The sequence below is a fragment of the Platalea leucorodia genome (assembly GCF_965183815.1).
Source record: "Platalea leucorodia genome assembly, chromosome: 10".
Lineage (NCBI taxonomy): Eukaryota > Metazoa > Chordata > Aves > Pelecaniformes > Threskiornithidae > Platalea > Platalea leucorodia.
The window spans coordinates 20,453,917-20,521,713 of NC_138832.1; the positions used below are offsets into that span (position 1 = coordinate 20,453,917).

At 44.5% G+C, this 67,797-nt stretch overlaps 3 protein-coding genes across 29 annotated transcripts; 2 read left to right on the top strand and 1 right to left on the bottom strand.

Annotated features, from left to right (window-relative positions):
• Positions 1-4,086: 4,086 nt before the first annotated feature.
• On the top strand, positions 4,087-38,383 carry LOC309595868 (phosphatidylinositol-binding clathrin assembly protein-like). 6 transcript variants are annotated; one of them, XM_082323360.1, is made up of 22 exons: positions 4,089-4,558; positions 12,605-12,747; positions 15,574-15,649; positions 16,572-16,674; positions 16,857-16,950; positions 17,053-17,164; positions 18,220-18,326; positions 18,960-19,001; positions 23,325-23,410; positions 24,516-24,639; positions 26,539-26,675; positions 26,995-27,098; positions 27,996-28,142; positions 28,603-28,662; positions 28,756-28,866; positions 29,740-29,856; positions 30,046-30,076; positions 30,566-30,686; positions 32,827-32,883; positions 33,222-33,329; positions 33,904-33,958; positions 34,159-38,383. In XM_082323360.1, the coding sequence occupies exons 1-21, from the start codon at positions 4,429-4,431 to the stop codon at positions 33,916-33,918; spliced, it is 2,025 nt and encodes a 674-aa protein (XP_082179486.1). In that variant the 5' UTR covers positions 4,089-4,428; the 3' UTR covers positions 33,919-33,958; positions 34,159-38,383. The 6 variants fall into 6 exon arrangements, with proteins under 6 accessions (XP_082179490.1, XP_082179486.1, XP_082179487.1 ...); XM_082323361.1 differs by having other exon boundaries at positions 34,162-38,383; XM_082323359.1 differs by having other exon boundaries at positions 33,904-38,383.
• VBP1 (VHL binding protein 1) lies at positions 33,913-49,309 on the top strand. 3 transcript variants are annotated; one of them, XM_082323365.1, is made up of 7 exons: positions 39,590-39,861; positions 44,050-44,141; positions 44,394-44,518; positions 45,590-45,656; positions 46,120-46,218; positions 47,983-48,121; positions 49,129-49,309. In XM_082323365.1, the coding sequence occupies exons 1-7, from the start codon at positions 39,609-39,611 to the stop codon at positions 49,197-49,199; spliced, it is 846 nt and encodes a 281-aa protein (XP_082179491.1). In that variant the 5' UTR covers positions 39,590-39,608; the 3' UTR covers positions 49,200-49,309. The 3 variants fall into 3 exon arrangements, with proteins under 3 accessions (XP_082179493.1, XP_082179491.1, XP_082179492.1); XM_082323367.1 differs by lacking the exons at positions 39,590-39,861; positions 44,050-44,141 and adding an exon at positions 33,913-33,958; XM_082323366.1 differs by lacking the exon at positions 44,050-44,141.
• On the bottom strand, positions 48,165-59,745 carry RAB39B (RAB39B, member RAS oncogene family). Of its 20 annotated transcripts, none has more exons than XR_014229375.1 (5): positions 59,478-59,745; positions 51,911-55,323; positions 50,410-51,578; positions 49,551-50,215; positions 48,165-48,849 (listed from the first exon to the last, which is right to left on the bottom strand). XR_014229375.1 is itself a non-coding variant. In XM_082323368.1 (2 exons), exons 1-2 carry the CDS (start codon positions 59,690-59,692, stop codon positions 54,897-54,899), a joined length of 642 nt encoding a protein of 213 aa, XP_082179494.1. In that variant the 5' UTR covers positions 59,693-59,745; the 3' UTR covers positions 51,585-54,896. The 20 variants fall into 20 exon arrangements, 1 of the variants encoding a protein (XP_082179494.1); XR_014229376.1 differs by having other exon boundaries at positions 49,468-50,215; XR_014229377.1 differs by having other exon boundaries at positions 48,165-48,861; positions 49,468-50,215.
• Between the last annotated feature and the right edge of the window lie 8,052 nt (positions 59,746-67,797).

The following is a 67,797-nucleotide window of genomic DNA, read 5'->3' on the forward strand; positions in this document are numbered from 1 at the left end:
TACCAGAAGATGAAAAGCATTACGCTTTGTTTACTGACGGATCCTGTTGTGTTGTAGGAAACCATCAGAAGTGGAAAGCTGCTATGTGGAGTCCCACACAACAAGTCATTGAAGCCACTGAAGGAGAAGTTGAGTCAAGTCAGTTTGCAGAAGTGAAAGCCATCCAACTAGCCCTAGAGATTGCTGAATGAGAAAAGTGGCCAGTGCTCTATCTCTATACTGACTGCTGGATGGTGGCTAATGTCCTATAGGGGTGGCTACAGCAGGGGAAGAAGACCAACTGGTAGCACAGGGGTAAACCCATCTGGGCTGCTGCATTGTGGCAGGACAGCGCTGCCCGGGTAGAAAACATCACTCTAAAGGTATGTCATGCTCACATGCCCAAAAGCCGTGCCATTGAAGAACATGGAAACAATGAACAGGTAGACAAGGCTGTCAAAATTGAAGTAGCTCACGTAGACCTGGACTGGGAGTGTAAGGGTGAGCTGTTTGTAGCTCGATGGGCCCACAAAACATCGGGACATACAGAGAGAGATGCAACATACAGATGGGCTCATGTTCAAGGGGTGGCCCTGACGATGGAGGCCATCACACAGGTCACTCATGAATGTGAAACGTGCTGCAATCAATCAAGCGAGCTACACGAGTAAAGTCTCCCTGGAACAGAAGGCAGTGGCTGGGTTTCAATATGGTGAGGCCTGGCGAATTGACTATATTGGACCACTGCCACAAACACGCCAAGGAAAGCGCTACATACTCACCATGGTGGAAGCAACTACCGGTTGGCTAGAAACATACCCTGTAAACCATGCCACTGCCCGATGCGGCATCTTAAGCCTTGAAAGGCAAGTTTTGTGGCGACATGATACCCCAGAAAGAATTGAATCAGACAACGGGACTCATTTCCGAAATAAATAACCTCATAAACTCCTGGGCTAAGAAACACGGCATTGAGTGGGTGTATCACATCCTCTATCACCCACACGTCTCTGGAAAGATTGAGAGATATAACGGACTATTAAAGACTATATTGAGAGCGTTGGACAACGGGGCATGGAAGCACTAGGATATAAATTTAGCAGAAGCCACTTGGCTGGTCAACACCAGAGGGTCTGCTAACCATCCTGGTCCTGCCCAAACAAAACCCCTACGTACTGCGGGAGGAGATAAGGTCCCCATAGTGCACATAGGGAAGTGGCTGGGGAAGGCAGTGTGGATTGCTCCTTCCTTGGGAAAAGGCAAACCCATTCATGGGATTGTTTTTGCTCAAGGGCCTGGGTGTATTTGGTAAGGATGGGGAGACCCGGTGTGTGCCTCGAGGAGATTTAACCTTGGGGGAAAAATAATCTGTGATGCGAGTTGTATGTTGTAGGAGGTCATGTAGCAGGAACGACCTGAACCAACGAAGACTGAGTTTTGCAAGGAACTGGGTGAGTGCAGCGATGACCCAAGCCAGGCCGGTGTTGGTGCCCAACAATCAAACATGCTGCTTCTCATGTCCTGAGCACTCATTTTGACAGATGGGGCCCAAGTCATAGCCTGTTCTCAGGATCATTTGGAGGAGTGGAGGAAACTCCTGGAACGGGAGAATAATATCTACCTGTTAAAGGACAGGGGACAGTGGTTAATGAGAATGTATAAATTTGTATGTTGGGTATAAAGATGGCTTGAGCATGTAGTATAAGTTGTAATTGTTGGTAAGAAGACATATCAGTAGTCTTCATTCCCTGTGGTCACCCAGTTGCCTGTAAGGAATGTGCTGAAGCACTTAATGAATGCCCTCTGTGTCGTACAAATATCATGAAAAGACAGGAAATTTGTATGTATTAGTGAAATAGACAGTACTGTGGATGCAAAAGTTTCCTGCTTTATTGCTTTAAATATGTGTAATGCAATAACAGACGGTTGGGTATTTGGCAGTCTAGCACACATATTTATGGAGCATCTCACTTTAGGGATAATGTAAGCAATAAAGCTTTAATCAGCACCCTGAAATATGAGTTGACTGCCAGAAGCCGCTAGATTTTTGTTTATAACATTCATATTCAACTGCCTTCTTATTACTCTCCTTACTTCTTGTGCTCCTACTTCAAAGTTGTAACCTAAAATAACTATTGCTGTATTCACAGATCTTCTGTTTGTACGCGTGTTCACACTTACATTAATGTACTACAAATGCAGAGGTTAAAAAAATACTCTTCCATGAAATGGCAAAGGAAAACTGCATGTGCTGATTGAGTAGTAGTGATGCTGTGTTTTTTTCTTCACTTTATTGGGCCTGGCTGGGACGGAGTTAATTCTCCCCACAGCAGCCCTCACAGTGCTGTGCTGTGTATTGGTAGCCAGAAGGGTGTTGATAACACACCAGTGGGCTGCCTCCTGCTGAGCAGCGCTCCACAGCCTCACGGCTCTCTCCAACACCCCCCCTCGCCCCCAAAGGCCGGTGGGCTGGGGGGGGGGCAGGACCTCGGGAGGGGACACAGCCAGGACAGCTGGCCCAAACTGACCAAAGGGATATGCCGTGCCATATGACGTCTGCTCAGCAATAAAAGCCAAGAGAGAGGAGGAGGAGGTGGGGGGCATTCGCTATTACGACATTTGTCTTCTGGAGCAACTGCTACGTGTACTGAAGCCCTGCTTCCCGGGAAGTGCCTGGATGTCCAGCAGTCATGCACCTGCTGATGGGAAGTGGAGAATGAATCTTTTGTTTTCCTTTGCTTCCTTGCGCAGCCTTTGCTTTTGCTTTATTAAACTGCCTTTATCTTGACTCACAAGGTTTTTTCCATCTTATTTTCTCCCCCCGCTCCTGCTGAGGAGGGGAGTGATGGAGTGGCTTGGTGGGCACCTGGTGTCCACCCAAGGTCAACCTACTACAAAACCTCTTTTGTATTTTTAGCCAATAAGCTGGTACAGAGACAGCCAGGGTAGGAGGACCGGGGGAGCGGCAGAGCCCATCATTCCTAGGCTGTTTGTTGAACCCTGCTCACGCGGTACCATTAACGTGATTGATGGCAGTTTGAAACATCTTCCTGGTAACGGTCCAGCCACGACGGCCCACTGTCCGTATCAGAGAAACCTCTGTCGCACCTGGCAAAAGCTGCGCCCGCGCTCCTGTTTGCTCTCCGGAAAATGGCAAACAAGCGAACGCACAGGTACAGTGAAGCACTATTCCTCCTCCCCATTTTTGGCAAGACCCATCACCCGGTTCCTGTCCCGCCCGGTTCTTTGGTGTCATTTTAAACATACAAGACTCATCTCCTCAAAACCAGGTCAATGCCAGGCAGCTGCCGCCGCTGCCGTTTAACGCGTTTTCAGCCGCGCCGGGGGGACGCAGCCCGTTCCCTCCAGAGGAGCTCGCGGTGAAGCTCTGCCGCGGCCTCGCAGAGGAGCGGGCGCGCAGCCCGGCCTCCGGGCACGGCCCGAGAAGGGCTCCGTGCGGTGAGCAGGACACGCAATGGGCTCAGCAAGGGCTCAGCAAGGGCGGTCGGGCGGTTTCTTTTTACGGATGTTGCTTCCGCAAACACAGTCTGCAAGAGAAAGGTTTTCCGAGGAGGTTTTATTCTGTCTCCGCAGCCTGCAAGAGAGAGAGCTCCGCCGCTGCGCGCCGCCATACTGCGACGTCCTTCCACGCCTCTGCCACCCTGCAGACGCCGATGTCGCCGCGCAGGGCTCCGTGGGATAACCTGTCCCACCAAAAAATGAGCGCAAGTCCTGTTAGGTCATTTCTTCCGCCACTGACAGCGCATGGCTGTGCTGCTCCGCCGGCCATACGTCTTTTACCACAGGAAACGCAATGACGAGGACAGGCTGTCATTTTTTTCTCCTAAATCCACGCCAAGAACAAAGAGGTGGCGGAGCAGGAGGCTCGCGCCGCGTGACGCAGAGCCCCCTGCACCCGCTCCCAAACGCGCACTGACGTCGCCTGTGACGGAGCCGCCCCACCGGGCACGCGGCCGCCGCCAGCGCGGCTTCCCGCCACCCCCCCGCCCCCGCGCGCGCGGGGCGGGGCGGGGCCGAGGCGGGCGGTCACCTGACGCCGCCGCCGCCGCCGCCGCGGCCGCCGCCATTTTGTCTGGGAGCGTAAATGTGAAAGGGAAAGCCGGAGCGCGGCCCGCGGAGGCAGGCAGGGCGCGGCGGGGCCGGGCGCGGCCAGCCCAGCCGGCGGGGCCGGGAGCCGAGGGGTCGCCGCCGCACCGCAGGGCGGCGGGAAAAGCCCCCGTCGCGGCGGCCGAGAGGAGCCGGTGAGGCGGAGCCCGGCGAGGACTCCCCGGTCGCCCTCGCCGGCGTCGCATCGGAGCGGGCTGCCGGCGCCCTTCCCCCGGGGAGGCTGCGCTCGCCCCTCGGCCGCGGGGGAGCCGCCGGCCCGGCCTTGCTGCCCGCCGCGGCGGGTCCGCGGGGGGAGCCGCCGCCGCCAGGGCCGCGCCGACGATGTCGGGGCAGTCGATCACCGACCGCATCACGGCGGCGCAGCACAGTGTCACCGGCTCGGCCGTCGCCAAAGCCGTCTGCAAGGCGACGACCCACGAGGTGATGGGCCCCAAGAAGAAGCACCTGGACTGTGAGTAGGACCCCGCGGTGGCCGCCTGCGGCCTGCGCCCCGCGGCGGGGCGGGGGGTGGCCGGGGCGGGCCCGCCCTTCGCCCGCCGGGCAGCGGCTTCCAGCCCCGGGGCAGCCGCCGCGGCCTCTCTTCCCCCGGGCAGCGGGAGGGGAGGCCGCCTGCACCCCGGGCGGGGGGGGGGTCGTGTAAATCTGGGTGAACCTGACTGGTTTGCTCTTCAAAACTTATTTTACACGTGGAGGGAGTGAGCTTTGTAACGCCCTGTCGCGCCCGGGAAACAAAAATATTCCAACGTTGTGAGCTCTTCCCCATGCGAGCCTCTCCCTTTACGTGCTCTGGATACGGTAGTGCTTATTAATCCGGCACCTGGGGAAAAGGTGGGTTAAGCGGTGTGGTTTTACCGTTGTGAGCGAGAAAGGAAATTTTTCAGCGCTCTTCCGTCCTTCTGTGCATCTGGTGGGGTGCAGCCGTTTAAGTATTTCTAACATTTCCTGAAATATCATAGCTTTCTGTCTTACGGTTCTGGAAACAAGGTAAAAAGACTTGAAGTGAGCGAGGTAAGGGGAAGGGCGAAGGTGGACCAGTACATCTCTCCAGAATGAGAGTGTGTTGCTGCTGATAAATTTAATATGTTAAAACACCTTTCTGTATACCAAAAGATGCAGAAAGCCACCCTTGATACCTAGAAAAGTATCAGTGGTGTTGCTTTGCTTCAGATTTTAGTAACTGGGTAGCAACTGAAGTTACTGTTTGACTGCTCAAAAGTGCACTGAATGCTTCAGACCTTGTACATTGTGCAGTACAGCCGTTCACCGTCTATTAAAAGTGAAGTAAGCATGTGTGTTCCCATCAGGGAGAGGAAAGAAGACGTGAAGCTTTATGCTGGTTTCTTCAAAGTCAGCGGAGCAGGCTGGTGGTTTTGCAGGACTCATTCAAGTTGGTGGTACTAAGGAGACTCTGCTGTTCAAGCTCTTGCAAGAAGCATACTCAGTTATATTGTTTGAGGGTAGTTTGGCTCACTGACACTATGGCACTCATCTGTTAATACAGACTCCTTCTGTGAGAGCTTTTGATGTGGATCAAATAGTTAAAACCAACTAAATATATATATGATTTATTATTGATCTGAATGGGTGTAATCCGGCTACAGGAGTGAATGTTGCAGCTACTGTGTTGAAATTAAAAGCCTCAAAACTGGGTAAATTGACAATTTCTTTTTTAAAGATACCATTTTAAAGTTACCTTATTTTATCTTGTCGTGTGTTCTGCCTGTGGTAGAAAAACTTACTGAGGTAACCCCTGAGTCCAGAAATGGCAACATAACAGGAAGCCAGAAAGTGGTGACAGATTGCTCAATAGTTTGAAGGCTTCCGAAGCTTAAAAGATGTCGTGTGTTGTTTGAAAATATCCTTAAAATAATGTCATCTCCTATAAGTTACCCTCACAACATAGGAAAATGGAAACCTGGAAAAACTCTTGAGAACAGCATAAACTGAGGTTGCCTTTTGACTGTCAAATTCCTTTTGATATCTTTTGATACAACCTTGTTTAGAGCTGTCAGTCTCCTGAAGATCCCCTTCTGTGCCAGATGTGTTTTGGTGTAATTCACTTTCTCAGACTTTGGTCTAAGACAAAAGAAAAAGCTTGTTGTTTTGACTTGGTATCTGAAATAGTGAAACGCTTTGGTGGGATGGGGAGAAAAAGTTATGAAATATGGTACCAAAAATATCTCTGTAAGGGGTTAAAAAAAAATCCCAATGAATGTTCTCCAGTCTTCATCGAGCATACCCAGGCGCTGCTTTTCAAACATTCGCAAGCCTTTGCATGGCATTTCTTTTTTTTTTTCCACTTGTGCACAAAACTTAATTTTTTTACCTGCTTGCATTTAAGATAGATACTAGTTTAAGTACTGTAATCTCTGGAAAAATCACACTGTATTTTCAAAGATACAGTGCGAGTACTTTCCAATTGAAGTAAATTATGAAGGAAAACATAGCTTGGGTTAATGCAAAACACTGCTAGTTGCACCTTGGTCGCTACATGTGTGTGTCACTCAAAACGCTACACCGTCTGGTATTACTTGTAATTGCTGCTCAAGAAAAAGCTTCACCAAGACCATGTTTTTCAGAGTTGCTGTAGTTGTGTCAGGGATCATGGAGGAGTATCAGTTTGTGCACTCTATTCAGAGTAATTCTTAAAATCCCCTTGTTGCCAAGTTTCCTCAGCAAGAAAAACTATAATATTACAATATGGGTATTTAAAGGAAGATGTTACACATGCACTGTGTGAACTAGTATTTAAGAGTCTTGGGTTTTGTCTGGCTATTAATTGCTGAGTAGTATAGTCATGTTTTTCTTGAAGAGCAAAAAAAAAAAAAAAAAGAGGCACAAAAAACCCTAAGCAATGTCAATGGGAATACTTGGGGTTTTTTCCTTTTAAAGTAGGTCACAGTGTCCTAAATAAGTCAGCAGATCTATTTCTGTAGTATTTTGTAATATTTTAGGATAACATAACATGTTATACAGAGGCTGATCTTTTCTCTTAGTGGAGCACCTGAAGGTCTTGTCTCTTCTTCCCCGGTGTGGGTTCTCTCACTTACCTTCAGCCTCCTGAGTTTGGATTGCAGTGGAGTGGGGCTGGACTATGCTTTTGGTGACATCTCTCTTCTTGGCTAACTATTGAAAAGCCATAATAAAAAAAATAAAAAAAAATAAATCTGTAGCTACGTTGGTAACTGGCAGAGTAGACTTGTGTGTAAACCGAAATTTATAAAAATACAAACCCCTAAATTAATGGCATCTTAAACTTTTAAATGAACACAGTAATAAAGGAAAAAACAACTCCTCTTTAACTTGTGTACAGCCCACTTAAGCACAGGGGAGGGAAAAATAGTTAATGTTACTCATCAAAACTTAAAACTCCTATAGATATACAAGCTTTGGAAATCCCATAAGAAGTGATAATTTGTGTACTGTAAAAATGTATTGTGTAACAGAATTAGGCTCTTAAGCCTTTTACTTTAGGAGAAAGTTCAGGTCTCCGCCAAATCATTGCAAACTTTTAAGTTTTGCCAATAACATCACATTATGACTATCACAGTTTTGGGTTGGTTTTGTATCTGCCCATTCTTACTTTCGGCAGCTAGAGCTCAGGACTGTCGGGTGAATGCTGATGCAGCGTGGTTCTTGCAGAGATATATAAGTTGTGATACAGTACGAAGAAATACTCTTGAACTCTTCCACAAGCAGTAGGGTGGCTGCCTTTGATTTGAAGCTCTTTAGTAACCTGTGAAGCTTTTCAATACAGTAATTGAGGAAACTTGACTTGAACAAAAAAAAAAAAGTAGTTAATGTTTTTGTAATCTATAAGCGTGGGTTTTATTTAGAGATTGCTTAAGGCTTTTTAAGAAACTTTATGGGCCATCATGTATCCTTGTTTAGTGGGGAAGTGGGACAGAATAGCTGAATTGCTTTGCTTCTGATAAAGTAATCTAAGTTCAGATTTAGCTATTATGTAAATGAAAGACCGCTATCAAATCTGCACTACAAGAGCATATGGGCATAAAAATATTTGTATCAGTCAGGTGCTATCTTTTAATTAAGTCTTCCAGCAAGAATTGTTGCATTCCTTAGGCCACATTGAGAAAGTTTGCTGAAGTGGCTCTTCCGTTACATGTTTTGGTAATCTATAGTTTACAGTGCAACTTCCAAAAAGAAAAAGTAAATTTTTTTTTTTTCAAGACTGCTGGGTTAAGGAAAGTGGTCTTAATTCTTATGTCTGTCTTAGAGCTGTTTCAGTCCTGTGACAAAGTGGGAGAAATATGGGAATATTAAACCATTATGTTTGTCTTTTAACTTTTGTATTTACAGTTCTCTTGAGAGAGATATTCCTGAATCAAGAAAATTATTACTTTCTTGTTACTTGAAAGTTGAAAAGTATGTCAGTTTTTTGTTGGTGCTTGGCTGAGAATTTTCCAAAACCCTGATATATACATATGTAATTTTTTTTTTTTTTTTTAATATTTGGATTTATGCATGCTGCTCTTCGAAGAGCTGTGTGGTTTCATAGATGATGTGCCACCAGTATTTCAGATGAGCTGTGGAAGAGAAATCCTCAGTACTCTTCTAGGCAGTAAGATTTCCACAGCTCTTCCAGGCTGCTCGAAAACAGCTATGGTACTCCCCTGGTTTAAAGCTGTTTGTTCCCCCCCCCTTTTTTTTTTCCTGTGTGATGTTAACATGTTTCTAAATTCCATTCTAGAAATAGCACCACAGTTTCACTTGCAGTTGAAATGATTCCCCTGGGTAATTGGCAAAATGCTTTGAGTTGTAAAGTGTTTATATAAGTAGTGCGATAAGAAAATGAGCATCACTTGCCCTACACATTTCATTCCTGTTTTTGCTGCCAACACCCATATCACAGTTGCCCAGCTGTCAGTCTCTCAGGTGCATGTGTTCCTTTATGCTTCCAGATATATGGTGTTAATAGCCTTTTCCTCCTTTGTTGCCAGCTGTAACAGATCCATACAGTTGTTTCTATGTAGATATTCCTATTGCAGACTTGGAAGAATCGTATTAGAGAAATAACCCTTGCTTTTTTTTGTTATGTATCTCAATTGCTAGAATTCAAATGTGATGCTAGCTTTATTATTCCTAGTTGTAAAATAATAAAAAAAAATGGCCTGAGTAGCCTTATTAAAGAGGCTTTTTAAACTTAAGTTTTTGCAATACACTCTTAGGAAAGTCCAGTTTTGGCCTATAAAATGCACTGAGATTTTTTCCGCCATTCATTCTTAGTTTAGTGTTTCGGAGACGTTTCGTTTGCCTAAGCATGTGTTCTTCGGTATTGGAAACTGTGGCTTCTGTGTTTGTGCATTCAAGGAGATTTTGAAACCAAACAATTGTGCTAAATGCCCTCAATAAAAATTGTCTTCAGGGGAGCCGGTATGTGTCATCTTAAGCACGTGTCTGAAGTGCATGGGACTTGCCGCTCACTCGGGTCCTCTAACCTCAAGCACAGCTTGACTTAAACTCTGAGTAGCCCTACGTATGTGAAATATTTCCCTTTTGGTTGCCTTTTAAAATGGTCAGGCTCACATCTTGCAGAAGCAAGTAGCACATGCTGGAAAACCTTACTAGCACTTTTACAGAATTACTGGGACTGCCCTTTTCAATCACGTGGAACCGCGCTTGTGGAATAAAACGATAACACGTGAGCTTCTCAAATGCACCAGAGGTCTATCAACTTCCACTCTGTTACTGTCACTTGACAGAAGACTTCTTTTAGTCTTGTGTACCAAAGCAAAAGGCAGTTGCTTCCTTCTGAAGGTAGACATCTGGACGGCTTTTTGTGGTGGTAAACCTTTATGATGGCATGATAAACTAAAGGGTTTTTTTATGAATGCGTGGCTTAAGGAGAGGTAACCAGTTATAACATTTGATATAGTTGCTAACAGTAGGATTTCTGTCACGTTGTGCCTGAGCAGCACTATAAGAATACATTTGATATCAGTCTTAAACATAAGGGATACGCAAGGGATCTCCTGGGTGTTCAGCATCATCTTAGAGTCTACTGGAACATCTGCTGGTAGACCTTAGCTTGAGGGAAGGTGACAAGATTGAAATCTCCGTGGCGAGCGCTGGGAAAATATGAATGAAATTAGCTCAGCTAATTCGACTTGAGAGCAGAAAGTTGTTTGTTTTTAACCTGGATCTTCCCTCCCAGTTTTGTCTGTTATTTAATAAACACTCTTAATATTGAAAGTCTTCAGTGAAAAATTTGACTTGCTTAGCGGTCCTGTGAAGGAAAAGGACTTTGTGCAGAAATAATGCTTTCAATAGGCTATCTCTGTGGTCTTTGACCTCAGCAGATCGACGGAATTTCTTTAACTGTTACCTAGTAGTAATGTTACAGGTGTTGCTCTGTATAGCGTTTGTGGGGGTTTTGTTGATTGTTTTTTTGTTTGGTTGGTTTTTGTAAACTGAGAATAGGAATTATAAATTGTAACAGTTTCTGTGCTGGTTACAGACGTTTCAGTTACATGAAACATACCCAGCAAGATCTAAGAGATCTTCATAGTGCTTGCATGTAAACTGATTGGATTTAGGAAGACTTATTTACCTTAATGTGTTTTGAGAGAATTACTTAGAAATGTCATAAAGCTCTCATTCAGTAGATGAGGCTGTTGAATTAAAATTCAAGCTTTCTCTATGTATAAATTCTGGAGTTGGGACTTGCTTCATTATATGGGGCAATAATTGTCTATGGACTGCTTGGACTTCTAGAAATTTTGAAGTACTTAATTTGACACAGCGTCTGACAATGATATGGCTGTGAGTGGTGAGCAGCATCTATCAAATGACTTGTTTTTTGAGAATCTGCACACTTGTAAATATTGAAATATTTTAATACTAGTAGACAATAAGGTTTTGATGTATAGCTTGCTTAAAACTCCTTTTCAGGGCTCTTCTTTTTGTGCAGTTATTTCAGCGTTTTTGTGTGTTACTAATAAGGACGAAATTTTTCATCCCAACTTGCGTGTTTTGTACATATTTGGAAACCTTTGATACCAGAATGAAATTAGTAACTTATTAGAATTTGCATTTGATAGCTTTCTACCTCAACAAGGTACCATCTAAAACTCTTTACTCTGTTGAAGTTACTCTGGTTATTACATTATTCTAAACAGTGATCCTTAATCAAAGGACTTTATGTCCTTAATAAACAGATCTTTAATTAAAGATACATCTGTAATATATTCTGTGCACTAGAACATATATAATTTCTAAGTGCAATATTTCTATGAAGTATTTTGTCCTAAACTATCAATGTGTGATCCCTAAGTTCATGTTTAAATTGCTTATGATAATGTAGCCTGTCCTCTACATGCTGCTAGTAAGACAAATAAGTTGGCCGTTCCAGTGGTGCCGACACCTCGGTGTTCAGTTGTTGCCCGGCTCCCCAAGCCCCTACCCTTCTTCAGGTACTTGCACAGGCAAACCACGTAAGCAGCAATGCTGCTCTGCAGCCAACAGGCTGCTCGCAGGCTTGGCTTCAATACGAGGCCACAAAGGAAGCTTTTCAAACTAGTTGTTTGTTTTACTGGCCTTGCCCAGTCCTTAAGGTGTACTTTGATCACACCTGAGCCAAATGTAGCTCAGAGAGAGAATAAATGTCTAATGTGCATGTCTTGAGGGGTTTAGAATAGTCCTGGATTCAGTTCTTTGCTCTCTTGTCAGCAAGTGCCTTCGCTAGCATTCTCAGGCAGGCTTTTTTCCCATGTGGCTGCTGGAGCCTGTTCTGGTTTTGTACCAATACTCAGGCAGAGACTTGAAGCTCTCTGTCTCTGACCTCCCAAGTTAATGTTCTACTATTGGGTTTATAATCAGTCTTGGACACAAAGAGCTTTTTTTTATACAAAAGCCTGAGACCTGCCATGATCCACCACAAAATATTCAGTAGGTTGGTGACTAGGTTATTTTAGCTAAGTGGAAGGGTGTGTAGATGCGAGTTCTTGTTCTTAATTCTTACAGAAAAGAGGCTTATTACAGGTTTATAGCATCTCATTTGCTGTCATGTGTGTCAGTACTCAGGCTTAGGTCAGAGTTGCAGGGTACTTGCTGCCTGTTGATCTCATGAGGTATAGATGTCTCAGCTTTTCCTTGCTTCTCCGATTTTTTTTTTTTTTTAATTTTTTTGTTTTGTTAAATTGAGTGGCTTTCAGGCATTGAGCATCCAGAAGTCCTGCACTGGCTTTTGGACAATAATTTGGGCATATAGTTTCTACTGGAGTAGGTTATTTATTGATGAGATATTTGGGCTCCGTAAAATTATTGAAATGCTGTTGAAGTTCATACTTGGAGTTTTTCAGTAAAATGCAGTGAATTTGAGCAAGGAATGTAAAATAGCTCAATTATTTCTTAAACAAAGAACTGAAGTTAATGCTTCCAGTATGAATTCTCAATGTAAAAACACAAAATAACATGATGATCCTCTTTGAGCATATAACTCATTGTAATGCTTTGATTTTTTTTTTCTTTAATTTAGATCTAATACAGTGCACAAATGAAATGAATGTGAATATTCCGCAGTTGGCAGACACACTCTTTGAGAGAACTGCAAACAGTAGCTGGGTTGTAGTGTTCAAAGCTCTAATTACAACACACCACCTCATGATGTATGGAAATGAGGTAAGACATGATTAGTTTTATTAAAGCCTCCTTGACAGTGTTTTAAAAAATTGTGTCAATCTATGAAGCATTAGATATGTACTTCAGTTTTTCAAAGGTCTTTGTTTGTCCTCTGCTGATGGCTGTAAAGTACTTCACCAGAGAAGAAAATATTCCTTCACTATTTCAATACCAAAATATATCAGTGTTTACAATTTACCTGCAGGTATCTGGGTTGGGCTGTGAGGGAATGAGTGACCTTTCTAGAATAAAGACTTCTGATGAGCTTTACTTCATTGGGCTAGTGCTTATCAGTAAGAGCACAGCAAAAGTCTTGTTAGGACTCCATAAACGTGCAGCCAGGCTATGAACAGATAAGAATACTTACTAAAGGGAGGAGAAATATGGTGACTAGAATATTTGATCTTGCAAATCATCATCTAATGGGCTAAATCTTCATATGTTGTTGCCATTAACATTCCTCTGAAACAGGTTTCTGTTGCATTTAGCTCACTTAAATTATTTCATCACTGTTTATGAAAAGCTTCCCAGACAATAACATGGCATTGGAAATGGAGCCTCTCTTACACAGTCCTTCCATTAAAAACTAAACTCTGTGTTGGTCCGGTGACTGTTTAGTCCTGAACCTGTGAGTAGTCATTCTCCTAATAAATGACTGTTGACTACTGGTAATATTGAAATGATGATTCTTCAAGGTACTGCTTCCAGCCGTTAAACTGCTCTGAAAGCTTTGTGTTGCCTCCTCTCTCCAAAGCTCTGTGAGCTTAATTGAAATGACCTGTAAAACATAGTGTGCTCTTTCTTAACATTTCCCCAAGTTATTTATGGGCTTAAATTGTAGTTTCAATAGATAATAGACTGAAATGAGAAGATAATATGAAGTAAAATTCACTGCTTGGAATTCACTACTTATTGCAAGTATAAAGCTAAACTGAGTGCTGTAAATCAGTTTGTGTATTTTATTCTCTCTTCTTCTAATACAGTTCATATCTACACACTGAAACTTGAAAGAAAAAAGGGCAGAGAGCTGAACCATAGAAAAACAATCAAAACTTAAGAGTTGTAGGCTACCAGTCAGCATCTGTTTGCCCATTCAGCGTTTTGTAGTGTCAGAACATTGAACTTTTATGTCTGTACCAAAACTGCTCCTCGGCTTTGAATGGGTTCATTTGAAACTTGAAACAGAGTTCCTTTATCCCTGCTGAGATAATGTAGCTGGAACACTAGTTCTGTAATTTCAGGTGGAACATGAGTGTACTCCTCACTGCTCTAATACGTTAAAAGAGGCCTTTTAAACAGACGAAAAATTATCAGATGTTGGACTTCTATTTTAAGTATAAGTAGATATAGCAGAAGGTTAAAATGTTGTCTGAGCAATCACTGTCTTGCAGTTTCTTGTTCAACATGACTGCTTGTTTCTTGTGATGAAGTTTTGGGTGAAGCAGGTTAAAACTCCTTTCACCTGTGCATTGTGCAATGCAAGACCTCTGACATCTGGAGAATAAGAGTTAGCCTTGGCCCTTTTAAAATAAGATTCAGAACAGTAGCTAATTTTGAAATGTGTATAGACACCTTTTGAATATCACTGTTCTGTTCCTGATCATGTTCCAACTGTTTTTCTTCTTCTGTATCTCTTTGAATGCAGTACTAAGATGTACAAAGACCAGATAAGCCGACTGGAAAACAGAATAAGAAGTTAAAACAGTGCCAAAAGTGTTGGTAGGCAAGCTGCGTGTTGTAGACTTGTGTGAACTCCGTAGCTATAGGCTGTGAACACATACAGAGTTACTGATGAGGTGGTACGTGACAAGTCGGGGAATCATTTGGGCCCCTTGGAAGGTGAAAGTACTGCTTTCAGTTTAAATAGTACTTGTGAGAAGAATTTTCTTGTTGCTGTGCTAAGCCCTCATTACGGTTCCCAAAGAGCGGGTGCCATACTGAGCCTGACTTAAAAAAACGCTAGTTTTGCAGAGTGCAATAGTCCAAACCTGGCAGACAGGTGGATTTCCACCATGAAGTGTGAAGGAACAGGCCCTGTGTGCTGTGGCAGGAGAGGGATTCAGATCAAAGAAGTAAAAAGTTCCTTAAGCAATGCTGATCATAATCCTCTTTTATGGACTAAAACATATACAAAGAAGCAAGGAAGTCGAGAAATCACAATCATAGGAGATCTGTGTGGAACAGTGGCAGAGAAACTTTTAAAACTACCTTGCTGTCTGCATGTGTTTGTCTCTTACTCTTGTGTTATTTATGGAGCCAGCTATTATTTGTCATAACTTAAATATTGTTTAGTCGGATCACTGCATTATAAAATACATATATGTATAAAATATAATTGTATATACACGTAATATATAACCCCAGCGCTGCTGCTTATCACAGTTCCAGAAGCATTATTGTTACTAATTACTTTTAAACTTCGTAACTAAGCCTGTCTCCCACTTCTACAGCAGCAGTAGAGCTATGCAAAGGTTGGGAGCTTGGATAATGCGAGTGGTATTTTTGGTTTGTGTTTTCCAGCTTGTCTGTTCTAAACTACAAAGTTAACCTAAGCAGCTTCTTCTAGGATTATTAGTCTTTTATTCACAGACAGTGATGTCTTTTTACTTAGTTTAAATTTATATTTTTGCCAAATAGAGCTCTGGATTTCAGAGGCTGTGCTAATCCGTAGTTTCAAGTTTTCCTTTAAATTTTTCCCTTTTAATTAATTTCTATTGTCGATAGAGGTTACTAGAAACAGTTACAAGGTAAGTGTAGTTTTCTTGTAATATGGTTAACTGTTCTGACTCACAACAATGATACTCTCAACTTTTTCTTCACCAACAGCGCTTTATCCAGTATCTTGCATCCCGAAACACTTTGTTCAATTTAAATAACTACCTGGACAAAAGTGCCATGCAGGGTAAGGATCTTTTCACTGAAGGAAATAACTCTACTGCTTTTTTGCTCTGTGATAGTGCCTGTGTCGGTGCGCTCTAGGAGACAAATGACATTTAAATGAAAGGCTATTATGATTTATATTGCATGAGGCACCAAAGAATGTCCAACCAAGAATGTAGACACAAGGAAAGTGAGATTCTCAGTTACCTAGCTGAGTGCTGGAAATTTGTCTGTAATGTACGTATCATGTGCGTACACAGCTGTAAATTCTAAAAAGCGAAATCCAAACGCTGACTAAAATAAACCTGATGAATATTAGCACAATGATCTATTTTTGCCATTGCATTTTAGTGTCTCAGGAGTAAATGTTTACTCTTAAGGTACATGGAATGGTAACTAGGATGTGCTGTATAAATAGCAAGAACTCCTTCAAATCTCTGAGAAGTCTTTTAATTACTTGCCAATGGTAGGAAATATTTTTAGGTCTTTATGTGGTTTTTGAAGCATTGCAGATAAGTTACCGAAGTCTTCAGCATTTTGCTAGGAATACATTCCTGGTCTAATTTCAAGAACATCTTAATAAGAGCTGCTTGGTTCTTGCCTAATATTTTATGCTTGGTTCTTGCCTAATATTTTATGCTTGGTTCTTGCCTAATATTTTATGCTTGGTTCTTGCCTAATATTTTATGCTTGGTTCTTGCCTAATATTTTAATGTGTTTAGGTGTTTATTCTCATAATTGCAATGAATGCTTTCCTAATCTTAGCAAGTTGGGAAGAAACTGTAACGTTACATCTCAAGGTGGAAAAATAGTGAATCTCAAGACTCTGGAAAGTGTTTTTTATGCTAATTGATATAAAATGGGCTAGTAGGAGAATAGTTCTTGAAAAGAACTTAAACTGTACCGCTTCAAAAATGTCTAACTTATAAATGCTTAACTTTTAGGCTATGATATGTCTACCTTCATTAGGCGATACAGCAGATACTTGAATGAAAAAGCACTTTCATATAGACTTGTAGCAGTTGACTTCACCAAAATGAAGAGAGGGTAAGACCGTTATTGCCTCTTTTGTTTGGTCTTTCATATTGGGGGGAGGGAAATACCAGTTGTTCTTGAGGTTATCACAGACTGGTGTTCCTTCTGGCCCTTTGAAGCAGTATAGTGGTGTTGAAGCAGCATAACATGCTGAGGTGTCTTGGTAACTTGTAAAAATGTCTTCTACTCTGTAGGCTGGACGGAGTGATGAGAACCATGAATGCTGAAAAGCTTCTGAAAACCCTTCCAATCATACAGAACCAGCTTGATGCACTCCTTGATTTTGATGTAAGTACTTTAAGCTCAGTGTTGGGTAACACTCTCATTTTGAAGTGAGAGTTGCGTTATTTTATTAAATACTAATTTACTTTCTTATTGCTTTCTACACAGGCAAATCCAAATGAACTAACAAATGGTGTTATAAATGCTGCCTTCATGCTCCTCTTTAAAGATTCCATTAGACTTTTTGCAGCATACAATGAGGGAATTATTAACCTTTTAGGTATGTGAGAATTTTTTTTTGCTTTTGAACTTTTGTGAAGATATTGAGAGAACTAAAGAATATAGACAATTTCTGACTGCAATTTCCTAATAAATTCTCTCTGCTCCATTACTATTAAATTAAGCCTGTCTTAGTTTAGGGGCAACTAGCATAGGCTTAAACATATGCTTCTACCTTGAAGAATATATCTTGCAACAGAAATTGAGATGAGAGGGTGACTGGTGAGACTAAAACAAAGATACCATAGATGTGCAGTTGGATTGTAAAAGTATTAGTGATGTCCCTGGTATTTTTGAGTATTTAGTATAGTTGCAGTGTGACTGACTTCTGGTTTCCCGTACTTTCTTTATGGCTTGACTATTCACTTTTACCTAGTAACTGAATCTGCATAAGCCTAGTAGATGACACGTAGGGTTTTTTGCTCAAGAGTGGTAAGCTCTTAGCAAAGCCTTATAATGACTATTCAAGCAAATTTCTGAATGAAAACATCTGATCAGGTTGCTCTGTTAATCCATTAGTTTTTACTCAATGAAATATCTATAAGTATATAGGGCAAAACCACAAAAAGTGAAGGATGTGGTTGGCACTCCTTTTGGTAGGTCAGTTCAGTGTACATACCACTTCAGTAGCCATTCTGATGTCTTTTGGATATTGAGGCCATTTGCAAACATGAAAACGTATTGATACTAAAAATGTAAATACATAGCAGGAATATTTTCAAATGATAAAATAATTTGCCTCGTTGCCAGCTAATAAGTTGACTTCTTGAAAATATTCCCCTAAATACTTAATTTAACGATTGCAGACATTCACATCCATGCTTAATAAAGATTTGCGTCATATTCTAAAGTACTGAAATAAAAAAATCAATGTTTTTCTATTGACTGACTTGTTACAGAAGGTGTCAGGTGTTCATGTAAACTTTAAAATCTGAATAGCTTTGAGTTACTGTCTGTTCTCTCCGTGAAGCTTGTCTTGAATTAACTGTTATAATACCATGTCAGCTTTTTGCTGGGGAGGCTGTTATCTTACAAGGGTTTTGTTTGCATCCTCAGAAAGATATTTTGATATGAAGAAGAACCAGTGCAAAGAAGGCTTGGATATTTACAAAAAATTTCTAGCCAGAATGACCAAATTGTCTGAATTCCTCAAAGTAGCAGAGGTAAATAAATCTACATCTATGGAAAGGATATCATTTAGCTGTCTGTACTGGTACAGTAATCTATATTCATAATAACAACTTCACAAACAGATTAACGTTCGCTTAACTTCACTATACAAGGAAGTATTCTACAGATTAGGTATTTTAAAGATTTGTATATGCTCTTTAACATGAAGTGAGGTTCTTGGGTATCCTTTTTATTAGCCAGACAACATAGTCAGCTTTCTGAAGTGTTGTTATAGATTTCATTAATGGTTCAAAATGTATGAACTGAATATTACAGTCTACTTACAGTGCTCTCCTTTACTGTAATTGCTCAAAATGGAGAAGTAGTTTCAGTAAGCAATGTGGGTGTTTTCTAATGCTCCCAGTAAGCTTTTCTGCATGAAGAAGTTAGGCTGGATGAAAAGTTGTGTTTGCTTTGAGATGCAATTTAATACACTTGTGATTTCTGAGGTGTGTTCTTAGTGAAACTCGTACCAGTTCAGAAAGTTATGAATATCCCTTTTTAATATGATAGTTTCTATGTAGCATTCAGACATCACTGGTTTTTATTTTCATTGCCACTGCATGTAGTAATGTACGTTTTTTTCTTTTTTTTTCTTTTTCTTTTTTTTTTTTTTGTAAACCCAGCAAGTTGGAATTGATCAGGGTGACATTCCAGATCTCACTCAGGTCAGTGTGCGTATCATACTGATTAACCCAATTATTTTGTTCTTTGCATTTTTAAAGGTTGGTGTGTATCATAGTAATCATTCATCTTGAGAACATATTCTCTTCTATGCATTTATATATGAGAAATATGTATGGTGACTTTTCCCATGGATTAAACGTGTTCAGTACTCACACTTTGCAGCTCTTAATAAGATTTTTTTGCAATAAAACAGGAAATATTTTTCGAGAACTCGTTTTTATCACCGAAGATTCACTGGCATGTAAGCTACAAGCATCTTGCCATGTCTTGAGGAAAACCTTCTATTTCACTGTAACTTAAAGATTACAGTTACCTAGTTCAGTCAAGAGTTTTTTCTTTCCCCTGAGGTCTGAATAGATTTGATGTTTCTATATCAGCACTTAACGCTGCCTTCGATATTACTCAGCAGTATGAGGCACACGAGCAATACAGGTTGTGCGCTGGAACGTTTAGTCTAAAAAGTAGAATGCAGGGGAACACCTTCTAGTGAGGATAAATAGAGGGGTGGAAAGGAGGTGAGAAAGATGGTTTGTCCTAGTGAACAGGAAACACTGATAGTCAACAGAAGTGCACAAAGTTATTCTTTGCAAGTTCCTTCAGTTCATAGGGACGTTGTATTTCTAACCTAGGATCAACCCAACAGGACATAGGTATTTGGTACGCTTTCTGTAGCGCGGAATAACCTGATGAGTAGAATAAATGGCAATCTGTCAGGAGGCTTGGGCAATGAACTGGAGTGCCTTAGAGGTCTAGAGTACTCAAGCTGTTTAAGTGGCGTCAGCGTGAAACAGTTAAAATCTAATGTGTAAACTTTGAACAGTCACATCTAATCCTACACTGCCTTCGTGAAATTAAATTTCATGGGTTAGTCATGTAAAAATATATCTACTGTGAAGATTTGCCTAAATTTCATCAGCCTCTCTTTAATATGGAAATCAAATCTAAACCACGAACTCCCATTGTTAGTGGTGTTCGTTACTGCCTACAGTATGATTTCCATCCGAAATCATACATGTTTCAAAGTACAAATCTCTAATACTTGCTCCTAGCAATTAATAACACCTCTAAGAACTTCTAGGCCTTTGTGGTAGGAAAGAAATACGACTGTAACCAGCAGGGTAAGAGCAGGTAATGAGAGAAAACAGTAGTTTGATGTTCTTTTGGTGTTTGATCTTAGCATCTTACTCTGTCTTTTGAATAGTACTGCAGTATTCAGCTGGTCTGTATTGTGCTAATCAAATTATACTCAAGTCTGAAGTTATACTTGACTGGGTTTGTGTGCACTTGTCCAGTTAATTGGGTAATTATAAGACTCTTCAATCTTTTTTTGATTTACTGAGAATGGGGGATTTAACTTCATTTTGCTGCTCTTTATATCTGAAACTTTCAGTGAGCAAAACCCTTTATATCTACTGTTCTCACAACATTTTTTCTAATAGCTCAGCTATTTTGTTCTAAGTGCACTAGACATGAAAGGCAACTCTGAACTGTGGTGGTAGATGTCAGCATCCTGTGTATTTTGGCAGTTTCAGTGCCACTGTTAAGCATTCCACTTCCGTAGTAAATTTTGTGGCATTTAATAGGAGTTGAATAACTGCACGTCAGTTTAGTGCCACATAAAAGAATTTGCTAAAATTTCTTAATACTGGGCTTTCACAAAAATTTAATTTTCCGTGTGCTCGTGTTTCTGAAATAAGCTCTGACAGGATCATGTCTTTTGTTTCTATTCTAATCTACCATATTTAATTTCTTTCCAAATATTTTGTTTATGTTTCTGATGTATATTCTGTTCTGGGATATGCACATTTCAGAGTTTCCTTAAGCTGTGCCTGACAACAATAATTTTATCTCTTTAGGGATTTATTATTCCTGCTGCTGTATAAGTGTTTTTCTTCCTGGATTCTAATGTTCGCACTACTGCCACTTTTGCCAGTTCCTATAAAGAAAATATTTTCCTTTTTAGGTGCCCTGTTTCAGAATGATGTTGCATACTTTCTGTTATAGCTGTTACTGTATTTCCTGAATGCAACTGGGTCATTTTCCTCCATATGGATGTTAGTCTGTCAGATGTCTGTCGGGGGGAGGGAGGCTGAATCAGAAAATACGGCCTTTTTCAAGTCATAATGTCTGTATTAGGCCAGGCATCTTTTCTGACATAAAACTATGAAGATCTGTTCACTCAAAGTTTCATCTCTGATGTTTTGTGGATGTCTGCAGCAATGAGAAAGCTCAGAGGAGTTACTGGTTTGTTGGTTTTATGGTTGAGGGGGTTGTTTGGAGGGTTTTGGAAACAACAGGTATAGAATATGCTTTTCCATACAGATAAGTTTTAGAGTGGCCTTGAAAAAAAAAAAGGGAAGACTAAGAAAAACTTTCCGGAATTGGGGTATAGTCTCCTGCTATTATCTATCTAGCTGTGTCATGCAGTGCCTTTTGCAAAATATTGTTCCTCCTGAAAGGTAAAAATATGGGGTTTTTTGTTTTGGTGTGTTTTTGTTTTGGTCCCTGATACCTTTCCGGGAGGGTATTTCAGAATGTTCCCCCTTGGGGTTTAGCTGTGTAGTTTGAAGGCTGAATTTATTCAGGACCGGTCGTTGAGGTAACTACACTGTCTTAGCTTACGTAGCTCTAATTATAGAAAGAAATACCAACTCAGGCCTTAAGACAAGCAGTTTTATAGGATTATTCTAATTGCTTTTCTTTGCATATCTTGTAGCTTGAATTGGCCTTCACTGAATGTGAGAAGCTAGACTTGGGCTCAGTGTTTCAGAGGGGAGCTTGCCAAAGCCTTGTGTGATTAATATTTTTCGTCTTTCCAGGAAATACTGTGGTCTAGCTTTTGGTACAGAAGGGCTAGCAAGGGCAAGCTTGTTTTTCTTGCAGACAATGCCTATCATATCTGTTTTACCTGCTGAAAGCTGGCAAGTGGTAAGAGAGGCTGAATATCTCTGAAACCCTGCCAGATGAGGAGGACTGAGCTGGCAAGTAGATTAAAACTTTAGAGGTCTATTCCCTTCATCTGAATCTGCAGTAGGATTTATTTCACTTGTTTTATGGAGTATGGACTGTGTAGTTAAAAGCCGCAAGAGCAATGTGGGTAGAATAGCAAGGCAGTGAACTCTTCCAAAAGTGCCAGCCTAATTATTTGTGCTTGATGGAGGTCGTTCTTATAGGGTGATTTGGAGAAACCTTACTTGCTACTAAGACTGCGTAATAAAGATGAGTTCAAATTTATTCTGAGCTTTGAAGCTGTTTCCTTTGGTATGGAAGAAATATTTCTGTAGTGGGTACAAGTACATGGCAGAAAGAAGGCAGGTTATGATTGGCACTTCTTGTTTTCTGGAGGAACCAAAGCAGCTCTGGTGTGCCTTAGTCTATATAGTTTAAACTTGCTCTTTTCTGTTACTTATCAGTTAAAATCTTTGGTACTGAATGATGTCACGGCTGTGCTCTCAAAAATCTTCGTAAGCTTATGAGTGTTGGTCACCTAAAACTTATTTAAGTCCTTCATGTCTTAGCTGAGGTGTCTAGTGCCTGACTTCCTGCTGGATTTCGGTGGCGAGAAGCCTGTTTTTTGGAATCTGTTTCACTGCCTTAAAAACAGCTTAATGTTTAAAAACTTCTCATGGGTAACACTTTTCTTGGGCGGGGGAAGGGGGAATCTGCCAAAAAACAACTTTGTTGGAAGTGATGTTGCTAGTTTCTAATGTTTTAGGCTACCAAAGGCCTTGGAGTAATTGAATTGGTTCATTGTATAGTCATGTGCTGAATAGCTACTCAGTCTGCAATAGTATTGCTGGGATCAGGTTGAATTTGATTGCTTTTTTTTTTTTTTAATCAAACCTAAAGTTCTGCTGTAGTCAAGTGTTTCTCATGCAAGCCTTTGTAAATATTTGGATGGAAAATGATTGGCTTTTTTTTGCTAGGGGGGAAAGGGGATCAAAAATGCCAAGGCTTCATTTTGGTACTTCTGCGAGTTTAAGGGAGTACTGCTTAATCAGCTGTGATTATTGGATTAATCTTAACATAGCAAATACTGTTGCCAAAACCAAGAATGCAGCTTGAGTACACAGAAGCAGACCTACTCTGGGGGAATCCTTACTTTGTCTCTGTGGTGCCGCTCCTTTTAAAGAGCCACAGCTGGGTAGATAGAATCCAGGTGTGCAGGATGGCAGCAAAGCCCAAAGGCACAATTACTGATGTGTGGGGTTTTGTTTGTTTTTTAGTGGATGAGGAAACTAATCTGTGTACTAAACAATGTCGTGTTATCTAGAAGCAGTGTTTTATAAATACTTTAACTTCAGGCACCCAGCAGCTTGCTTGAAGCACTGGAACAGCATTTGGCTTCTGTGGAGGGAAAGAAAACAAAAGAAGTCTCCGCTGCCAGCAGGTGAGCACCCAATGGATTACAACGATGCCTATACTTAGGATTTGTCATCTTCATACTAAGAATTTTCAGGATTCAATCATTTGGTGTTCTCCTTGAGTTTTACACACTTCCAAGTATATCTTCCTAGAAGCATAAATGAAGCATCTCGTAAGTAGTAGTCTGATAGCTTAGTCACACTTGAAATCTAAGTGTGTCTGCCTGTGTCTCTGACAGACTTCTTAGTATGCTGTAATAAACCACTGAGCTGAGACTTTGTATATTATTTTTTTAGCTTTTACTTGTTTGAAGTCCTTTGGCTTGTAAGACTTCTAAGGTATTTGGTTTTTGAGGCTCTTTTTACCCAGGGTAGGATGGTATTTATCTTTATTGTGAATTATCTACCTCTCAGACTATGAATTTATCTTAACCTGCTTATAAAAGTTCTTCAGTCCTGTCTCAGAATGGCCAAATTAGCTTAGATGCTTTGTGCTGACAGGAATTGTGTTATTCTTTCTGTCAAGTACGGTATCGATATGTATAAACAGTACTTCTGACTGAAGAGTGAGATCTCTCTTTTGGCATAGGCATTCTCCCCAGAAACTTTTGTAAATATTGGTAAATGTATCGGTGTATGCTACGTTCCTGAGCTGCTGTCTTGCTCCTTAGTTTGTTGTTTTTTTTTTTTTTTTTGGCAAGTATCTTGAGGATTCACTACCATAGTATTCTGCTAAAAAGTATACTATAAAGGGAATAACTTCTGTGCTTTTTTTACTGTTATATGTGTGATACGTACCAACAAGCTTTCTGTGCCTCTGCCACTTGAATGGAATAGAATTCCAGTCTAGTCTATATGACCTTAAAGGAAAAGACAACTGGTATGTTCTGCACTTTCCAGTTCCTACTTGCTGAAACTTGAGGGAGTAGTCCTGTGTACTCATGCTGCTTTTTCACCAAATTCCCTTGTTATTGCGTTGTCTGCTTTTCTGTACCAGAGAGAAAGGGAAGAAAAGACTGGAGTGGAGCGGGAATGACACACAACTAGGCGAGGCACTTGATGATTAAACTAAGTGATGTATACCTGACTGTTTTTCTTAATAAAACTTTTTTAAATTATTACTGTTTTTAGAGCCAGTGCCCTATCCAGTGCTGTTTCCACACTTGCCAATACAGGAATGTCATTTAGCAGGATGGATGAGAAAGAAAAGCAGCAGGCATTGGAGGAGGAACAAGCTAGACTGCAGGCACTTAAGGTACTGTAGTTTTTACAAGTTTGTATTCTGAGATTTTTTTTTTTTCAACTGGGTACAGGTGAAAACCAGGATTGGCTTAAAATAGTGTATGGTGGGGCAACTCTTATCTTAAGAGAGGCCAAGGCGTGATTCTGTAGGATGCAGGTGTGATGGCTGCCAATATGTGGTGACCCTTCTACCAGGAGTATGATTTGAATAGCAGACAGCTGATATAAATCATCTATGTTCTTCCTTACAGGAGATTGTTATTTATCTCAAAGATTCACAAAATGAGTATGCAACATTTCTAGGTTACATCTCACAGCTGAACATACAGCATTGCTATTGTAGGACCGATTATTGGTAAGAGGGAATCATTATTCCCCATGATGTATGGAATATGGCTTTAGTGTGATTTTTTTTTTTTCAGTCATGTTGCTCATAATGAGAATATACACTACAGTTCTGTCCACATTTAACTGCTCTTATTTATAATTTCATAATTTAGTTGGGAAAACTGTTTGAAATCATATGTATTTAGGTATAATTTATGGACTTTGAATAATAACACATTTGAAAGAAAATCAGTGTGTTCCTTCTTGGTTCCTTAATGCGCTTTCCTTTGCTCATTGGTACTTGTTGAGTAGTCCTCTTAGTAATGTCCCTCTCTTAAGGCCTGAATCCTGGTCCTTCAGGTCCTTTAACCTGTTTATAACACTGTTTCCTGAGAACATACACAGTATAAAATCTTGAACAAAGCAAGATGCTTCTCTTGGTGAAAGCTAAGTCTGTAGTTCTGTCACGTCCCAGGCACACGCGAGTGGGGAGGCTGGGAATTTTTCTTGTGTTGCTTTAACATCTCTAGGCACACCTAAATGATGAAGCAACTCTGCTCGTGTCATCTGGAGGCCACAATATGAGAGCCTTAAAACTATTTGGAGTGTGAAAGTAAACTTTGACGGTAATGCAGAGTTGAGTTTCATCTCTGGAGTTATAGAGGTTTAGTGAAATTCTCCACTTTCCTGACTTGGTGTAAGGCATATTTTTCAAATGAATGTGAAGCAGGCTTTTTTGCTGTTAGACTACAATCTTAGTGTGCTTTGCTGCCTGCTGCTGAACTACTTCACTTGAATCTCAGCAAGTGTTGTGATGATGTTTGGGTTTTTTGGTTGGGGTTGTTTTTGTTTTTGTTTCAGGAGTTGCATCAGATGTCTCCCCTCTTCACTGTCCCACTTCTACTATGATAGGACTTGTAGCTGCTGTAACAGAATAATTGAATCGGTTGATACAAATTTTCATTTTGGGGGAGGGGAAGCTTGAAAGCTCACTCGGCATTTTCCTTGAGGAATGTAAGCAGTGTAAAACATGCACCCATGCTTTGACCTGTGCTGTATCCATGCAGTGGGCGTATCTAGAAGTAATGAGAGATGTAAACCTAAAATTAACAATGTAAACTAGATTTCTATTTTGCTAGTTTAAAAGCAACACCACGTGGATATTACTAAGATGCGCATTGTCAGTCTGAGTTCTGAACATCTGAATTGAACTATGAAGAGATCCTAACAGTAGAGGGAGATAGGTCTTCCTGAGCAAAGGTCCATTGACCTGTTTCTCTGAGTGACTATGAGGGGAGCCTAGAATGTGTAGCTTGACTACAAGTGGTTTACTTCTAGGCAGTTACAGATAGTTTAAAAAAAATACTTAAAACCTCAAGTCCCACCTTGATTTTTAAAGGCTTTGTTAAAACAAATACTCTTATCTATAATTTCAATCATCTTTCTGTGTTCAGGACTTTACAGAAGAATAACTGTTTTATTTATTAAGACCATAATTAAAATTTCTCCTTGGAAAAAGTCTGCAGGACTGAAGGGTTAATAAATTAATAAAACTAAAATGCAAATTGCATATCTCATCTTTCAGGAGCAGCGATTAAGAGAGATTTCTGTAGTATCAAATTCCACTTCCACATCAGCATCCCCAAGCACCTTATCAGGAAAAAGTGTGAATACCACTGTAGCTGTTGACCTCTTTGCAGTACCAGCACCCACAACGAATAGGTGAGACATACTTTGCTTTCTGAACCAAGCAGAAATTACTGCATTGGCCTGTAGCTCCACAATGAACTGCAAAGCACTGATCCTAATTACTTCTCAAGTACTTTTCAGGAATAAACTTTTGCTGATGCTTTCCTGTTGTATTCACAGGAATTTTGATATCAGTCAATAAGAAGTGCTTAATTACTAGTTTTGTATTGTGCCACTATTATTATTGGGCTACTAGTGAACAAGAGAAAGTGAGACTGGCGCAAGTATAACACAAGAATACAATGCCTATTACATTATCTTCATGTTTCTCTCTCTCTCTTTCCTTATTCAGCATGCCCAACCTTTCTAGTGATCTTTTTGATCTTCAGCCTGCATTTGTTCCAACTGTGCAGAGCACTCCAGCTATATCGACATCAGCAAGCAGTGCTTGGGGAGGTGAGCTGATACGATGATTTGACTGTCTAAATGATGGGTGAATTCTTAGAATACTAGAATAAATTACAGATTCATATTTAATGGAATCTACATCTTAAACCTTAATTACTTTGCATCCAAACATTTCTATCCTTGACAGAATATAAAATAAGTCATCTGAAAGCTCTAGCAAACTGTTACAGAACAGTTACTTTTTTTTTAACACATAGCAGTAGTGTCAATGTGCAGTAGATGGAACGAAGGAGCTATTCAATAAAGGGGACAGGTAGAAGAAATGTAACTAAAAATCAAAGTTTAAAAATGCTGGGAAATATAAACTAAGCAGATGTAACTGAAAAGATGCTGGACTAGTATTTCCATTCCATTAAGTGATATTTAATATACTTTTCATTTAAAAGGTGTGGGTAACTTCAGAGTTCTTGTAACGAAGCTGTTATTCCCAGTTTCTTGGGCACAGCATTCTCTGTACCCTCACCCATCCCTCCAAAGAATAATCAGGATAGATGTCAAAGAAATGTCTTAAATGCTGAAATATGGCAATGTTAGCACCATTGTAAGTGTTGGTATTTTAACAGGGAGAATTGATACCTTTATGTGCTATTTAAAAGGTAGATTCTTGAAGCCAAAAATGTAGTATCTAACTTTTTTGATTGATAAATGTTCTGTCATTCTTCCCCTCCCACCCAATGGCAATACTAGAATTATTTTCCCTAAATAAAGAGAGCTGTTAGGATTTTTATCTGAAACTAAGAATTTGTATCTTTAATGGGCTGATCGCTAGGTGGAATATTTACAGTTTGACTTTGTCTAGAGATTCTCATATTCAGTCATTTCAGTCTGTTTTTCTTTCCCATTATTTGTACTCTGTATTCTTTCCTTCACTTCTGCATCTGAAAGGTCCTTTCTCGTCCTCAAATGGTTGTGTTGGTTCTCCACCTCATCTGGACATCTTTGACATGAAGCCAGTTGAAGAAGCTGTAAAATCTACCACCCCTTTCATCAATTCTACTTTTTCCTCCAAACAAACGGTGGAACTGTTTAGTGGTAAAAAACCCAAACAATACCCATGTAATTCCTTTGCACCTGGAGATAATAATGCTAATAAACTGGGCTGTGTAATCTTTTTGTGGTTTGAACCAATCTTCACTTTTTATTAACAAGTGAAAATGTTGCATTAATTTCAGATGTAGTAAATGATATGTCTCCTAAAGTTTCATTTCTACAGTTGAAATAGCTCATTATTTTGTTCAGCTTGCCCAAGCTAGACATCCTAAGACTAGCAATGTTGCTGGAATTTTTGCTGATTTCTTTCAAACGGCAACCTCCTTTCTCTTTTGTAATGGGGAATGCAGGAGTTACTTGAGCTTTTCAAATTTGTTAAATAAAAAAATCCTTTTTTTATTACTAAAAATTCTTGATTTTTTAACCGCAGACTTAATTTTTGGGTCCCTTCTTCCTTTTTCTCTTTTAAACTGACCTTATTTTCTTCTCTCTTATTACAAAGATGACTTTAGTGGTCATAAACCTACATATGCTTCTGTGTATCATCCTCTGACTGTTGATGGTAATTTGATTTTTTTTTTTTTTAAACTTTCTGGTTTCACTGTAATGAGTGGTATTACTCCATAGGTGCATTTGATTAAACTTTTTTTTTCAGGTTTTCCTCTTCATTCAGCTCCTCCAAGTACCACCTCTTCAACGATTAATGTGGACTTTGATGCTGTTTTTGGAGGAAAATCTACAGCACCAGAGTACAAGACTACAAGTGGTAAAAACTAGCTTATGACTAACTTACACCCTACAGGCAACAGTCGCTTAATAATTCAGCATAATTGCTATTGCAGTTCAAAATTTAATAGCTTAATACCTTTGCAAGCTGATTATAGGGCTAATAAGATAACAGGCAATCAGTTCAATTGTAGTTATTTACTTTAAAATTAGCTTTGACTAATCTCATACACTGTTTAATAACGGTTTCCTCTCTTTTTGGGGGAATGAACTTTGAACGTGGCCCACTGGATATCTCTTAACGGGTAAGCTTATGTTAAATCTGTTCTCAGTGTTTTCTCTTGGTACGTGATAGTGAATTCCCTCTGACTTCAGTGGGAGGCATTGTACCTATAAAAATGCAAAACTAGTTGTGTGTATGTTACTTGAAGAATAGCTGAGTTACGATCTTACTCTTGGTGCTATTTTGCTATATATTCAAAGTCCTTATGAACATACAGCAGCAGAACTCTTGTGTACATTGAGGATACTAGCAGTATCATGAAATTACTGCTATATTGTGTCACAAGAACACTTTGAAGCTATCTTTAACAACCTTCTTTCTTCTTCAGTTTTGGGGGAGATTCATCTTAACTTAAAAATAGCATGAGCTACTGCTAAAGTAAAATTAAAGATTCTACTAGATGAGTAGCTACAATATAGTATTCCATAAAAAAATAAGAGGTTAAACTGTGCTTCTGTCTAAGCCTTAAACAATTCCAGCATGCTGAACCTCCATATATAAGTACTCAAACTACTTAGTGTTCTATAAAGAAAATACCTCCCTGGCTTATGGATGTATTCTATTAAATGCAGTGTAACTGTTTTATTAACAGCTGCTTTTATGTTCTTTGTTTAGCTTTTAACTTTCTAGATGATGTATTGCAACCCACAGTACCACCACAAAGTCAAAGAACCACTTCAGCCAACCAGCAAAGCGGAAAAATTTTGGCAAATGACCTTGATTCTTCACTTGCTAATCTAGTGGGAAGTAAGTGTGAAGCTTTTAAATTTAACTTTCCTATTTGTTACTAAAAACAAACCAAGCTGGTGTCTGTCCCGTCCCATCCCTGTTGTCCGTCCCGTCGTCCGTCGTCCCCCCCCCGTCCCCCCCCCCCCCCCCCCAAAAAAAAAAAAATAAAAAGACTTAGGGATTTTGTCTGTTTCTCTTTCCCACCAGATCTCGGCTTTGGAGGAACTCCATCCAAAAAGTAAGTGCATATATGTACTTATAATATTCTCACGTGACTATTTGGTAGTCTCTGGCACAGTTTACCAGCAATAAGATGGGAAGAGTCTCAACTCTTGAAACTAATCTGCTACCAAGTGAGTTTGTGGTCAGTCACCATGATATGATTGACCTTAACTTTGGAAGTAATTCATTTTAGTTAGTTTTGCAATTGCTGTATTTAAGTATTTTTATGGAGCACCATAAAAGATCTTGCAGTTACATAACACTCCATTTAATCATTATGCTGTACAGTGCAGTAATGATAATTTACTTTTAACACAAAACAGAACTCCCAGACTTCATACTTACTGGAACAGAGATATATAAGTAGTTACTGAAATCGTGAGTGTTTCTTCCACTCACAGATTTCAGCTGTGTACATGTATTAAGGCATGTTTTGGTTTTCCATTATGTTGTTGTTACTCTAGCTGTTGTCTCTGTGAAAACTAATACCACAGTTTCATTTTAGATCAGATATGCAGTGGACCCAGCCTACAGAGAAAAAACTTACTGGTGGAACAAACTGGCAAGCAAAAACAAGCACATCGACCACATGGAACCCTACTCCTTTACCCACTATTCCACATATGGTAATTTATGTACTATTGAAATCACGGTTCTTTCTAGCAAATGCTACTTCCCTGCTTGAATTAACTTACAAAGAACAGCAAAGGCTGTTTGGGGCAAGACTGAGGGGCAGGGGGGAATGCTTGTAGGATCACTTCTCAAACTGAATGAGGTAGAGATTTTAGTATGCTTTATTTCCCCTCACTGTAAAACTTGTCCATTAAAGACTTAAATAATCAGCTTTTCACTTGAGCCATTGTCTCAGTTCATAAGTTCTTTTTGAATTGAAACAAATGACCCCAAACCAGAAAATTTCTGATGCGCATGTTTGAGGTGCTCCCTGCCACCCACAGCCCCTGCCCTGCATGCCCACGTGCACCTTTAAGAATCCTAAGAATGTGTTTCAAGGGCAAAACTGCTGTTCCTTCCATTTTTTTCAGTTTTATCGCATGAAATGCTGCTGCAACCCCTGCAAGGCACCTTAATTATCAGGTCAAGCAGCACTTTGGACTTTTGATAATGCTCAACAGCAACCTCATATTTTTAACACAGTACAAAATACTAAGTGGAAGTTCTATAGTTATTTAGATGAAGAATTTTCATTTTTTGGAGGGGTATTTGTAGGTGACTGTCTTTTCCAGTGCTTTTAAAAGAGATGTTGCAAGTATCTTCTATACAAATACAAACTGCTTCTGAAATACAGCCGCCTTGGAGGGAAGTAAAATGTTCATCTCTGTTATATGTACAACTAGGGTAATTACCATATTTGCTATGAATTTTGGACTGCTGTCTGACTTTATTTGCCAATAAGAATAGTTTTGCCTGTAATGTGTGTTTTCCTCATCTTGCGTGAGTATCCTCATTCAGGATTGTCGAAGTTGACTAGAATATTAAATTCAGTATTGGACTCAAAAATGAAACTCAAAAATTCAGCTGAGAGGATGTCTCAGTTGTATAGCACTTTTATGTGAGACTTCTGAGACCATTAAATCTTTTTATCCCCTCTTGGTGCTCTAGAACATGTTATGTTAGAGTGCTGATGCATTCTCATTTTTGAAAGACAGAGGGCACCTCAGCACACATTGATCACTGTGGATTTGGGTTGTCTATTTTTTATTTTGTGTGTTCACGTTTAATACTTTCTTAATATTTTACTTAATACAAAGCATTTGAGTGTTTTATGCCAGGTATCTGCTCACTCATTTGCTTGGGATTCCAGCAATTAATGATGCAAAGAACTAGCTTGGTTGTGAGCATCTTTAAAATCAGTGCCCCAGTATTGGAAAGGTCTAACTGTCCTGGCTTGGTCTGTGGCATTCAGTGTTAACCCTCCAGTTCATGTATAGTCTGCATACTCTTTCATAGTGAAGTATTTTAACTAGCACTCCATTTTTAATATAATTAGCCCTGCTTAACAATGCATGGCAATATGAAGTGCATGCATCGCTGTGCCTATGAACATAACCTGATATAAGTTATTACCAGCTTAAGATGCTCTTCATTTTTCTTTTTTCGTATTGCGATATGTTGCAGACATCAGAAATTAGTATGTGAGCAACATTTACCTGACTAAACATCTATTGCTATTTGTTTCTTAAGCTGAATGGTCACTTGTTTTAAGCTGAATGCTTCCTTGTTTTTTTTTCTATGCCATTCTCACACATAGTGTGAGGAAGAAGGAATATTGCATGCCATGCCCTCTAAAAGCTTCTCACACAAGTGTTTGTGCAAGCAATATACTCAAATCTGGCTAGATTTAGTAAAATTTCTATTTTTGCTGTAAGTTACTAGTGATAGCTTTCTAGGCAGGGAGTCTATCCAAGTTAACAGGCATAGTTACTGATGTTGCTGTCCTTGCACTTTTTTCCTCCTGCTTCAATTGTTTTAATAAATGAGTTGAGCATAGTTACAGACAGGTATGGTACTGGACTTGAATCCATCCCTGGGTTAGAATTTCTGGTTCGAATACCTCTTAAATAATTTTCTGTCCTTACTCCTTTTGCTGTGCCAGAATGGAGTACACTATCCTGGATATGTAAGTCAATTTCTTGTAAATACGTTGGTTATTTTAAGTATTGAAAAATACGTATTTTTCACGGTTTTATATAAATTACTAGTATGCGTGTGCTTATCTAAAATACATTAAAATTTTCTTGATTGAAGGTACCTGCTCCTATCGCATACCCATTGACCACACCTCAAGTGCCTATATATGGAATGGTAAGAAATGTGATTGTCTTGTATTCCTGAAAACCCCAGTTGTCTCCTCCAGCGGGTTTCCTGGCAGGCATTATTATGCTCAGATCGTCCTGCAGCTTATATGTATTGTTTCATAAGGTCAATAGTGTGTGAAACCTTATAGCTTTTTCACACCCTGCCTTGGAAGAGGTTGCTCTAGATTTTATACAGCAAGTTTTTTAACAGCTTTGACTCTACTACACGTGTTTGTGTGTCTTTATGCTTATTTTCTACTATACTTAAAATGCAAAAATATGTATCTTCTAGAATTAGTTTGAGTTTTATATACCTGTTCTGTGGGATTTCTGTTTTACTAACAGGTACCTCCTCAGATTGGAGCTGCTCCTTTGATGGCACCCCAGTCAATGATGTATACACAGCCTGGTCTAAGGCCAACAAATCCTTTTGCACCTGTTTCTGAAACTCAGGTGAACTGTTTTCTTTAATCTTGAGGTCACATTGAAACTTTAGCCTTCGTAAAAGCAACTAAATGTTTCATGAAAGGCTACTAAGGTATTTCTGCATTTGAAAGTGAGGAGTTCCTCAGTTAAGGGCAACAGCTTTTGCTGGCGAGGAAGCAGATTCAGATGGTGAGACCATGCAAGGAAGAAAGTAAAAATCATAGATTTTTGTGGCTAACTTCATACTGTGTCAATATTAAGAAAATGGGAGTGGTGAAGATATGTAGAATTTAGACTTCCTATGACATTAGCTGGATACTTGGTTTAGTCATACTGAGTAGAGCAGTGGTGAAAGGTTTCTGAAGGATCAGGTGGTGGGGAAGTGAAAAAGGCATGGACAAGAGATCATTCAAGTTGGAAAAAACTGCGTACTCATCATCCAAATATGTTGGTCGTAACATTCTTTGGGGATTTTTTGAAGTGCCAAAACCTGTAGTCTTAACTTGCAAGTAACAAGGCAGTTGAACAGATTCATAATTCCAAAACACTGAGAAACCATGTGTTATGTAAGTGGCATTAATATGTAATCTCTACTTCACAGATACAGTTTATGTAGAGCCGCCAAAGCAGCAGGATGTGAGAACAACCAAATACTGGTAAAAAAAAAAAAAAAAAAAGACTGAATTTCAATCTTTCCATGATGTATTCCTGAACAGGGCAACTGTTTCTTCCCTGTATAATACAATATTATTTTCAATTGCAATGCTTTAGAGATTCTTGTTTATAACAGTCACTGCAGTGTGAAGTCATGTTTGTTCACTGATTTTTTTTTTTTTTTTTTTTAAAAACTGCTCAGCAGAAAACTGTTTTATTGAGGTTGACTCAGAAGGTGCAAGCTGGATTATCATCTTCAAAGCTGAGAAGAGGGGGTTACATGATTGCTCTACAACCTTATTCATCAGTGGATTACCTTAGGAAGTTAACTGAGGAGGTCAAAGCTATTTATTTTCCCCATAAATTCTGTGGCTGTTGTAACCAAGACACAACACAAATGAAGTTGAGCAATAAAATTTTTATGTGCTCTAATAAATACTCTGATAGAGCAATGCTTGCATTATCGTAAGGCCAATATTGTGTGAAATCAGACAGCTTTTTTACATTAGAATAGCTTATAGTAATTTGCAAATGTTATAATGTGAGTTTGAAATGCTGTGAATCAACAAGATACATACACATTACGTATACATATAAATATATAGTAAAAATAATAAATTGCTCCATTGGTATGTCAGTGTTACATGGCTAGCTGAAAGAGCCAGGCTCTGATACAGGCTGAAAGTCTGTGATGGAGTAGAGGAAACAAGCGTGTTACAGAACAGCATGTGCAGCCTCCGACAGGTGACAGTAGCTGCGCTTCCATCGAGTATCTTCTCTGCAGGTAGCATTTTTCATAGCTCAAGGAGGAGCAGCTTTGGAAGCCAGTGAATGTCGGTATCCCCTATAGCAGCAAATGGAAGCAAGTGGAAAATCTTGTTGCTAACTGCAAAAGAGGCAAGAGATCCAATTTTTTTTTTTTTTTTTGGAAGTCCGTTAGGTCAAAAGAAGCAAACTTTGCAATAGTGCTGACACTTGTGAACTGGTAACTATATTGAAATTATCCAGCTGTAGAGAATAGCTTGTGCTGCTTTTCTGAAATAAGAACCTAGTTGTAAACCATATAAAAGTAATTATTTTTAAATGTGTAAATATGTGCAAACTTTTAGATAATCTTTTCTTTAATGCTGCAGTAATCTTTCTTATGTAGTAATTTCAAGGTAAAAATGCTATGTTAAGAAATCTAGACTCTTTTTGAGAGGAAAATCTTTTAAATCAACTAATTTATGAAGTATGCTATTCATGATGGGTCAGATGTGTACAGACTTCTGGCACATCTTTTGTATTTAACAATCTTCCTCCAAAACTGAAATTGGCTATGAAAATGCCTTATCTTGTATTTTTCAATGTCTAATAAAAAGTGATAGCATTAAAAAAAAAACCTAGTTAATAACAAGTAAATGGAATTGGGAGCAACCTTTCTTCCAGAAGTTTTGTGGCAGAATACAATGAAAAACTCTCCTGTAAAATGACTTCTACTAATGATGACTATTAAAGCTGGGTTTTCAAAAAAATGATTAGTTTTTCTATCGTTACAATAAATAGACGTCCAGAGTAGCACATCTTTTATCTTTTCTGGGGAGTCTATAATTGCAGAAATATCTCTGACTCTCACTGTAAATGCAAATAGGCCTGAGAATCTTGTCAAACTGTCCTGTAGAGAACTTCTAAAATACAGCACTTTCCTCATAGTGGGAACAAGCCTTCTCTTTTCCTGAATGCTTACTTCTGTCCAAAGAGTGCAAAAGTAGTATTTCTTAACCCTGTGGAAATATTTTTGCCAAGTGAAACAACTTAAAAGAGACAAAATAAAAAACCACCCCCAACCCTTGGAATCTGTAACCACTTAACTTCCTGGGAAATGTAACCTTGCAGAAATTTAAAACTCGGCGTTTCTGAATGTGTATTGATTTTAAAAGAATTTGGACCGGTATATAGCAATTTAATGTTCACGTTTGAATTACAAAGGGCTTCAAGCTTTAATCCACCTCTATTGGGTTGAACAACTGTACAATTTTAAGCCAATGAGTTCTTCAGTGCCTATAGTTACCCTCCACATGACGAGGGAATAGATGCCATTTAGAATGGGTCATTGTGTTGAGGGGACTGTTTATTTAAGAAATAGTGAATTCCATTGATTTATTCAGTGTTGAAAAGTCTTGAGTTCAAATGAGACCAGTACATGGAGTAATAAACATCTGGGCATTAATGACAGAGCTGAGAGTGCTACAATCAGGCAGTTTCTAGCACTGCAAGCTGTTAGATCTCTTTCTCGTAATGAGTTGTATAAGTAATAATCCATTATTTTAATAAAATATGCAAATAAATGCCTGGCAAACAGTATATATTTGTTATAACTTTATTGCAGAGCATTCTGACGATCTGGAATGGACTTTGCTCAGAAATGGATTTAGTACTAGGTATAGTTTGCACTACTTCTGATTTGCGCTGGATTTTTTAATGGTTCTTTAGTATGCTTTCTTGTAGCAAAGCTGTCTGATACCAATTTATTTAGTGTTAAAAAAGGAGAAACAGCCACAAAATACATCCTAAAAACTTTATAAGCTACCTTCTTTTTAGTCTCGTTCAGAATGTTTGATACATGAAAACATGGCTTTCAGGTTTATCCTTATGAAGAAAAGATTGCTTTACACACTTCTCTCTGCACAGAAGTGCACAGGACTGCTTTTTGTCAGCCTCTTCCTTGTGCACACGTTGGAACGCATAAAATGGCAGAGTACTGTGTTTTAAATAACATAGTTCGTACATTAGAAGTAAAAAACAAGGACTTAGGATGCTGTCAAGGATTTATGGCTCAGAACTTGTTCTCCCAAAAAAAAACCACTTCAAAGACAAAGGTTGTTCTTGCGTGTAACTAATAGCCCGCAAGAGTTGCGAATAGTAGTTGTGATGAGTAAAACACTGAAGAGAGGTGTATATAAGTGACTTTCCCTTTTATTTCCTTCCAACTCATTTGATCGGAATCCTGTTCTGAATACTTCAGAAAGCAGATAACTAGGATGTCACTCCATGTTTGTCTGAACAAGGAGGAGACTTGAAGTATGCTGTGGGCTTTGCATTATTGTACTTCAGTGGGTCAATCAAGCCTAACTGTCGGGACTTCATGCTGCTACAAGGAGGCTGTCTTTCATGGGATACACCGTAAGATAACTTCTGGGGGAATTTGGAAAGGTTGATTGTGCTAGGCCTGTCGGACTTGAAAGTGTACCTCTTTTTAAATAACTGGGGTTTTCTAATGTGCTTTAGATATAGTTTGACTTTGCCTCCAAGAAGTTACTGAATTGCATTTTTTTTTTTTTAAATTTTGGACACATGTACTAGAGAAATCTCAGTTCCGTGCACATAGTGGTGGAATACTTGTAGGTGAAAATAACAAATGGACTTTTGTTTAAAAAAAAAAAAAACACCACACAAAAAAAAACCCAACTAAAAAACTTCCGACTGCAAGATTGAATACAGGGTGTATTTGCATCTGGGTTTTTTGATGTGTGGCAGGGAGGGTGGGGTTACAATTAGAATAGTATGCACTGTGGATCGGTGCTTAATTTGTACATAAAAAGGAAAACTTTGTTTTGAGTAGTTTGTATTGTAAGGACAACATCTAAAGGCACTGTGTATCAGTCATTTATTTCCATTTAAAAGATTATATTTTTGAGCAATGGAAACTGTACATGTTATCATTTATATATTACTGATAGCTAGGAATATAGGAAACCTGTTGCTATGACTCTGAAGATGTATTTGACTTGTCTTTGATATATGCATCACTGCATCACTACGCAGATTCTCATGATCATTTATTTAAAGAGATTGTAGTAACTGGTACAGTTACAACAGGAATTGTAACAGCAAATCTTTCAGTATCTCTCAAACGTGTATCCTTGTGATTAAGTTTAACCCTTTACCAAATGTTTGGCTGGAATTTCATCTTGGAGCAATGACAAAACAGGTGCTGGAACAGATTTCCCTCGCCCCAACCCACACTTCACATTATTTATTTAATAGGTCTTATTTTGTATGTTATGTTTTTCTCCGTGACAGGTTTGTGCCTTTTATTGGATATTTATTTAAAAGGAGCTACTATAATTTAGGTTGTTCAGGCTTTTTTTCAGATGTATTCTTGTACAGCTGTTCCTTTACATGAGTTCCTTCATTTTATAAGAATACAGAATGTGTGGAAAATATACTAGCCACAAACTGGAAAAAAATTTTGAAGGTTTATGCTCTACGAATTAATAATTTTTTTAAAAAAAGCCTAAGCACAAGACTGGCTGTGTTGATATTTTAATTGTGGAACTTCACAATTTGTTAATACACAAACTGTTTGTTTTTTAAAAACTGCTCATATCCAATTATTTGATGAAACAAGTTTTGGAAAAAAAAAATAAACTTTGGCACATGCAGGGTGTGTGTGTGTACGTGATCGTTCTTTAATGCGTTTTCAGACTTAAGGCTTTCTATAATACCGATTGCAACAGCTGAATTAGGATGCTTGATTACTTTGTTACTCTTCTGCATTTATATTTAAAGTGGTATTATGGAAATTACCGGTGTGGCTTAGCTTGATGAGCTGACCAGTTTTCCTTTGGTCCGGTTTTCCTTTGGGAAGCGGCGGCTGGTTTTTCCTGTGCAGGGTGCTTGGACGTGATGGAGGGGTGGTGGAGGGGAGGACGCAGGGTTGGTGGTGCGGCGTAGGGCTGGCCTGGGGCTGCCGCTGCATCCACGTGGGAAACAGGCCTAACCCACACAAAGCGAAATACTTGGCTTTCTCGTGATTTTGTACCCGTAGAGTCACTGTAGCGTAGGCAGCGTAAGGGTTGTTTTCATAGATCTGTGTGTTACTATGTAAAAAGTCTCAAGATCAGAAGTCAACGGCATGAAAATGTTTAATTGTGGAGTGTTTATTGCTTGTGGCTGCTCGTGAGCCTTCTGCTGACTCTGGTTCTTGGGTTTGGGCAGGTGATTTAGTTTTGGTTTAGCTTGCCTGGAGTCAGAGTAATTCCCTCGCCAGTCACCGTTTCGGCGGGGTGCTAAGGGTCTGGGAGAGCCATGCGAATAAGAGCTGTCTTCTGTTTCTGATTTCTGAAGTAGAAGCCTTGAAGACCAGCATTTTTAATAGCTGCTTTTTGTTTCATTTAGCTGTAGCGATGTGTTCCAGTTAGGAGCTGGAGCGCTTCAACAGCTCCTTCCCGCTGTGTCACCGCTGGCCACAAGCGTCCTCGTGATCGCGGAGCCGCGGGCAGCGGTGGCCGAGGCGTTTAGTGTAAGTCAAGGGCAGTTATTCCCGTTTCTATGTTATACGTGCATATTTTGCTTGTTTTACAGCGTGGGCGAGGCAGGCTAGCGCTAAACGCCGCTTCTGCAGACAGCAGCGCTTCCCCCGGAGGCAGCCGGAGGGGCTGGAACCGGGCACCCCCCGCTCTCCTCCCCTCTCGGGCTCCCGCTGCGGGTGAGGGCAGCCGCGCCCGGGGCCCTGCAGGGCGCTCGGAAGCCCCTGCCCCCCCCGTTTAACAGCGGCCCGGCGCCGCCCTCCGCCTCCCGCCCGGGCCCGGCCGCGGCGCTGCGCGGGGCCGCTCTTCCCGCCCGGCAGCGGCGGTGAGGGCCGGGCCCGCCCCCTGCCCCAGCCCACCAATGGGCGGGGCTTTGGGGCGGCCACCGCCCCGCTGGCCTCCGCCCTCGCGTCACTCAAAGCCTGGCGGCCAATGGGGTGCGGTGGCGCTCGGCGCTGACGTGATGACGTACGAGTCCGGCGTCCCGGCGAAGGCCGCGCACGCACCGTCGGTTCCCCAAGATGGCGGCGGCCACCAGCAGCGAGACGGGGTGCGGCGAGGCGGCGGCGGGCGAGAAGCGCGGCCCCCTCGGCATCCCCGAGGCGGTCTTCGTGGTGAGCGGCGGCTCCGCCGGCCGGGCCGCTCCGCGCCCCGGCGGGGGGTTGGGGGGGAAGGAGGGGGTGCGCTCCGGCAGCCGGGCCCGTCCCCTGTGAGGCGGCACCTGCGGCGGGGCCGCGGCCTGGCGGGCGGGCGGTGCCTGAGGGAGCGCGGGCGGCGGGGAAGGCGGCGGGGCTGCCGCTGACGGCCCGCCCCGCCGGGCTGTGGGGCTGAGCGGGAGCTGCCGGCCCGGCCCCGCCGAGGCGGGGGAGCTGCGGCGCCCTCCCCTCCCCGCCGCTCCCCGGGGCCGCCCGCGCCCAGCGCCGCGCGTTCGTCCCGCGGGCCCGCCCTGCCCTGCCCTGCCCTGCCCTGCCCGCGGCCGTCCTGCGGTCTCGGCCTGAGGCACCCCGTACCGGAGCGCTTTTCTTCCCTCCACACCGTGCAGGGTCCTGTGCCCCGGGGGGGCGGGGGTGCCCTAGGCCTGGGGATTTTCACGGCGGGAGCTGCTTTATTTAAATTCTGGTGTTATTAAGTATTAATACACTTTGCAGCAAACTTAAATCCCTGTTTTAAGCATTATCATGTTATTTCACCGGTCAGCTTAGATGCCAATGAAGAACGTGTTATGAATGAACCCTCCTGTCACCCATACTAAGCCATGGCTCCTTACCGTGGTTCCTTCTGCACAGAGCACAACCTTGCAGCTTCTGTTTCAGATAATGCCGTACCGCACTCCTAGCACCTTTTTCTGCATCTTCCTCTCATGATCTAGTTCTTGACTGTTGAGCAAAATCACTCTTCAGAAGCAAAAGCCATGTCCAGCTAGATTTCCTGATTTCTCAAAAACCAACAAATGCCTGTCTTTTGGAAAACAGGCTGAACTTGTTTATCTGACTTTAAAAAGTGATTCACCAAACATTTAATAATTCTGTTGACTGGTTGAAAAGAAGAATTCATTGACTTATACAGTGACGTAACGTCAAAACTATCTGTTGTTCACTTTCTGCTGTAAGCTAGCTCTTGGTGTGCTGTCTTGATTGCTACTTTATTTCGTTTGATCAATAAGCATTGATCAGACTGGCTATACCTGGCTGCCTCGGTGTCATCTTGAAACGTCGGATGACTGCCCTGAATGCTTTGTTCATTGTGCTGCTTTGTTACTGAGATTTCCTTGGTCTTGATAATCTATATTTCTCAGATCTGTCTTGATATCTTTACCAGAGCTGTTTGGACTGATCAGGTATGACTGCTCTTACAGAAATAAATTGATTTGGCTTGCATTTTGGTATTTTTAGGTGTAGTGCTTCTATTACCTGTGTGTCGTGCTAGGGCATAGGTCCTGATCAAACGGGTACAGTACGCTTGCTCTCAGTGCACCCAGATCCTACTTTTTCTTTAAGGTTCTTTAACAGTTATTGGGGTCTGGCAGATCTTACTGGGATTGCTGGATACCATTGCTGCCTGCGGCTAACTTCCTTCCACCCTCTTACGGGACACTAACGTAGACACAAGTGAAAGGAAAGAGCCGTGGCTTCAGCTGCCCTACGAGACCTCGATCATCGTGACAGAGGAGACCTTGTGGTCTGTGCTGAGGCTGCAGTGGAGGTGGCCAGCCTGGTAGGGAACAGGAGATAACCAGCCTCAGCAAACACTTTGAGGGTGTCTGTCACATCCCTCGTTTTCATGCTGGTAGCTGTCGATGCAGTTCCTGTTTGGTTCCACGTTGTTCCCTTTTGGTGCTTGTGTCTGAAGTATCTCACGTGCTGTACCGTGAGACCTGGGAGAGTTCTGGCGGTTGTGGCTTAGTCCTGTGCTTCTGCTCAGTTCTTCATAACCTTATGTCTGGATCTAAAACGCACTGAAGTGTCCTAATTCTCAGTTTTGAGAGGTGCTCTAGTCAAATACAGATGTCTCTGCAGAAGAGATCCTCCATGATGATCTTAGAGTACTTGGATGTGGATGTTAAGATAGACTTTTTTATTCAAAATAAGTATATGCTGAGTAATAGTATTCTGCTCCACAAAGTGAAAATGCTAGTGTCTTGAGGCTGGTTTTTATTACAGGTTTTTTCTTCAGAAAATTCATCTGTTTCAAAGACATTGCATATTATCATGACCATAAAGATTTCCTGATCACTTGCTTGATATTCCCCCCTCCCCACGTGCTACATGGGCACTCTTACTGTGAATCTTGTCTTCAGAGATGTTTTCTTTAAGTGTCTTGATTCAGTAAGGGCTCTTCAAACAGTTTATGGCAGATACCTTTTCTTAGGCATGGATCTGCGGATTCTTGTGCCTCTCCAGATTTCAAGTGACATTAAGCACTAACTCAAGGTTTCACTGGAATTTAAAAACCACTCCAAATACAACTTTCAACTCTGTGTTCTTTTGGGCTGTTGTCCAGATGTTTCCAAATAAAATGCTCTCCTTATTCTGCCTTCCTTAGCATGCGTGTGAGTGGGAGGATAGGGGATGCAAATCTGAAAACGTGTCTCCTTTGTCATGTTCTCTGTATATGCTCATAGGTGATGATAGCTCTCCGCAGAAGCAGAGCGAGTGCCTGCAGCTCTTTATTTGAGTCATAACTCAAAAGATAAACATAAGGCTGCATGGGAAGGTGCTATCCTGCTCTGTTTCAGGGCTTTTACAGAGCATTCATGTGGCTTGGCTTGACGTTTGCAAAGACTGTTACCTTTACGGTATACAACGATGTGTTGTGCTAGTGAATTTTCTTCCTGAAAAGATAGAGATGAGTTTTTGCCAGGTCCTTGTAGAACCTGGAAGGTAATTCTGCAGTTGAGGTGCTGCGTGAGACACCATGGAGCAGGGGTCCGTTAGCATTGACACCCAGCTCTGCTACAAAGCTGTTCTGTTCAAGCTCAAAGAAGTGACCGTGTCTCAGCCTTGCAGTTGGGTGAGATGGGCCAAAAGCCCAGCCAGCGGGACTTGGAAGTTGCCGTTGGAAAACTTAGATGGGAAATCTGAGCCTGCGTTGGATCCCGGGGCATTATGTAGTGGGAGGAGATCACCGGTACGCAGGGGGCCTGGATTCATTTCTCAGCATCTTCGTTTCAGGAGGACTTGGGTTCTGTCTTGTCTCGCTGCAGCAGGCATTAGCTGAGGCAGAGGTGGGGTGCCGGGCAGTGTGTGGGGTGAGTTGTTGCCCACCTGCTTTTTCTTTCCGTCTTGGGTGATTCACGTGAGCAGAATAGCTTCCACAAGAGGGAGTTTCATTTCAGAACATCCTCAGGCCTCACTTCTACAGCACTTGCCTGAATCTGATCCTTGGGTTTTTTGGTTGAAGCTTCTCTACAGGCTTCATCAGGAGGTGGGAATGCTTCTTGTTCTGTTGTTGGTGAGGTAGTTTAAGGCGTTCCGCGGGCAGTTAGTCTGAAATGCGGTCTCTTGAGTTCTATTGTACCACCTAGATCGTGCTGCCTGCTGAAGTCTGTTGTGGAGTTCATCCTTCTGCTGCAAATTTCCTTAATGATAAAGAAGGTGGGTGACTTCTTCCCAGGTTCAGTAATTTCATAGTAAGTTTCTTTAGCTGAGAGAGCTTAGGAGTCATAATGAGGGGAACCAGCTATATGTCTGATATTACTTTAGTAGTGTATTATAGTCTTTTTCTATATGTGAAACAACTGGAATGGAAACACCTAGTTAAAAAGGAGAAGCTGAAGAGGCCTATGATAGGCTTCCATCAGATTTTACAGAGCTACATAGACAAAGAAGGACAGAATTACCACAGTGGATGAGCGTGGTCATCTTGAATTATATATAGGTAAATGTTGTCAAGGTCAGAAGCGCGTGGTGGATCTCTGGCCCAGCGTGCTTTTCGCGAGGCTGAGAACGTTGCCCGCAGGCAGGTGAACTGCTCCCTGGCAGTCTGAAGGAGGCACCTGCGGAGGTCAGCATCCTTGCCTGCTCAGGCCTGTCTTCTCTGGCTACTTTTCCAGTTGATGGTAGGACTGGCTGGAATTGTGCTCTATAGGCTTCCACGGCTTCCCGCTGACTATAGAAGGAATTTTGAAGACAAGCTGTTTACTTCCATAAAGCCTGCCTGAGCAGATACCGCCGTTTTCCCCCTTTGCCTCTTTCTCTGCCACAACATGCTTGATCAGGCCACGAGTCTTTTCCTTCATCGGTCTTATCCTAAATAGTTCGTAATCTGATTAGCCACAGAGAAGCATTATCCCTGCTTTGCAGATAGGAAACCAAAGTTTAGCCGTGGTCTGAGGATATCCATCCCCGTTAGGTGTTATTTGACGTCGGCCAGGACTGAAAGCACCACTAACAAGGTACTAGCAAATATGGTTATGAAATAATCCTTGCACCTATTCTGTAGTTCCCTACCAAAAAAGGGGGGAGGGGGAGTGAAAAGGTGACTAAGAAAGGAAACAAAACGATTTTGTACTTCGCTCCAGAAAAAAAGCAATTTGTTTACATACAAAAACCCCTCTAGACTTAGCTGCAGTAAGACGATAGCATGACTGTGTCTAGGATTTCTATAAAACTCTGCTAACATTGAGGGTTTCTTTCTCCCCTTAAAGGAAGATGTAGATTCTTTTATGAAACAGCCTGGAAATGAGACAGCAGATGTAGTTCTTAAGAAGTTGGATGAGCAGTATCAGAAGTATAAATTTTTGGAGCTTAATCTTGCTCAAAAGAAAAGGAGGTAAGTCATAATTTTTGCAGAATTGGGAAATGTTTAGCACGGTTCTATTTTTCTAAGAATAAGTCTAGTTTTTTTAAATATCCCAAGAAGTAAAAAGCTGATGTTAGGAGAGCTAATATTTGCAGTACTGTCAGGAAAGCCCAGCTTTTTTTCTTTCCTCTTCCTGAGAATTACATGCAAAAGAATTTCCAGTATTGCTGAATTGGTCCTTAGCCTTTAAGGCCAAAAAGTACTGCTATACTCTTTTAATTTTGTCAGCCTAGTGTAAATAAGAATACGTTTTTGTCAAATGACTACTGTATCAAGCCTGTAACTTTTGGTTTAGTAATCTCATCTCTCTTCAGTAGCTTCAGTCTTGATCTGAAGCTAGGCGGGAAGCAAATTGTTAAAAGCTAAAATCAAAGCTTCAAGTAATATTTTATTTAGGTTAAACTTCTTTCATGGACAAATGTCCCTCATAAGGGGACCTGGAGGCCTGTTTGGCAGCCGCTGCTGTCCGAGCCTGCTGGTTGCAGAGGAGGCGGCCTGGGAGGCCAGTGGGGATCCCGGCGTCTCTGCTGGGCTGCCGCGGGGGCTGGCGGGGAGGGGGACGCCCTGAACTCTGGAGAGAGCTGTCGTTTTAGCAGCGCCAAGTCTCGTAGCTCTAAACTGTTAGAATAGTTTGTGGGCCTCAGAAGAAACACGCTTGTTTTGTTTTACCTACAGTGGTTTTTAGCTGTATTTCTGCTGAGGATTCCCTCTTCTCCGGGGAGATCAGAAATATGCAAAAATATACCATTTTAGCAAACAAGTATCTGTTACTGTTAATGTGTGTGTGTTCCAATTTGAAAGCTGTGTGTATTGCTCCACTTCAGAAAAGGAGCGAGCCTCGGTATGATAAGAGGCAGGCGAAGCTGTAGCTGCGATGCCTTTACATGCCGTATCTTTCAAATCTGCATTTGTAAGCCTGGAAAGCTGTTAAGAGTTTCAAGTATTAAAATGGAGGTTGGATTGTATAATAAAACTGATCACTTGTTTAGGAAACTTTGTGTCTCTGTAAAATAATAAATTATGACTGTTGTTAATTCACAGGCTAAAAAGTCAGATTCCTGAAATTAAACAGACATTAGAAATTTTAAAACACATGCAGAAGAAAAAGGTAAACTATTTTGTATATCTAATGAGTATGAGAAAAGCTAACTACCTTTCCACCCTAACAGAACACATTGCAAGAAATGTTTTGGAGAGCACACTTAATATGCCTTTATAAGTAACAGAATTGTTTTTAAAGGTATGTAGTACTTTTTGAAAGCCAGTTCAAAAGAAGTTAATGTTTGTAATGCAAACTTCACTTTTAATAGTGTATAGATTGCAGCTAAGCTTTGACTTCATCTCTATTCTTTATAGAGATTTCTATATTGGTTTTAAATATATCTTTTTAAAATGCTTTATTCTTGGAGCTCTAACTGTAATGTTAAAGTAAAATTACATAGAGTTCCACCAAAGTTAATACTGTATCAATGGTAAAAAGCAGAAAAGTGTGCTCTTTACTGTAAGTTTTATGTCTTTGACATAAGTTTCCAGTGAAAATAGCAATTTTAAGTTTTATCATTTGTCTTAAGGATTCCACAAATCCAATGGAAACCAGATTTTTATTGGCAGATAATCTCTACTGCAAAGCTTCAGTTCCTCCTACAGATAAAGTTTGTTTGTGGTTGGGGGTAAGTAAAACGGAACTTTCTCTGAAACTGTTTAAATGACTTATAAAAGGCTTATAAACGACAGTGTTCGTTGCTGTCTCACCTGTGCTTCTGCTGGCCACGGGCGTAATTCTGTTCGTGTGTGCGTAGCGGAGCCGTGTCCTGTCAGCAGGACAAACCTACCAAGACAATTTCAACGCGTTAGTGAAGGTTTCATGTTCGATTTCATTTGGTGCCTGAACAGTAAGACTTCAGCAGGTTGTAATTTTGCTGGATTGTTCTTTCCAAAAAGCATATTCATGAATGTTTTCCTTATCATTTCTATCACTCTGTCGTTCGAATTACCAGCCAGCATTGCCTGGGATGGGAATTTGCCCAGCAAAATAACTTAGTTTGGCAAGTAGCTTCCCATCTTCTCTACATTATTTGCATTTAGCATCTTGCTTTCCCTTTTCGTGCACGTTTTTAGGGAGAGGTGGGATTTCTGTTACTCACAGGTACCTGCCAGCTGGAATTTGTGCTAAAGACTATGGGATCAGAGCTCAAAACACAGATTTCTAAGTACTTAAGTGATACCAGGTTGGGATATTTTGTATTCAGAGGCTTTCTTATATGTGGAGAGAACCTGCTTATGTTTTTTTTGAGACTTCTAAATCCCGGATGTTCCCAAACCCCTCTGTTGGCTGCCAAACAAAACCGCTTGGTTAGGACAGAAACGTTGTTGGCACGTGCAGCATCCGGACTGATTGGGCCGTTACTCCCAACCTCTCCCACTTCTTTTCTATCATGAAAAGAAAAGATTTGTCTGATACCTGTTGCTTTTAGGAGACTGTCTTCAGAATTCACAAGCACTGCTTTCCATGGAGCATCCCAGGGTTGTTTTGTAACACAATATCAGAGAAAGTTCATCCTGCCGACGGTTCGTACAGAACAGCTATAATGAAATGCCACAAGCAGTTTATTACATTTAGGTGTTCTTGGCCTTCTGCCTTTATCCTCCTTGTTGCTTACAGTCTGCACGTTGGGCTATGCATATTACTGTTATTGGGGAAACGATGTCTTGCAGTTATTTTAGAAGAAGAACGGCTTATCTCACTCTTGCAGCCCTGTAGCATTCCCTGGGATCATGCCTAGTTAGCAGCACGTGGCTCTGCTCAGTGCACACTTCTTGAATGGGACAAAGCTTCACTGGTGCCTCTTCACTTGATACTGCTCTTTTATCTCTTCACGTGGTAGCTTCTTACTGAAATAAAGATTTGTAGATTAAAAACCAGCACGCTATAGGAGAGGACTTTTATACACGTTGTATCTTTAAATGCCTGTAATACTTCTTGTTAACGACCAGGGCCTTCAGGCTGTTTGTCCGTGTTCCACACACAGATCCTAAGGTTGATCTTGAATGCAACAGAAATTGTTTCTAGAGCTGTGTGACACTGGAAAAGTGCTGCTAAGAAACGTGAAGTCTCTCGCTTTTCAAATACGGTGAAGATGAGATACTGATACCTGCAAGGCTGAATGCAGTCCACGGGGAGAGAAATCCCTTGTGGCTTAGCTATAGGAAGAGAAGGTTTTTTAAGTCAGTGGAGGGATTTATTACTCAGTTGCTGAAGTGGTGGAGGCCTCAAATGGATTCCGGCGTTGCTCGTCCTGAATCTCGTTGTCTTGGCCTTCAGGACAGACTTTTGTTAATGTGATAGGTTATAAGCAAAAGCCTGAAATAAGCCTGCTATGGCTTGTTCCTTACAATGCAAGAGTAAAAGCTTTCATCAATCTTTCTTTTTTTAGGCCAATGTGATGCTTGAATATGATATTGATGAAGCTCAGGCTCTGTTAGAGAAGAATTTGTCAACAGCCACAAGAAACCTTGATCTTCTAGAGGAAGACCTGGATTTTCTTAGAGATCAGTTCACCACTACAGAAGTCAGTATCCTTTTTTTTTATTTGCAGGGGAAGAGGTGTATGTGAAAGCTCACGCACAGGTAATTACCGAGCTCCTGACATGGTTTTATCTGAGACTGGCCGCCCTTAAAATTCTGTAGCGCTGTAGGAAGTTAAGCTTGCCTAGCAGCGACAGGGGATGTTGCGTTTCCAGCATCGAGCTGAGGGTTGGTGTGGTAGATGTAGCAAAGCTTGGCTTGGTGCCCGCGGCCCCGTGGAACCTCCTGTGGCGGTTGCAAACCTAGGCTGGAAGCGAGCTGGAAGCGTGGATCGGTGCCGTGGACTGATGGCCAGGAGGCCAGTTCAAAGCAAAGCGACGCTCCCTTCCTCTCGAGAGCCTACGGATGTTGTTCTCGGGCTGTTGTTAATCATACCCGATTCAGCTGCTGTTGCAATGTTCTCCAGGCAACACAAGCTCTGCTGCAGCAAGCTTGGTGCTAGCTTAGGCATTGCTTAACTTCTTTTTTTTTTTTTTATTTCTTTATACTATCATGAATCACCTCTGGGGTGTGGTGGGTTTTTTTTATACTTAAAAACGATTTTAATGATGAGGGTAGCCATCAACTGAAGCATTAGGTTTAGTAAATGAAGGCACAACTACTTGTTTTTTTACGTTGATCCTTAAGCTCCCGTAGTGCTGCAGGAAGTGACGGGTGCCTGAAACAGGCAAATACAGCTGACGTGGGCAGGTTGGCTGACCTCAGGAGAGAGTAGCTGTAAGGAAAACTAAAAATGTGTTTCTCTGTAATATCTTTCTGGAGGTTTTTAAGTAAATGGTGTAAGTGCTGCAGTTACTAATAGTTACTAGTATTCCTGTGTGTTAAGGCTTTGCACCAAGTCAGCTCTTCCATTAAACAGTTTCTATATTGACTGTTACAAGTAAGTGAAGCGTGGGCAACTGTATAACCCGCTTCTCCCCTTTTTCTCTTTCTTTCCTTTTTTTTTTCCCCTGTTCTGAACGCACGAGCTATTTCCTTAATTCCACACCCTCAGATATGGCTAGAGTTTATAATTGGGATGTAAAGAGAAGAAACAAGCAAGACCCTTCCAAAAACAAAGCATAGTTTTGCCAATTTTGAATGTGGTTTCAATTTCCAAATATTTTTTATTTAAACACCCCCAAGTTCATTCTTAAGGGACTGAGTTACTTTAAGCATTTCAGTAAATGGTAAAATATATAAAACTAATGGTGAGCACCATTTTATTTATTTGTAAACTCAAAATTTGGTTTCATGCATGTTTCATGAAATGAATTATTTGAAAAGGCACCACGCAGTCCAGCAAAGGACATAGGATTTCGATCAGACCAGTCTGTCAAAAGTAAATTTCTACCCGAAAGCTTGTCTGAAGAGTTGAGGGGCATGTATGAAATGGAGTCTGGCGTGGTGGCAGGGGCAGGGCAGGCAGGGGTTTACTTTGTCATCTCTGCGTGCAGCTGATGAAGGTCAAGTCGACTTGGGCTGGGAAGACACGCCGCTGCGATGTTCTAGGAAACAGAAAAAACACAGTGAAGTCTTGGATTCTGTTTCCGTCAGTTAATTGGCAGCATCAGTCCGGAAGCGTTCCTGGATATCCACTTTGGATAAACTTGGTTTTAATATTTATTGGTTAGCTAACTGCCCGTTACTGAACTCTCAGCACTTTACCTACACCAGTTTGTGACTTGTCTTCAGAGAAGAGTGGTAAATGGAGTAAACAGCACAAGCTATGTCACGACTGCAGGTGACCTCGCCCCGTTCTTTTTCATACATGTGCGCACACTGCTCATTTTTGCAAATGCGGTGAACAAGGACGCCAAAACGCTGATAGCCTGTAAACGAGAACCCCCCTATTTACGATCCCTTAGACAAATGTCCAGCTCAGATGTCTTAACACCCCCCAGCTGGTGAAACCTGTATTAGGTAAGGATGGTTTACTGAGGCGTGACTTCTGGTGTTAACAGTCGGAATATTTTTTTGGTTCTTATGAAGCCTTGCAAGATTGTTGCCTTTTACCTCTGCAGTTTCTTTCTAAAATGAAATGCTCAGTGGTGATGTCAGTGGCTAATATTCACGTTCTGTGACTGAGAATACAGGTTTCGCTGCAAAATAAATGCAAATGTTAACTGTTCGATCTTCATGTAAGAAACAATATACCTGTAAATTTTTTGTACTTTTATTTCATGATATGAAAATAGTAAAACTAAACAGTTGTGGCAAACACCTGGGTTTGTGCATCTCTGTGTGCGAGTTGTGAATCTGCTGTGTGATCTTACGTAGCGTTTCCCTCCCTTACCTGGGGCAGCAGGGTGAAGAAATGCGGCTGAAGCAGCAGACGTGAAGCGCGGCTGCTGAACGCCGGCCTGAGCGAGCTGGGGAGCGTGAGTCAGCACATCCGCACCGTCGGTACGAGCCGCCGATGCGGCAGCGCTGGGGCTGCGATGGAGCAGGAGCTGCGGGGACGGGCAGAGGCCCGGTCCCTCCTCACCCGCGGTCGCAAGGAGGCACCTGGGCTTGGCGCACCCGCACCGTCCCTGCCGGGTGACGCCGTTTGTCCCAGCGGCTCTGGCTGGAGCAGAGGAGCGTTCAGCTGTACCGCGTTGTTCGACTGACGGGTACCTGTTAGCAGCGCGCTGAGCGTGGGGCTGCGCAGGCTGCAGGCTGCTTCTCTCCCTTTCCTTTGAAGAGCCTCAGCAAGGACAGGGAAGGCAGCTGCGAACACGTCCTGATTTCTCTTGCAATTTTCTCTTCAGTTTGGATTAATGAGCTCCCAACAGGCCGGAGCCTGCTCCCCCTCCCTCTGGCTGCTCCTGAGGCAGCAACTGCCCGCCTTTGTTGTGCACGCTGAAATGCCGAGTTAAGCGTTTCTCCACCAGCGAAATCAGCGCTGCGTGCAACTGCCAGCGACCTAACGCTGGGCATCGGCGGGGGTGACCGCGTTCGAGCTGGAATTGCGCAGAAGGCTCAAAGGGTGCCTGGCCTGGGGGGATGGGAGGTGGCTCCCACCCTAACTCTTGCTTTGGGTGGGATTTTGTTTGTTTGCATGATATGAAGTAAATCAAAACAAAGCTCAGAGAGACCAGAACTCGAGCTTCGCTGTGCCCGATCCCCGGCCAGTATCGCTCTGCCCTTCGCCGTTCGGTCTCTTGGGCTGAGGAAGAGCAGAAGGGCGGTTTGCGGCCGCTGCTGGGAGCCCAGCCCTGCCCGCCGCTGGGAAAGGCCTCCTGGAGGGGCTGCGGCCGCTTCTGGCCACTGCCGCAGGGAGCGGGGGGTGGGTTGGGGTTGGGGTTGGGGTTGGGTTGTTCTGTTTTTTCTCAGCGAGGTCGCTGGCTGGCTCTCGGCAGCGGGCCTGCGGAGACGCACGCACAGCGGATGCTGTTGCGAAGCGCGCCCGTCGTTGCGCCGGGCCGCGTCAGGCTCCAGTTACAGCTGCGGTACAGAAGTGGTGGGGGTCGTAGATGGCTACTGAGAAAGAATGGGGAGGGGGGAAGAAAAAAAACCCACCAAAGTTTCTTTACAAGTTTTAAAGTTCACATTATCACATAGTAACCATTTTGCTAAATACAAGCATATTTTCAGTCACATACAGACAGCTAAATACAGCATTATTTTCACATTTCGTTACAGTGCATAACAGAAAGCGAGGAAAGTGGATAGTATGCTTTTATTCTGGAGGTTCTGAGCAATTTCAATCTAACATGCAGATTGTTTTTAAGGTGTGGTAGAGACCACAGAAAGTTAGCTTTTTCTTTTTTTTTTTTTTTTTCTTTTTGTCCTAGAGTAAAAGAGCTCCTGACCTTTATCCTGTGAAAGGTATCACCACCTTCTGGTTTCTCTAAATCCCTCTTGCACTAGAAGTCAAAGCATTAAAACCAGTTGTTAGAAAAGAATTCTTAGCATATCCTATAAGTTCTTCATCTTAGAAAAAACATTCCAAATTTTGTACAGATGAATCTACATTTCCTATATTTTAATAAGCTGTCTAGAAAATGCAAGGAATTAGAAAAAGATGTATATAATGATTTCTCTATCATTTAATATAACCATTTATTACCTCTAAGTAGTTAAGACTGCGTACATTTTCTTCTGTCCTGTTCCTCTTTAGAATTACGACACTTGTAGTTTTAAATTGAAGATTTACTCTGGCGGCCTGAATGCACTTACTTATTTAGTCTTTCTGGAATTTCTCTCTGGGAGCAGTGAAGGGGAATGTCCAAAACCCATTAAATAAAATATCGGTTGCCTCATGAAAGTGATCTTTCCCCTGCTGGCCAGGTTCCTGCACAGAGAATTATACAATTTTACTATTGCTAAAACGCCGTTTGATCCAACCTGTAGCTGCCGTTTATGCCGCACGCCAGCCCTGCTGCCCTAGCGAGGCACGCCGAGCCACGCCGCCTGAACGGCTGCACCCTGAAAGGCCAAAGCGGTTGCCTGGGGACGCCGCGTTCAGAGGATGAAGCAGCGGACCCTTTCGCGCTTGCCTGTCCTTGCCCCTGTGAAAATTCGGCTAACAGACCTGGTCCGAGCAAACCTCGCGCTCTCCACTGGCGTCAGCCCGCGAGAGCCCGTGGCAGCCAGGCTCCTGTGGCGCGCTCTGCAGCAATCGGCTCCAGCTTTGCTTACCTAGAAAGAGATTTTGTAAAGGGATTTTTTTTTTTTCCCCTTAATTTTTTAATCTTTGGGGCACTCAACTTGACCACAGCTGAATCTGCCTGGAATTCACTGGGCTTTAGCATGAGGTTTTGACACGTTCAGAGCCTATTTGAGAGCGATCGGGGTGAGCAGCGACAAGCCTGCTGAAAGGTGCTAGGGCATCGCCATCCCGCCCTTCCTCTCGTTTGCTACCAGTGCCCTCCCAGCAGGCGCAACACCGCGGCTCCCCCGCAGAGCCCAGGAACCGACATTCCTGGAACACGGAAAAAACAATTATGTCCTTCGTTTTCAGGGTTTTGGTGGTTGGGTTGGGTGTGTTGTGGGGTTTGTTGGTTGGTTGGTTGGGGTTTTTTTTCCCCCAGCTTTAATATGGAACCCACAGGTTTTTTTCTTCATACGGACCTGCCCGTGTGCTGCAAACCGTGAGAACAGGTTCCAAGGGAAATAATAGTCTGAACTCAACAGCCATCAAGGAGACCCACGCTTTTATAGACGGGGTAGCTTGAAAAGCTGCAACAAGTATTTTATTTCTTCTCTACTTAAGAGGCCTAACATCAAACACTAGATGCTTCCTGTGGTTTTTACCTGATCCCTCCCTCCTGCCCATTAGCAGTTTGGTGTATAAAGCTTGCAAACTTGAGTAAGAAAAAAGTCACTGTAGTTTTGTTTGTTTGCTTTAAATAGGCTGAACTTCCCTAGCTTGCTACAGGAGCACAGGTACCCTGCTGCACTTCAAAGCTTCAGTTAGAATTCAGAGGAAGCAAAGCTTCTAAGCGGTGAATGGCATTCCCAGAAAACACCCACCTACGTACAGCCTTTGTAACAGGGCTACCATCCCATGATGACCAACCTGAGATGGATCCTCTTTTGTCAAATTAAAACATGGAGGAAAACAAATTTTATTCTTGAGCTTGTCTTGCGGCTTTCCTTTCCACCTGCTCAGACACTGCTGTTGTGTGCTCCTCCTCCCAGCGCTAGTTCTCTTCTTCCACAGATGCCAAGAAAGAAAATGACACTTTAACAGCAGAAAGTACTGATGGAAGCTGTTGCTTTCCATGCTATTTAACTTCTTTAGAAGCAAATCTCACCTTTTAGGATGGCTGATGCACCTGAGTTAAGCTTTTCAAGTTTTTTATTTTGTTGGGGTTTGGGTTTTTTCCCCCCCTCCTTTCCATCCTCCTTGCGACCTGGCCGGTAAGGCACCCGCAAGGCCGGCACAGTGCTGTCAGCGGGACAGAAACGTTGGTGTGTCCCCCGGGCTGCAACACCCCAGCCTTAAGACAGAACGTATGAGGACGTGGTTCTCTCTTTATGCTCTTGATCACTTAATTCTATTGGAAAGCCCTGAACTCAGGGTACTTTCAAGGTACTCACCTAGGCAGTAACTGCGTAAAAATACATGGAATAATTACTACTGGAGCAGGAGTTGCCACTTAGAATCCCAGTTCAGCACAGCAAGAAAAGCACTATTGGGGGGGGAATAAATTAAATTTTAATTACCAATCAAATAACTACTGTTTTCCTCTTCAAATCCCACAGAACATTCTTTGCTATCGAACTAGGCTGAAGAACATAAGAAAGAAAATTCAGAAGTGTGCATACCACGTCAGTAAACTTTTCCCGTGGAGTTGGCCTTACGAGGAAACGGTATCTGTGCTGCCTTTACACCTTCCTGGTAATAAACAGCTGACACGAACGAAGACGTCCTCCTTCTTTCTCTCTGTCTGCCCGTTTGTCATACCACTAAAGCATCCATGCTGTGGCTTCAACACCCAGCACGCAGCTATGGATTAACTTAAAAGAGGACAGGTACGGTGCCCTGGCACGCGCCAGCCCACTCAGCTCTCTGCATACTCTCGCCTGCCTCGTGCAGCCCCTCATCTCTGCGTCCTGTCTCCTTACAACATCTACATGCACCCTCACTCGCTCTCCTTTAGGGTTGTAGCCCCCAGTTCTGGAAGGTTATTTGGAACAGAACATTTCTTTCCGGGGTCTGTTCTGGTGTCCAAAACAAGGTGGGAGGCTGTTCACAACGGGAGTGTTGCTCTCCCTTCTGTCACACCGAGTTCACTTAGTAAAGTACGTTTGGTTAGTAGAGTTCATCACCACTTGCCTCACTAGAAGAGCTCAGCACAAGCATCGCCTATCTGATTTCACCACTTCTTCTGAAGAGTGCACTACATTTGGGACAAACCCGCTCTTTACCCCTTCCCATCCCTCCTGGATTGAAATTTCCCCCCTTTTAACAAGCTCGTATATATCTCGAGTCAGATCAGTGAAGGCCTTCTCCACGTTAATGGCATCCCGAGCTGAGGTCTCAATGTACTTCATACCATATGCAGCAGCCAGTTTCTCAGCCTCGTGCCTGCTGACTTGCCGCTGTGTGTCAAGGTCACACTTGTGACCTACCAAAACAAAGACGATCTGGTACGGCTGGACGTGCACCTTGGTCTCCTCTAGCCACTCGTGGACGTTCTGGAAGGACCTGCGGTTTGTAATGTCAAAGAGGAGGAGTCCGCCAACCGAGTTCCTGTAGTAGGCTCTGGTGATGGACCTGGAAATGAATGAGCCACAACAGAAGTGTAAGTTACAGCTGTTTGGGAAGAAGGGCAGAGCGAGTTTCAGGTGGGGCTTTGTTTGTTTGCTAATTTCTTCTGGTTTTGTTTTTTTTTAAGCCAGATGTAGCCCTTCCGAACATACATCTTTGTTTAAGAAAGCAGCATTACCACTACCCTGCCTAGCCTGCAGAATACAGGGGCCACTCAGGCAATGTCTTATCGCTTTTAGCTTGTGCTCTGTAGAGCTTGTTGTTCAAAAAGCCCTCAAGAGTCCCGTCCCCGCCATGTAAGTTCTCTAAATACTTTGTCCAACACTAATTGGTTTAGAAACACCGCAACAAAGTAAAGGATTCATTTGAAACCAAACACCCATTCTCCAACAGACACATAAAAGAAGGCGGCAGAGCATGGGTTGTAGCTGCCCTCCATACACCCAGGGCCTTGGCGCAGGGACATCCGCTGAGCCCTACGCTACCTCCCACTACGCCACTGGTCAAAACGACAGCCCGCACCGCTACAGCCAACGCACTAACAGGAGCGGCCAGCCTGACCTCCCGAGTCACGGCAAAATGATGCAACAGCTTCCTAGGGGAATCTGCATTACTCCTGGTCTTGTTCCTGCCCCATACTGACAACGTCAGACAGTAACCAAAAAAGACCCCCAAACCGCGGGCTGAGAAATGGAGCGCGTCTTCCACACCTCTCCCGAGCAAGGGCAGACTTCAACGCGGCCAGAAGCAGCACCTGAAATCAGCTAACGCAGGGCGACGGAGAGAAGCTGAGACCACGGGGCTGAGCAGAGCTGCAGTTCAATGACTGCTACACGTGGAAAAACCAAGAAGCTGTAAAACTGTGGTGTTTCTGCAAAGTCATGGATTTGTTCTACATCTAAAAGCAATGATCGATTTCACTCCCTGGAGGAATTCACACTCGGGCCTGAACTTTCCTTGCTGGGAAAATGTAAGCACTGCTGCATTTTTAGCTTGGGACAAGTCCTTTTTTTGGACATGCAAGACTGTTGTTAGGGGTTATTTGGCCCTGTAGTGTGTGTCTATCTAGTGAAACTGCCCCAAGGAAGGATGAAGTGGAGTTTTCAAGGATTGTTTTATCAACAGACATGGAGTGATGGGTGAAAATCCACAGTCAAAAACCAAAGAAAGCCAGAAGGGGGGCGGGGGGGGAAAGACAGTTGGCTGCATTTGGATAATTTCTCCTCTCCCAATTATCTGGCTGAGGGACAACAGTAGCTCTGCACATTTGGCACTGAGGGAATTAGATCTGCCTTTTGCTATCTAGCCAGCTGCAAACAGATATTGGCGCTTTGAATTCACCCCCACGCTGTCACAGGCATTTCTGCATCTCCCTTGTGTGCCGTGCCATCAGCCCTGGCTCCTCCTGCCAACATCCACAATGCCTCAGGTACTTCTGAAAGACATGACAGGATCTAAGCTGAATGCTGCTCTGAGGTAAAACCAGGTGAAGGTCTCAGTGCTTTTTCTTAAAGCCTTTTCCACAGACTGTTTTCCTTACCGACCCGCAGGAAGCAAACTATATCGGCTTCATGCTGCACGTCACCCCCCAGTTCCCCTCCAGGACTCCTACCTTCCCTCCTCCCGCCCTGCTCATACAGAGCAGTACGGGGATTTGCACCTATTTTGGCCAAATTTTAACATAAAGGTATTGTCTCTGTCTGGGAACTCTCCCCTGCTCTGTACCCACGGTGGGGACTCCTGTACCGGGGTCTGCGCCTGTTCGTTCCGCGTCTTTCCCGCTCAGCCGAGGGAGAGCTGCCGGCTGGAAGGAAACAGCTCCTCTGTAGGTGGTGGTACGCAGTTCCAGGGAGTGAGGGCTGCACATGCTTTTGCTGTTGTTAGCATTACACAACATCATGTTTCGGACAAGGAAATCACAGTATCTGAGCAAACAGAGATGGGCAAAACCTGCTGGACCCAGGAAGAACTGGACCCTGCTCTTCTACAGCTCCACTTCAACGCTGCCCCAGGCAGTAGTTTTGGGGCCTGATCTGGCAAAAAGAATGGCACATGCTTAACTGTAATTTAAGCCTTGACTGCACAGAAATTGCTTCTAATTTACAGCGAGTGAAAGAGCTCACAACCAGGGGACAGGAAGAGCAGAAATGCAGCCCAGCTGCAGACCCCAGAATGCCAACAAGGTGTCTTCAGAATAACTACAGTGGTTTCTTCCTCGAGGGGCAGCTGTCAAACTACACGAAGCAGACTGGAAATGCTCAAATCAGAGAACTCTGTTAAAAAGTGGAGCTCATTCTTACAAATTTCCTTCTTAAGAAATTCCCGGTGCTATGACAAAAAGGTTTAAGGGTTCTGGAGAGCACCTGCACCATCGTGCTTCTTGCCTATGCCCACAAGTCTGAGAGGCTTCAGCTTATTCCAGTAATAGCTACATCTTGCCTTTTGCCAAGAAAAATAGCTTGCAGGAGGAGCCCAAGAGCTGCTGTCTTTATGGGGCACAATTTGTCAGAGGGCTAATGGTGATTTGAAAGGGATAAACACAAAATAGACCTTCTGCCTGATTTTTTTCATACTTCAGAGAGCACCATAAAGGCACCTGGGTTTGCTCACTTCCCTCTAGCTTCTCACACTGGGAATTTAAGTCTGCGCTTTGGCAAGGGCATTTCAAAGCTGCACGATGTGGGGGTTTTTTATGTCACTGGCTGTCCCTGCCCCTGACACTCTTCCTGCCTTTGAATGCTGCTGCCCACCGCAGCAGTGCAGCCTGCCCTTGCGCTGAAGGTCGCCGGCTCATCGCGCTTGCAACCCGAGCGCCCGGCCGGGTCAACCACCAGCACTAAGGGTAAGCGGCCTCCAGGGCCCCAAACTTCCTAATGGGTAAAAGAAAGGAAATTGAAGCCATCCAACAGCTTTTGCTCTTCACAGCAAAGGCAGAAGCAGGGGACGGCACCCAGGCGTGTTTTCTACAGACCTCAGCCCGAGATCCAAAGCTGGAAGCTGATGCAACCGCAAGCTAAAGCACCTCCTCTCTCAGCAGAATAAAGCACCAGCTCCTCGCCCCGAAAGGCTGCAAGGTAGCAGAAGAAAAACCTGCCAGTGGATAAGGACCGACTACGGCACATCCTGGGCCAGACGCCAGCGCCACGGATGCGAAGGAAGGTGGCGAGAGGGGTGGGGGTAGCGGAGGTTTCGTCTATTGAATGAAACCAAAACATTCCTCAGGCGAGTCGTTACAGCGCAGAAGTAGAAGCTATGCGACGCTGCGCATTGATGGGGAGCAAGGAAAGCGCTCCCGGAGGGAGCAGGATGAAAGAGCGGGTGAGGGTTAAAGATGCGTGAAAAACACAAGCACGGAGGCGGCAGGGAGCAGAGGGTACACTCACACCCCTTCCAAATGAGCACTGCCGGAGCAGCATGCGTCCGGTGACACCACCAGCCCCGTTAGCAGGGGCCGAGGCTGCTCCAGCCGCAGCCACCGGTTTTACCATACAGTTCTGTGGGAAACTCTCGTCACGGGCCCACACGCCGCCTTTATTTTTCCTCATCGAGTCTTCATTACTATTGCTTAACCTCCCAAAGCGTTTGTGCCCGAGCGGCGCCCGGCCTGGCGGGCTGCAGGGAGCACCACAGGGCCCCAGCCGCGGGCCGCCCCGGCCCCTCTCTGCCCCCCGGGCCCCGCTCTGCCCCCCGGGCCCCGCTCTGCCCCCCGGGCCCCGCTCTGCCCCCCGGGCCCTCTCTGCCCCCGGGGCCGCTGCTCTCTGCAGAGCACCAAGCCGCGCACTGCACGGCGTTCAGCGACCCTAAACGCCCGTCCAGCTACCGACCGCCCCGCTCGCCGGCTCCGCGCAGCAGCGGGGAGCGGGCGCTCTCCCCGCCGAGCCGCAGCCGCCGGGGATGCTGTAAACACCCCAAAGCCGCGGCCCTGCCCCGGGCTCCGGCCGCCTCCCCTCCTCCCTACGCATCCCGCAGGCATCGGGGGGGGGGGGGGGGGGGGGGGGGGCACAAGCCTCAGGTGCACGGAGCAAAACAAAACAAAAACAGCAGAAGGTGCAGTTTGACTCCTCTTTGTCTCGGCCGGCGGAGCGGGCCCCGGCCCCGGGAAGGGCCGCCCCGCCGGGAGCCCGGCCCGCCCGCCCCCGCCCCGCCGCCGCCGGCCTCACCGGAACCGCTCCTGCCCGGCCGTGTCCCAGATCTGCAGCTTGATCCTCTTGCCCGGCTCGATCTCCACCAGCCGGGAGAAGAAATCCACGCCCACCGTGGGGTCGGAGATCTGGGCGAAGCGCCCCTCGGTGAAGCGGCGGATGAGGCAGGACTTGCCCACGGTGGAGTCGCCGATGACGATCAGGCGGAACTGGTAGAGCCAGATGGCCTCCATGCTGCCGCCGCCGCCCGCCTCAGCGCCCGCCCGCCGCCGCGCCGCCCATGCCCGGCCCGCGGGCCCGGGGGCGGCCGCCGCCGCCGCGCCGCTCGCCCGCAGGGGGCGCGCCGGCCGGGAGGCGCCGCGCCGCTAGGCCGGGGGCCGGCGGCGGGCCCGGGCCTGGCCCCCGCCGCCGCCGGGACGCGGGCGGGCCGGCCCCCCGCTGTCTGCGCCGCGGCCGCGCCGCTCAGGCGGGCCCCATGGCGGCCGGCGCAGGCCGCTGCCCGGCACCCCGCTGCCCCGTCACCGCCGGCGCATCCCGCCGAGCCCCGGCCCCGCCGCCGAGGTGCTGCGCGGAGCGCGGGGCCGGGCGGGCGCCGGCCGCCGCCTCAGTCCCGGCGCCGCGGCACCGGCGCTGGGGCCCCACCGAGGGCCGCTCGCCCCGACGCTGCGGAGCCCGCTCTCCCCGCAGCGCCGCGGCGGCCGGTCCCTGCGGCCGCAGCCCCCCCGCCGGAGCCGGTGCCGGAGCGGGAGCGGGAGCCGGTGCCGGGCTGCGGGATGGAGGCGCGGCCGAGCGCGGGGCGCGCCGTGATGCAATGGCGGCCGCGCTCTACCGCACTGCCGGGAGGAGCCGCCACCCCCGAAACGCGGCCGCTGCGGGAGCCGTGCGGGGGCGGGGCGGGGCGGGACCGTGCGGGGCGGCGGGGGCGGCCGGGGGAGCCCGGGGCTGCGGGGAGCCGGGGGCTGCGGGGGACGCGGGGCTGAGGGGAGCCCCGGGGGCTGCGGGGAGCCCCAGGACTGAGGGGAGCCGGGGGCTGAGGGGAGCCCGGGGCTGCGGGGGACACGGGGCTGCGGGGAGCCCGGGGCTGAGGGGGACACGGGGCTGCGGGGAGCCCCAGTGGCTGCGGGGAGCCCGGGGCTGAGGGGAGCCCCAGTGGCTGCGGGGAGCCCGGGGCTGAGGGGGACACGGGGCTGCGGGGAGCCGGGGGCTGCGGGGAGCTGTGCTGAGCCCAGGGCCAAGGGGGAGCTGGGGGGGCCAGGCGGACCCCGAAGCGAAGGGGCGCAGGCCAAGGCCAACCTTTTTCAGCTCTTCCCTAGGGCGAGGGGGGGCCGAGCAGGGCGCGCAACACCTTTCTGTGTTTTAAACTCATTTCTGGAGGGGTTCAGGCTCCTCGCTGCTGCGGTGGGGGAGTCGTTCCCACTGAAATCTAACGAGGGGAGCACAAGCGCTCCTGGCACTTTTGGAGAGGTTCGGCACTGCCGCCCTGGGCACGGGGTCGGCTGCACCGTGCCAGCCTTGTCTGGAAAGGGACAATGGTATTTTAACCAACAGACTCATGAAACCCAGCATATCCGCACGCACACACACACATATATACGTGTGCATGTATATAGTGTATGTGTACATATATGTATGATGTGTGTACAGTCTCAAAAATGAATAGCTACAGACATTAAATACCCAGCAACTTCAATACCACAAATCTTACCGAATCCATTTTCCCTTGCTCCGCTTGAGCAGGTTCTTGGCTCTGCAGCGCAAAGCAGAGTGTTCGGGACCCGAGCAGCAGCGAACATCGCGCAGCGTATACGTGGGTACCTCGGATTGTACGTCCCGGTTGTGAGCGGGCTGTCCCAACCGCGGCCTGTCCCAACCGCGTAGCGCCGCGCACCGCCATAGCAGCACGCGGCCGCGCTCGCCTGGCTCCCCGGGACGCGGCTGAGCCCGGGCGCCTGCTTGTTCAGCACTTGCCAGAGCAGAGTTCCGACCTCTGGAAGGGAAAATGAGCATGTATATTATTAAAAACAGTGACTAAAATGTGTGTATTAAGTCAAACATAAAAAAAAAGAGGATGATTGACGCTTTTTCTTTTTTTAAATTTATGAAAGCGTTGGTGTTTTTTTTAAATAAAGATGGTTTCATTAAGAGCTCCTCCTGCGTGACCGCTATGGAAATAAACACATTCACAGCAGCTATTATATTCATTAGATCCTCAAGAAAAGGACGTTTATATAGGTATGAGATAGTTAGCCAGCTTGCAAATGGGACTAGGACATTAGAGAGACCATTTCAAGTCTTGGGGAATAAACGGCAAGGAATTTTTTCAATATCCTTTGAAATATAATATATTTATTAAAAAATAACAACCCCAAAAGATCCTATTTACCTAAGTAAATACCTAAGTACCTCAGAACAGCAAGGAAAACTGATGGAGCAATCTGCACAGCAACAGAAATGGTGCAACAGCAAAATATTAAACCTATAAATCCGAGTTAGCAGTACATTAACCAGCGACTCATTGCCAGCGATGGTTTGTGGGGAGCTGTTGCACTTTACCGCCTGATTTCTGAGCACTCGACGCCCATTAGTTCAAGCCCACAGCAAATTGTGGTTGCTCTTAACTGGTTTTCTCTCCTCCCCACGCGCTCGCGCGCACACAGTCGCCCCGGTCCCTTCCTTCCACGGGCCTGACTGCCCTCGAGCAGGCGCACGGCACTCGTAACACTCTGCAAGTCGACCCTCAGCGGCGTCTCCGGGAGGTACCTCAAGGCAGAGGTGCCGGCGGACATTTCATGGCAGCAGGGAGCAGCCGAAGCACCCCGACTGGCAGGGCTGCGAGGAGCCAAGGAGAGCACCAAGGGCTGGGCTGGTGCCCAGCAGATGCTGTCGTAGCTAGAGGAATTCCTGGAGCATCAGGGACCCGTTTTTCCCAGCAAATAAACCCACGAGATACCGTGATGCAGATATTATTTTCATCTTCTCTGAACACATGCGTATAGGTGAACACACGCTGCGTGACTAGGCAGTCACGATATTAATTAGCAGCGACTGAGAAGGTAGGAGAAAATGAGATCCTGGGAGAGCCTTTGTTCTGGTACCGTTTTAGAAAATGGAAAATCTGGTGTCTGAAAGGGAGAGACACAGAGTAACCTAGATTTGATGCAAAAGCAGGTTTGTCGGCTGGGGACAGGACAGCGGGTGCTGGTGAGAAGCCACGCGAGCACGTGCACTGACAGCAGCGCTCGGAGCAGCGTCCGCGGCCTGTCGGCAGCCCCGGACTAGGGGCAACCCTTCGGCGCTCCTTCCCGTGGGTCCGGGGGCGATTCCGGAGGAGCCCCTTTCTCCTTGCTGGCGCTGGGGGAGAGCTGCCTGCAAACGGCCTCAGCAGGGGCGAGGGCACGGCTGAACCCGTGCGGGCGCACAGAGACTGGGCTCTTGCATCGGCTGGCGGCACCCGTGGGACTCCACAAGCTGGCGGCACCCGTGGGACCCCACAAGCAGGGTCCAACCCCGCCGCCAGCGCTGCCTCAGGAGGCCGAGGGGAGCCCCGGCACAGGCAGCCCCGCTGCCACGCAGCCCCGCGCCGCGTACACCCAAACGTGGGATAAAGCCCTTCCCCAGGGCCGCCTTTGCGCACCTGCACGTGCAGCTCCTGCACGAGGTGCAAAGCAGCCACACAGCCATTGGAGTAGGTATTTCTTATTTAGTAAATTTATTTTAAGGCAGGAAAGCCGGGACAAAAGGGCGGTGAGGCCTGGAGAACGACTCCCTTGCTACCCTGTGCTGCCTGATAGTGTCTATCCCAGACCGATTCTATTAACTTCCTTTTAGTGTTAGATGATGAAGCCCTAAGCCGATACTTAGGAGGGGCTTTTGCGAGCCCAGTTCCAACCCATTTCAGGCTGGTGGGTGGTGAGTGCCGTGTGTGCTCCACCTGGCAGGAACCGCTGCCATGCAACCCCGCGTTACAAGCCCGGCGCCAGCCTCGGCAGTCCCTGCGGCTGGGACGGGGTGGTTTCAAGGCAGGCGGCTCCCCGCAGGCAGGAGCTCTCTGCCGTGAGGCTCAGGCTCGCTGTGGCCCAGAGAAGGTACTGAGCTGTGGGCAGGGATGGCTAGGGGTCAGACACCCCCGGACACCAGCACTGCGACTCACAGGGGTACTTCCTTCTAAATAGTTTGCCATTCAGTTGTAGTTTAGTTTTTCTCCAAAACCAGCCAGTGCCCTTTACACCCCGTAGCTCCAGCTGAGGCTGCAGCCATCTCCAAGCCCCTGGCAGCACTACGAGGAGGAGAGTGCATCAGCACTGAACGCAGCATGCAATTTTAATGCCCTTTCAGTTTCCAAGGATACAAAAAACGATCAATCAATCAGACACAATCCCTCACTGCGGGGCTGGCTGCACAAGAGCTGCCCGAGAGGGCCCATGCCTGCGCCCCAGCCTGGGAAGGCGCAGCGATCGCAACACACTGGTGAACCAGAGCACCCGAACCCCCAGGCTGACAGCCCTGGCACTCTTAGGTTTTATAGCCCAGTCCCACTCGCAATGGAGCTGCTCATCACCGCAGCGATAAACGGCACCCAAGTGGAGCCCTGCGAGTGTACGCTACCAAACAGGCCAGAGACCAGTTACTTACTGAAAACAGTTACGGGCCACACACCAGGGTGTGCTGAGAACGGGGCTGGCTAACCACACGTAGCAAACAATTTATGAGCTAGTTCCAAAAAACATCCCTGTTAAATTAGGCCTGTCCAGGAGATGTGACATGGAGACAGATTACACTGTTGACAAGGACGTGATTGCGCCCATGACCTGCTAGCTGATGCGTGCCACTGTAAAACCCAGGACAGAGGGAAGGTATTAAGCGAATTAATGTTTATTATTTATATGATGCCCACAGTTAGTCAGGGTGGTGCAGACAAGCGTAAAGCCAAGGGCACCACGCGGCGCTCAGGAACTGACAGCCCAGCTGACAGCAGGCACCGGGAGCGTAATTTAGGACTTTGTGACGAGGTGACAGCCTTAGAGCCTCCAGCCGCAGCAGCAGGAGGGACGCGCAGGCAGGGCTGAATGCCAGGAGGCACATGGAGAAGCTTCTGTCCCACCTTGGCTTTTGGCTGGGCTCAGGTGCCTTCTGTAGCGGTGGACTTCTGTAGCAGACTGGCAGCCTCTGGCCCTAGGAAACTTGTCCAACCCTCCCCAAACATCAACCTGTTGGCAAAATGCTTCTAGTGAGCAATGGAGTACTGCACACCAAGGCAGCTCCAAGCCTCCTGGTTGGGGTTCCAGGGGTGGCATCCTGCAGAGGTACCGCTGGTCCCCCAGTGTCACACTGGGATCAAATCAAAAGCAGTAGAGCAGACACAGGCTTGATAAATATAGTCATGGCCGAGTGATGCTGGCCGTTCCATTAATGGTCCCCCATTAATATAGGAACACATTACTAAATGCCTCTCCTACACTAGGTGTCCAGGCTCCTTCTGTAGCCAACAGAGAGAGGCAGAACTTCTTTAGAGCTATTTATCCCACTCAGCTTGATGGGGTGAACCGTCCTCCACCACCACTGCTCTCTCCCTTGGCCGCAGAGAAACAAAGGGCCCAGCACAGGGCAGCTGCCCGACCTCAGACAGCTTGAATTGCCCCATCCCCTGAGCAGGAGGCTCTGCCTCCTCCCAGGGAGCTTAATAACGCCACAGAGATGGGGCTGCAAAGCCAGCCAGGATCTGCGCCGATGGGAGAACGTGGGAGAGGCACACATGCAGAGAAACTTCAGAAATAACCAGAGAGGCCCTTTGAGTCAACAACAGTGCTCCAGGGCAGCGTTAGCATTTGCTTTGCAACCTGAACAGACAAGGAAGATTAAACTCTTGTACAGTGTGATCCACATGGGCGGATGTGTACAGAGGATCAGCTTGTCCCTGCATCCCTTCAAGTGGCAGGGCCACCCTCTGCTGCCACACAGCACCCACCGGCTTGCACGTGGAGCAAGAGTCAGCTGGGTTTTTGAAGGGATGAAAAAACATTTGCAAAACGTTTCCCTGTGACAATAAATTAAACGCCAGCTCATTACCATGGGATGGCTTACTCCAGATGCAGCTCCCAGTGTCTTATTTCAGATTATGATCACATTAAAATAGTCATGGGTTGGCCAGTCGAAAAAGGGGGGCTCCCATCAAGAGATCATTATATCTGCCTGAGTCTGCCTGAACCCACAAACAGATCCTCCACTGGGAATATTATGTCCTTGTAGCTGTTCAAGTCTTCCCAGGAAGGGAACAGGATCTGCTTAGAGCAAATAGAAGCCACTACAATCAGGATAAATTAGTAATGGTGAGTGGGAGAGAGAGGAGGAGAGGAAAAGAGGTTATTGTGATTTTTCTTCCTACAGAGCTGGTGTCTGAGCTACTTACATTGCCAGAAAACAGCTTCCTAGCTTCCTCTCCAAGCCCAGAGCTCAGACTGCTTGTGTACAGCTCAAGGGCTACTTCGGATCGTTAATAACTAGCAGGATGGCATCACGGGTTGTTAGATGCACGAAATCTGATTTCTGTTCCTACTGGTAGCATCCCAAGTTTAACAGCAGCACAGGCAGGTCTGTAGAGTGAGAAAAGGCAAAATATACTTGCATTTGCTCTGTTCAACACTGCTAAACACATCCTTTTTATCAGAAGCTGCAAAGCCTGTTGAGGACTAATTGTGGGCGTCTTTAAGGTGCTGCAGGGCGTAGGACTATGGCTCTGTGGTGTTGTATATGTTCCATTTTGTAAAATACAGGATGCCAAGTAATTCATTAAACGCTGACTGCAGTCCTGGGCAAAAAAAGGAAAACTGACCAGCAGAAATGCCTTCACACTGAGGACTCCCTCCTTTCCTCCTAAAACGCTCTATTAAAGCAGGGCTGGTTAGCTAGTTTGGGTCTACAATGGAGGCTGGATTGCCACAGCCCAGAGACAAGACCAGCCATAATATGATTTTACAGCATTTTAAAAAGCAAATATCTGCCTGCTTAAGCGAGCACCTATTTCAGGTTGCTTGCAGGGAAATGACTGTACCACCACCGGCCCCTCTCCAGCAGGAATGCCAACCGGAGCCCCCCGGCACAAACCTGGTGTGACCAGCAAACCTGGCAAGGTCAGACCCTGCTCCCGTTTGTGTTCTTCCACTCCTCCTAGGATGCTACTGCCTGCTGACATCTTCACCCAACTTCATTCAGATTTTACTATCTGACACGAGGCATTTCAGCTGAGTGAATGGGAAATTAATGCAAAACCAAAAGGAGCTTGGTCTAGGGCCGCTGAACTCCTGCAGGGCTCCTGGAGGAGACATTTCCAGCTCTCTACCATGCCCATCCCTCTCTCAGAAGAAAGAGATCTCATACAAGCCATTAATAGTCACTTCTCCATGGGCCTCCTGGAGGCCGATGCTCAGTTTTTGTGCTGCTGTGAGCTGACCCAGCACCCTCCAAACCACCAACGTGTTCAGAAGGGTGGGAGTAGCTGGCAAACACCCCAAAAGTGGGAACAGCCACCCCGGAGCTGCCCACTCTTGCTCAAACCTCATTGCTACAAATCAGCCACCTCCTGCTCACAACAGGCCAGGAGCTGCTACTGCAGTACCAAAACACAGAGTCCTCCTGCGGCCCCACGAACTTCACCCTGACCCTCGCTGGGCGAGCTGCTCCTCATGGCAGAGCCACCACTACAAGGAGCCTCCCAAAAAGTGCAGCTCCTGGGAAAAAGTGGCTGCTCCTGGCCGACCCCATGGAAAGGGATTTCTGTTTCAAGAGCTTCCCACAGGTCAGTAGGATCTTGCGCCGTAGCGACGCTGCTGAGAGCAGCACGATGCCAGGAACACATACCTTACAGCGTCTTTGCTAACATGCTTTTGCGTGGTGCTTTACAATGAGCTTCCCGATGTCTTCCGACAACCTTTGCGACAGCGCTCAGAGGGACATCTCCTCTCGGGCATCCGTTTTAACAGTAACAGCAGATGACCACGGCACCTGAGGGGTGGAAAGTAGGCAGGTGGAAAAGAAAAAGGATTAAGCTATGAAAGACATTAAAAGTACAAAACAGCCAGTGAAAACAACGAACCAAACCTGGTGCTGAATATGCTCGCTCTTAGCTATCAGGAACTGAAGTGTCTTTATTCAGTTTTTGATACACCGGTCTATTCGATACATTTTTTGACTTAATTTAACAAGCCTGCAAAAATAAAGCATTTCTTATTTCAATAGATCACGTTATCACGTGGGTTTATCTAGCCAGCATAATTTTCTCCCCGAATCTCCATAATACTTCACATTTTTTTTCCTGTCTTTGTGAAGGATAAAGCTGAGCAAA

What these genes read in the sequence shown, in the direction of transcription:
- LOC309595868 (XM_082323359.1), top strand. Translation starts at nt 4,429, where the DNA reads ATGTCGGGGCAGTCGATCACCGACCGCATCACGGCGGCGCAGCACAGT. An exon ending in GGGAATTATTAACCTTTTAG is followed by an intron (nt 17,165 to 18,219) that starts GTATGTGAGAAT and finishes TTGCATCCTCAG; the next exon opens with AAAGATATTTTGATATGAAG. An exon ending in CTAGACTGCAGGCACTTAAG is followed by an intron (nt 24,640 to 26,538) that starts GTACTGTAGTTT and finishes CTCATCTTTCAG; the next exon opens with GAGCAGCGATTAAGAGAGAT.
- VBP1 (XM_082323365.1), top strand. Translation starts at nt 39,609, where the DNA reads ATGGGCGGGGCTTTGGGGCGGCCACCGCCCCGCTGGCCTCCGCCCTCG. An exon ending in AAGTTTGTTTGTGGTTGGGG is followed by an intron (nt 46,219 to 47,982) that starts GTAAGTAAAACG and finishes TTCTTTTTTTAG; the next exon opens with GCCAATGTGATGCTTGAATA. An exon ending in GTTCACCACTACAGAAGTCA is followed by an intron (nt 48,122 to 49,128) that starts GTATCCTTTTTT and finishes CCACACCCTCAG; the next exon opens with ATATGGCTAGAGTTTATAAT.
- RAB39B (XM_082323368.1), bottom strand. Translation starts at nt 59,692, where the DNA reads ATGGAGGCCATCTGGCTCTACCAGTTCCGCCTGATCGTCATCGGCGAC. An exon ending in GCCGGGCAGGAGCGGTTCCG is followed by an intron (nt 55,324 to 59,477) that starts GTGAGGCCGGCG and finishes ATTCATTTCCAG; the next exon opens with GTCCATCACCAGAGCCTACT.